The 72,089-nt window shown below is 36.1% G+C and overlaps 2 protein-coding genes across 2 annotated transcripts in view; both read right to left on the bottom strand.

Moving 5' to 3' along the window:
- AADACL2 (arylacetamide deacetylase like 2) overlaps positions 1-10,944 on the bottom strand; it is a 34,990-nt gene extending 24,046 nt beyond the window's left edge. The window contains exons 1-2 of the mRNA XM_040480515.1: positions 10,772-10,944; positions 6,425-6,647 (exon numbers count right to left, since the gene is read on the bottom strand). Coding sequence (XP_040336449.1) covers positions 6,425-6,647; positions 10,772-10,909 — 361 coding nt within the window. The 5' untranslated portion in view covers positions 10,910-10,944. The remainder of the gene's footprint in view (positions 1-6,424; positions 6,648-10,771) is intronic.
- A 17,374-nt stretch (positions 10,945-28,318) lies between these two features.
- On the bottom strand, positions 28,319-49,670 carry LOC121033852 (arylacetamide deacetylase-like 2). The gene is made up of 5 exons (XM_040480513.1): positions 49,492-49,670; positions 34,899-35,121; positions 32,566-32,635; positions 31,477-31,648; positions 28,319-29,117 (listed from the first exon to the last, which is right to left on the bottom strand). The coding sequence occupies exons 1-5, from the start codon at positions 49,627-49,629 to the stop codon at positions 28,515-28,517; spliced, it is 1,206 nt and encodes a 401-aa protein (XP_040336447.1). The 5' UTR covers positions 49,630-49,670; the 3' UTR covers positions 28,319-28,514.
- Positions 49,671-72,089: the final 22,419 nt, after the last annotated feature.

The following is a 72,089-nucleotide window of genomic DNA, read 5'->3' as shown; positions in this document are numbered from 1 at the left end:
ATGATACTCTATATGGAAACCCAAAAGATTCCACCAAAAAACTGCTAGAACTGATTCATGAATTCAGCAAAGTTGCAGGATATAAAATCAACGCACAGAAATTGGTGCGTTGACTGGTTGCACAGAATAGGTTGCATTCCTATTCACCAACAATGTAGCCACAGAAAGAGAAATCAAGGAATCGATCCCATTTACAATTGCACAAAAAAACATAAAATATCTAGAAATAAATCTAACCAAAGAGGTGAAAAATCTATACACTGAAAACTATAGAAAGATTATGAAATAAATTGAAGAAGACACAAAAAAATGGAAAAAGATTCCATGCTCCTGGATAGGAAGAACAAATATTGTTAAAATGTCAATACTACCCAAGGCAATCTATATATTCAATGCAATCCCTATCAAAGTAACACCAGCATTCTTCAGAGAGCTAGAACAAATAATCCTAAAATTTGTATGGAGCCAGAAAATACCCTGAATAGCCAAAGCAATCTTGAAAAAAGAAACCAAAGCAGGAGGCATCACAATCCCAGACTTCAAGCTATACTACAAAGCTGTAACCATCAATTAATATATATATGTAATCATCAAGACAGTATGGTACTGGCACAAGAACAGACACTTAGATCAATGGAACAGAATAGAGAACCCAGTAATGGACCTACAAACATATGGCCAACTAATCTTTAACAAAGCAGGAAAGAATATCCAATGGAATAAAAGACAGTCTCTTCAGCAAATGGTGCTGGGAAAACTGGACGGAGACATGCAGACGAATGAACCTGGACCACTTTCTTCCATCATACACAAAAGTAAACTCAAAATGGATGAAAGACCTAAATGTAAGACAGGAAGCCATCAAAATCCTCGAGGCGAAAGCAGGCAAAAACCTCTTTGATCTTGGCCACAGCAACTTCTTACTCAACACGTCTCCGGAGGCAAGGGAAACAAAAGAGAAAATGAACTACTGGGACCTCATGAAAATAAAAACTTCTGCACAGTGAAGGAAACTTTTGGCAAAACTAAAAGGCTACCAATAGAATGTGAGAAGATTTTTACAAACAATATATCAGATAAAGGGTTAGTATCCAAAATCTATAAGGAACTGATCAAACTCAACACCCAAAAAACAAATAATCCAGTGAAGAAATGGGCAAAAGACATGTACAGACACTTTTCAAAAGAAATCCAGTTCTGGGGTGCTTGGGTGGCTCAGTCAGTTAAAGCATCCAACTTGGCTCAGGTCAAGATCTCAGAGTCTGTGAGTTCAGGTCCCGCATCAGGCTCTGTGCTGACAGCTCAGAGTCTGGAGGCTGCTTCGGATTCTGTGTCTCCTTCTCTCTCTGCCCCTCCCCCATTTGCACTCTGTCTCTTTCTGTCTCTCAAAAATAAACATTAAAAAAATTAAAAAAAAAAAGACATCCAGATGGTTAACAGACACATGAGAAGATGCTCCACATCACTCATAATCAAGGAAATACAGATCAAAACCACAATGAGATACCACCTCACACCTGTCAGAATGACTAACATTAACAACTCTGGCAACAACAGCTGTTGGCGAGGATGCGAAGAAAAAAGATCTCTTTTGCACTGCTGGTGGGAATGCAAGCTGCTGCAGCCACTCTGGAAAACAGTATGGAGGTTTATCAAAAGATTAAAAATAGAACTACCCTACAACCCAGTAATTGCACTACTAGGTATTTATCCAAGTGATACAGGTGTGCTGTTTTGAAGGGATACATGCACCCCAATGTTTATAGCAGTACTATCAACAAGAACCAAAGTATGGAAAGAGCCCAAATGACCGTCGATGAATGGATAAAGATGTGGTGTGTGTGTGTGTATATATATATATATATACACACACACATACATACATACATACATACATACATACATACATACAATGGAGTATTACTCAGCAATCAAAAAGAATGAAGTCTTGCCATTTGCAACAACGTGGATGGAACTGGAAGGTATTGTGCTGAGCAAAATTAGTCAGAGAAAGGCAAATATCATACGACTTCACTCATATGAGGACTTTAAGATACAAAACAGATGAACATAAGGGAAGGGAAACAAAAATAATATAAAAATAGGGAGGGGGACAGGGGCACCCAGGTGGCTCAGTTGGTTAAGCATCCAAATTCGGCCATATCATGATTTCACAGTTTGTGAGTTCGAGTCTCACGTCTGGCTCTGTGCTGACAGCTTGGAGCCTGGAGCCTGCCTCAGATTCTGTGTCTCCTTTTCTTTCTGCCCCTCCCCAACACGTGCTCTGTCTCTATCAAAAATAAATAAATGTAAAAAAAATTAAAAAACAGGAAGGGGGACAAAACATAAGAGACTCTTAAATATGGAGAACAAATAGAGGGTTACTAGAGGGGTTGTGGGAGGGGGGATGGCCTAAATGGGTAAGAGGCATTAAGGAATCTACTCATGAAATCACTGTTGCACTATATGCTAACTCATTTGGATATAAAGTAAAAAAATGAAATTAAAAATTAAAAAAAAAAAAGAAATACTGTGAAAGCATTTCGACTAAGAATCCCTCTAGAACAACAACAACACAAGTTCCTTTCAGTAATTCAGTATATTTTTTCCAGAAGACATTTATCTGTTTAACCTTCATTATAAGGAATGTGCTTATTAGCTAGATGCTCAGTGGTGATCCCACTTCCTGGAGAGAGGCTAACCCAAACATGCAACACGATTCTAAAATAAAACAAGGATTGCTGCCAGCAGGTAAACACAAGCTGCAATGGACACATGGAAACATTACTAAAGTCTTTTAGAGCCAAGGAAAAGTACACACACACACACACACACCACACAAAATGATACTTTACTTAAATATAAAAGGGTGACCAAGAGTCTTCTAGCAGTAAGATGGGAAGAACATACTAGAAAAGCACAGGCAGAGATAGAAATAAGAATACACAGGTCGGTGGGGAACTAAATATTAAGTTCAGTATGATTGAAACAAAATTATGAATGAGAGCATTGGCAAGTTAAATATGTAAGAACCTGGAAATCTGAACACTATGCTAATGGATTTAAATTTATTAAGTGATAAAAGTGAAGAGTTTAGACAAAGAAATCATATAATCAGACTTGCATGTTAGAAAGATCCAGTATACTAAGTGTAGAAGCTGAAATAAGGTTGAGCAGGGAAGAGGCAGAGACATCAGGGAAGATTATCTGTAAAAGATGACGAAGTACTAAATTGTGCTAATGAAGTCAAAATGTTCAGAAGTACAATGAATGGGATATGGTAATTAGATGTAAGTGCTAAGGAACTATAATTAATTGATCATAAGTGCTATTTACTGAGAGCATTCAATGTTGCTTTAGATCGATAGTGGTTCTTTTGTTTGTTTCTTCTGAGGCCATTTGGACACAAGACAATAAATTATACTCAGTCATGTGGAGCTTGAGATGTCTGTGGTTCGTCCAGTTGTAATGTCTAAGTGATAGGTGTATATGTGGAATCAGGACTCAGGAATAGTGTCAGAGAAGCAGATTCAGGACGGGATGTCAGCAGCATGTGGGTATTTAGAGAAGATCAGGGATTGGAAAAGAGAGTATGTACAGTCAAATCCCAAAGATAGGGAGAGAATTCTGGGGGACAAGAATATTCATGAAGAGTAAGTATGGGAAACCTGTTATTTTGTTTGCTTGGTTTGTTTTTAAATGAGAGAGGGAGGGAGATGAGAAAACAATGAGTAACAGAGGAAATCTAGGAGATACTTTGTCATAGAAAGAAAAAGGAGCAGCAGTGAGAATGTCAAAGAGGAGAAGAGACTAGTATTCATCAAATGCACTAGAGTAGAGAGATTGAGGAATTAATTAAAGGTGGGTAAAGAAGGAAATAGGGAAGGCCTAGAACCTACAGTGTATAGAAATTGGTCTGAGAAGGAAAGGGAAATCAAAGGGACTAATGAGACAGAGGAATTCATGGCCAAGTGGAAAAATATTTTTTCAAGATAAAAATGAGCATAACATGTTTTTCAAAGTTAAAAAGCAAAAAAACAGAGTATTGGTGGAGATACACTGATGAAGCCAAATAAGAAGGAAAGAGATATATGATATGGAGCAAAGGGAGAAAGAGTGATTTTGTCTACAGATTTTGTCTGATATTCCTGTGAGAATATTAGAAAGAAGTGAGCCAAGGATGGATATGGTGGATAACAAACTTACAGAATGGGGGATTGAGCCAAGGACACAGCGTTCGAAATGTGAGGGCATACAATCCTTCATACCCTCTTTCCTCTGAAATAGCAACAAGCTTGCTCTCTAGCTGAGTGGGAGGCACTGGGAGGCCTAGAGTCAAACAGGCTGTGAGTGACACAGGAATGAGAGACAGAACTCAGATACATGGGACAGGATTTCTGAGCCACCGCAGGGCACAGGTCATTGATCTCCACAAGCAGTCAAGCATAGTGTAGTGCCTGGATCAGTATCATCAACAGCAACTGGAAATTAATTTGAAATGCAAATCATCGGTCCCCACCATTACTTGTTGAATCACAAATTCTGTAGGCCAGGCCCAACAGTTTTTAACAAGTCTACTAGGTCATGCTGAGACACTAAAATTTGAGAAGCACTGTCTTAGGGCTTCATACATTACTAGAAGTACGACATGACTGTCCTTCCCTTCCTTGTTGCAGTGTGTGCTTTAGAATTCACTTTCCAGAATCTTTTAAAATCTTTGAGAAAGAAAGCAATCTTTATGAGGACTTCCTGAAGGACATTCAGAATACCTGCTTCCCTGGATGTTATAAAATTCACCTATGAATCACATCTTTGCAAGAGTCTTGATCTTTACCGCATCCTATTACGTGCTCCTAGAATTGCTTTGACTGGGCTGCCTGGGTGGCTCAGTCAGTTAAGTGTCCCACTCTTGATTTCAGCTCAGGTCATGATCTCATGGATCATGACTTTGAGCCTTATGTTGGGCTCTGTGCTCACAACTCAGAGCCTACCTGGGATTCTCTCTCTCCCTCTACCCCTACTGCATTCTCTGTCTTTCTCAAAATACATAAATTTAAAAAAAAAAAGCAGAATTGTTTTCACTAATTATTGTCTTGGAGGCAAGCTATCATCCTATACTTGTACGGATGATCGTAAATTCAATAGTGACTATTGGGATGGTTTTCAGGAATCTACCAACCAACCAACCAAGGGACATGAACACAGGGACCAACCCCACCCACGAGTTTTGGTTAAAGTTGAATATTGCCTCCTGAGCTGGAATTACAAGGACTCAATTTTTCCCAGCTTATCCTAACCAAAACCCAAACCCAAATCCCATCATCCTTCTTCAAGTGAGGACCTGTGGGGTCATCAAATGATTTTCAAGTGAGCCTGGCCAACTAAACTCTCTAATCTATATTTAAATCACGTAATTAATTTTTCTTTTGACAAGTCACTATGAAATTTTACTGACTATATATTATTTCTAATTTGTTAGTTGTCAGAAAGCTAGGAAGGAGAAATCTGGAAAGCCAAAATTTCAGTCTAACTGTTTTGGCCTTTTGTATATTCATCTGAGTGTTTGTGCCTCATCAATTTTCCATGCCAATTTTCTCTGTGACTAATCCTCATAACTTTTGTTTGGTGAAGTGTAGCTTCTTATATGCACATATTTTTATAAGGTTCTCACTATTTAGAACCCAATGAGGCTTAGAGCAAAAGGTTAAAAAAAAATCACTTCTTACCTGTTTATCTTTCCTCCATTCTCTTCATTTGTTTAATTAAATAGAATGTTGCCTCCTCCTGATATACCAGCACCATTCTATCAAAGAGTTTTCCAAAGCTTTCATGATGGAAAATTTATTCATGTTTTTGGTTTGAATCTTCTACCTATTCCTCTTAAATCATAGCCAGAAATTAACGGGGAAATTAGACTTCATAAGAAGGAGTTTAATGTAACCTATGTCTATTTTGTGTTTTCCTTTAAAAGAATTGGGACTAGCTATCATTCTAAGCTTTACTAACTGTTAGCATTATTGTTATTGGTATTTACAAACTTGATCTTGTAGCAACCAACAACATGTGATTCCGATTTACTGTTTACAACATCCATATCACTTCAACGTTTCTGCTCCTGAATATATTCTAATGTCACAGAAAAGAAGTTGTACTAATTGACTCCTTCATGTCTTATTTTCATTTGATATGAGCTGATTCAATATGGAAGCTGAGAAGAAAGATCTTATCAAAACCAAGCAAAACAAAAACAGAAATAATGGTCTGCCTATTTTTCTCCAAACATATGTCTACGTCTGTTCAATATCTAATATTTATAGCTATACTTATCCCTATTATACATATAAGTATGTATATTTATATTAAATATTTCTTATACCAAAAACATATTGCCAATTATAGTTTTTTCCTTATGTTATAAACTTACTGAAACTTCCAAAGCAAAAACCACCACCGTGAATATAGATGACAGCTGGTCTTCGGATTTCTGACTTTCTCTTTGGCAAGTACAAACGTACTGGAGTATCAACAAATATTGTATCGGTCACTGTGACATTTTCATCTGAGAGTGGCTGTGTATAGTCCAGACTGAATATCATGGAAATTAAGTCCCCATGTTTCATAATACCTAAGTTTTCAAAACACATATCCTGTAAAAGCAAAACAAAATTGAACATTTTCATCTTATATTACATCAAATTTGTAATATTTATTTCCAAGTAATACTGTATAGACTTTATTCCATACTTTTTTGCCTTTGAAAATCTAAAGTATCCTGTATTTTATTAGTAACTGGGTCATTCAAAAGCTGTCAATTAACTGGAAGTTATTTTATAATTGTAAATTCTTACCTGGAAAATTTCCAGGTCTTATAACATCTTTTCTTTTCTTTTTGTTTTATAGGAATGCTGTCATATTTTTCTTCTTTATTGTTCATTTTATCTAATCCAAAATTTTAAAAGTTCTCTTATGCTCACACTAACAGTTATTTAATGCCCTGGTTATCTTTTTTTTTTCTTTTTAATGCTTTTTATTTATTTATTTTAATCCAATTTAGTTAACATTCAGTGTAGTATTGGTTTCAGGACTTGAACCCAGTGATTCATCACTTACATATAACACCCAGTGCTCAGCCCAACAAGTGCCCTCCTTAGTGCCCATCACCCATTTAACCCATACTTCCAATTACCTCCCCTCGAACAACCCCCAGTCTGTTCTCTGTATTTAAGAGTCTCTTATGGTTTTTCTCCCTCTGTTCTTATTTTTCCTTTCCTTCCCCTATGTTCATCTGTTGCATTTGTTAAATTTCACATGAATGAAATCATATGGTATTTGTCTTTCTCTGCCTGACTTATTTTGCTTAGCAAAATATATTCTATCTCTATCCATATTGTTGCAAATGCAAGATTTCATTCTTTTTCGTCACTGAGTAGTATTCCAATTTGTGTGTGTGTGTGTGTGTGTGTGTGTGTGTGTGTGTGTGTGTGTGTATGGGTATGGGTATATGTATATATACACACACACATACCCATACACACATACATACACACCATATTTTCTTTATGCATTCATCAGTTGATGGACATTTGAGCCTTTTCATAATTTGGCTATTGTCACTATTGCTGCTATGAACACTGGAGTCCATATGCCCCATCAAATCAGTACTTTTGTATCCTTTGGATAAATGCCTAGTAGGGCAATTGCTGGATTGTAGGGTAGCTCTATTTTTAATTTTTTGAGGAATCTCCACAGTGGTTTCCATAGTAGCTGCACCAGTTTGCATTCCCACCAACAGTGCAAAAGTCTTCCTCCTTCTCCGCCTTCTTGCCAACATCTGTTGTCTCCTTAGGTGTTAGTTTTAGCCATTCTGACAGGGGTGAGGTGGTATCTTGTTGTGGTTTTGATTTGTATTTCCCTGATGATGAGTGATGTTGACCATCTTTTCATGTGTCTGTAAGCCATATGGATGTCATCTTTGGAAAAGTCTTTGTTCATGTCTTCTGTCCATTTCTTCACTGGATTATTTGTTTTTTGGGTGTTGAGTTTGACACATTCTTTATAGGTATTTCATATTAACCCATTGTCTGATATGTTATTTCCAAATATCTTCTTCCATTCTGTAGTTTGCCTTTTAGTTTTGCTGATTGTTTCCTTCATTGTGCAGAAGCTTTTTATCTTGATGAGGTCCCAATAGTTTATTTTTGTTTTTGTTTAATGCCCTGTTTTCAACTTTAAATAGCTGTGTCCTAGCACCCAACCCCCATCTCTCAAATCCCATATTTGATAGCACTGAAAAAAAATATCTCCCTGTTATTTCTGATAACTTTTCTAGGAAATTCGTGACATGTCACTGGGCAGTTTACCCAAAAGAAAAAAACTTAAAAATATATGGTCAATAGTACATCAAACACATTCCTACAATTATTTCAGAGTATGGTATTACAGGGTCTTAGAGAATGTCTAATTCCTATACTTTAACAATGAGGAAGCATGCAGAAGCCCTAAGTTGCAGCCAGTAAAGGTCAAAGCCAAATCTGCACTCATTTTTCCAGACCAACCACTTATACCATCATTTACTGAGTATATGATCTGAAGCAAATTACGCTCTACCTCAATTTTTTTTATCTATACAATTGTAATCATAATAATAACAACAAATCCCTCAGTGGGCTGTTTTATGATCTAAGTGAGTTAGGACTTCTCATGTACATAGAGGAGTGCCTACTACATGTACGTATTTAATGAATCTTGCCTTATTTAAGTATTCTTTACTACTAAAAATTCTTAAGTAATTTCATGCTAACTGAATATAATCAGGTAGAGTGTCCTTTAAGGCAAGATTTTGGGAAATGGGTAAATTAAGCTAATTTTTCATTTAGTGAAGCGAATTTTAAAAAGTGAATTGCTTTTTTTTCTCATTTCTCAGACATTTTGTTTTTGAGCTGGTAAGTATTTTTGAATAACAAAAGTATCACCTTAGAGATTATTTTGTGCTGTTCTACCATACATTATCTGTAATTCTCAGAGCAATCCTCTAAAGTATTTATGATTAATATCCCCATTTTATAGGTTAAAAATGTACAATGGAGGATTAGGAAAGTTTAGAAGATTGGACATGCTTTCTTTTACCAAACTCAGCCTTCCAAGTTAACATATGACTCCATAGCAATGCATTTTATTTATCAAGATTACTTCCTCAAAAACTTTACTTTTCACTTCCATTTCCTATGATACAGTAATCTATCTTCTGGTATCTCAACTTTGAGTTACAAAATTCAGTACTGACAAGAATAATTTTTTTTTTGAGAACAGCCAAGGACTGTTAATTTTACTAGAATAATCTTGCAAGTAAATACATGGGTGCTCTTCTTAGCATCTTTGTAAAAATAAAGAACAATCCATATACAATGTGAAATCTATAAAGTGCATAATTGTATTATAGACGGACAATGGTGGGAATAATTTGTAGCTGAAAAAGGAAAAGACTATGGAGTCGGCACTTGTTTCCCCACATCTTTCATGTTACGTTGAATCAAGGAGTAGGAGCATTGGAGAAAGAGGCAGTTATGCTTAAGGTCAGCCGCTAGAAGTGATCAGGGAGAGAAATAGCAGGACTCGGCAGATACAGACAGGAGACGGTTGTGTTTTCACAGAACCACTGTCTGCTGTGCAAAGTACCATGGGACAGCCTCTCCTTATATCATAGATTGTTCTCTCTTCTCTAATCATTTGCTGCTGCTTTGTCTTCTCCTTTCAGCTTCTTACTGTTTCCGTCATCAAATGACCTTTCTGGGAGCCACTTGGTTTGGCAGAAAGAGTACAAGTTTTGGAATGAGGCATTTGTGGCTTCAAATTTTGAAGTGGTCACTTTCTAGCTGTGTGAGATCCTCTGAACTTCTTTTCCTCCTCTGTAAACTGGTCCAAATAGTCTGAAGGTGGTGGGGATTCAGAGAAGTATACATTACTGAAAACCTGTGTATTCTAAGAGCTGAAAAATGCTATTCTAACCATATCTCTCCCTTACCAAGAGCTGTTTTTGCTTGAATTCATAATCGACCCTGCATATTTCAAGTCAGACAATCTCTGAAATCTAGAAATTTTGGTTAAAGATAAGCAATGGAGTGGCACCTGGTTGGCTCAGTTGGTTCAGTGTACGACTTTAGCTCAGGTCATGATCTCACAGTTCGTGGGTTCGAGCCCTGCATCGGGCTCTGTGCTGACAGCTCAGAGTCTGGAGCCTGCTTTGGATTCTGTGTCTCCCTCTCTCTCTACCCCTCCCCCGCTCATGCTCTGTCTCTGTCTCTAAAACATGAATAAACCTTAAAAAATTTAAAAAAAGATAAGCAGTGGAAACCAATGAAATACTGAGAGCCGTAAATTAACACCAAATAGGCACAAGTCTCAATAATGTTGATAAGTATCACTTATATATAAGTAAAATATAACTGGAAACTCAAATACATTAAATTTAACTCAAATGTAAGGTATCAAGTAAGCTTCAAAGCTTTCCTGTCAAGAATACCACTTATGCATATCACAGTATACACAAACTTTACATCTGGATACAAACTCCTTAGAAGCAAGAATTCTGTCCCACTGTTTGCAAAGATGTAGATATAGCTGGTTTTATAACTTAAGTTAATTTTGTGTAATTAATTTTTTCTAACAAAGAAGCAATGGTTATTTCAAAACAGTAATTTCTAAAAAGTTCAAAAGCACTGATTTTTAGTCAACAAGGCATCCCAATATCCATAAGAAAAAATGTTAATCTTACCATAAATGTACAGGTTTTAGCAACTGTAAATAAGGCTATTACTTTCCAGTATTCTTCAATGTTGCCTGGAATGGTGATATAAATGTAAGAAGCATAGAGAGCACAAAACAGACCCAAACAGAGAGCTTTGAACCCCATAATATCCCTTTCTCCAGTCTCTTCACAGTGCTGAGAAAAAGAGATTCTGAGACAGATACTGCAAAACATTAGTTCAAGCCTTAATTATTATTAAGCAACTCCCACAGTGTTTCTTCACCCTGTGACGCTGTCATCTTCCTAAAGCACCATAGGTGTGAATCAGAGCCTAGACGAGAATTCTTAATAAGCCACAAAATCCAATTTTGTGATTGGTTGGTTGCAGCATTTTGTAAAAAAAGGTTTAAAAAAAAAACTGGCTAATATTTCATCAAGATCCTGGCTCATGAAATTAGCATGGATTACTAACTCTGTTGCTTGTTGTGCTGGACCAAAATTTGAGCTAAAAGATAAGAGGTGTGGGGACTTTCCCACATGACATTATTCATCAAGTTGGAACTTTAATAGTCTGAAGTACAACAAGGCTCGGTATAAGTATCTCAGGAAACACTTTTTTAAGTGATTGTATAGTGACTTTATTCTAATGGTTAACTGGTAAATCTTTAAAATCAATCTACACCAAGTAGGCTAGTGTGGCAGGCAACCACGAGAGCAAATATTGGACTTACGCTTGCTGCAACCTAAGATAGTCTGAGAAGCTCCTGTCCATAAAGCTGATCATTTCAATGTTCTTTAGAGATGTAAGGCACTGGAGATTTTCTGTCTGATATGTTAGGCCCTAGGAATTAAAAGAACAGTCATAAATCAATAAATCCACATTTCTCAAGCTCATTCCCAGAGATTGGGACTTAAAGAAAGTAAATTTTAGTGATAGAATTAAATTCAATCAGGAGTCTAATTTAAGTATATACTGGACCTCTTGAAAGCATAAGTATTAACTTCAAAGTCTCTCCTAAACTTTATTACTACAATTTTTATTTTTGTTCATTTACATTGCAGTTTCCCTGAATCCCCCAGGAGTAATTTAGGAATATTATTTGTTTTTCAAACTACAACACTATAAAAAGTGCTTTCACTATTAATAATGCATTTAAACTGGAACTTTCCTGGAGAAACTGGTACTAACAGACCTACCCTAATTATGTAACTCTTTGATCACATTCAATTGTTAAATACATATTTTTAATAAATTAATGTATAAACAAGTTAAGTGATTAATTAATGCTTACGAATATTGGGAAGGGGGAAATCTCAAGTTCACCGACAACAATGAAGTTTGAAAACTAAAATCAGGAGTGGTAATTGATGACAAAGACTGAGAGGAGAATAGAGTTAAAGTTAAGATAAAGTTTCTGCCTTCACATCACATGTCTCTCCTACTCCACCCCCACCCCATGCACATATGCATGCACACACACACACTCACAGAAGGGGACTGGGAAGAAACAGAAATAATGTTATCAGGCTAAATATTTGCTGTAACTGTGTGAACATGAAGGCCCTAATCAGAAGCAGTTAGGAGATATAATCAAAGTAACATATGCCAAGAAGTATGCAGAAGGTGTTTGGAATCTTTCAAAAGCCAGATATCATGTAGCTGATGTGGCTTTTTCTCATATTTTGAAAAATGAGCAGAGGCATCTGATGTAATGACTGAATTACTTTGATCATGGCAGTTTGCCTAACACATAGTAAGCAATCAAGAAATATTACCTGTTATTGTCATGACATGGTTTTTTCTCATATTTGGAAAGATGAACAGAGGTATCTGATGTAATGACTGAATTACTTTGATCACACAGTTTGCCTAACACATAGTAAGCAATCAAGAAATATTACCTGTGTAATATTACTAGTATTATTTTATTATTGCTGACATCAAAAAAAAGAGGTAACTTAAGAGTATGGGATCCTCCAAGAAGGCCCAGATCTATGTAGTGAGGTTATAGGGGGACTTTAGATCTCTGACTGTAGTCAAATGTTAAAAGCATCTGAAGAGCTAGAGAGAGGGGTGAAGAAAAGGAGAAAATGCCTCCCAAATTTATTTCACTTTGCAGTTCCTTAGATTCAGCCCTAGGTTTCTAAAGATCTCTAACTTTCACAATTTTGCAAGTCCCTTGGGTCACCATTGTTCAGTATGGAAGGAGAACATATCAGATGCACAACATGAAGAAGGAATAAAACTAATACCATCTCCTCCAAGATTCAATGGCTGTGGGTCTTTTCCTACTTTAAAGAGCTGTCAACAGCATCATACTAGGTCTGTCTTTAATCTTCATTTTATTTTACTCACTAAATGAAAGAAAGGTAGTGTTTTTTGCATACAATAGTTTCTTTTGGCATTTTTTGGCCTTTGGCTTGTGAGATTACAAAAACACCATGCACTCAGTTGACAGCAAAGTGTGCTTAGTTTCCCCACAGGTTTCCACCACACAATATTATAATCAGTCAACTAACATCTGTGGAGTATCATCTCAATTCTATGCAGATTGGACAATCTCAAACATCTTTATATTTTTCCCATTTCCTCCAAGATAAAATCCAATTTTTTCCGTAGCACATTGTATGTTTCTAGTCATCTTCACAGAGTCTCTCCTTTGATCCTACAATCCAGGTCAACTTCAACTACTGAAAGTTATCCTATAGCAACAAGCCATATAAGCCCTCTGGAGCTTTTGTCATATCTCTTTTCCTAGAAAAAGCTTCTCAAGTTCTCTCTGCTCATACCTGCTTATCAAACACTTTTCCTGCTTTGAATACTCAAGGCAGTCACTTCTATGATGCTTTTTGTGATCCCTGACAGATAGGATTGATCAATTTCCCTTTCTTTACACCCTCCTAAAGAAGTGTAGACTTTTGCCATAGTCCCAGTAACACCAAACTGAATTTACATAGTAGGCATGAATCTCTCTTAATGGTATGTACAAATATTTCTTTAAACCCTGTTATAGACTGAATGTTTCTGTTCCCCCAAAATTTATATGCTGAAAATTTAATGATCAAAGTGATTGTATTAGGAAGTGACCTCTGGGGAGCTGATTATGTCATGAAAGTAGATCCCTCATGAGTGGGATGGTGCCCTTATAAAAGAGACTTCAGGCAGCTCCTTTGCCCCTTTTGCCAGTGAGGACACAACAAGGAGATGGCTGTCTGTGAACCAGGAAGCAGTCCCTCACCAAACAGCAAATCTGCTGAACCTTGATCTTGGGCTTTTCTGACTCCAGAATACTCAGAAATACATGTTTGTCTTTTAGCTACTCAGTCTACAGTTTGGTTTTGTTTGTTTGTTTATTTATTTTTTTTTCAACGTTTATTTATTTTTGGGACAGAGAGAGACAGAGCATGAACGGGGGAGGGGCAGAGAGAGAGAGGGAGACACAGAATCGGAAACAGGTTCCAGGCTCTGAGCCATCAGGCCAGAGCCCGACGCGGGGCTCGAACTCACGGACCGCGAGATCGTGACCTGGCTGAAGTCGGACGCTTAACCGACTGCGCCACCCAGGCGCCCCTGTTTGTTTTTTTTATAGCAGACTAAGACAAACCACAAACAACATTAACATCAATGTATTATGCCAGTTAGGCATTACAAATAAAACATAAATAGGTCAGGGACAAGACAAGGATCCTGCTTCACCTCTATTACTTGACACTATACTGGAAGTTCTAGGTAGAGCTACCAGATAAGAAAAGAAAAGCCCATCCAAATTGGAAAGGAAGAGACAAAGCTATCTTGATTTGCAATTTACATGGTCTTTTTAAAAATGTTTATTTTGAGACTGAGAGAGAGCAAGCAATGGAGAGAAAGAAAGAGAGAGACAGAGGGAGAGAACCCAAAGCAGGACCCACACTGTCAGTGCAGAGCCTGATGTGGGGCTCAAACTCACAAACTGTGAGATCATGACCCGAGCTGAAATCAAGAGTCAGACACTCAACTGACTAAGCCACCCAGGCACTCCTGCAATTGACATGATCAGAGGTATAGAAAACCCAGTAAACCCACAAGAAAGAAACCAGAGTTAATAAAATAATTCAGCAAAGTTGCAGAGTTCTAGACCAACATATAGCTGTTCACTAGCAATTACAAAGGAAGTTAGGAAAGTAATTCTGTTTATAATAGCAATGAAAAGACTTACATACTTAGGAATAACTCTAACCAAGGAGGTGAGAAGCTTGCATGTTGAAAACTATAAAACAGTGCTGAAAGAAACTTTAAAATACGTTTAAAAAATAGAAAGACAGGGGCGCCTGGGTGGCGCAGTCGGTTAAGCGTCCGACTTCAGCCAGGTCACGATCTCGCGGTCCGTGAGTTCGAGCCCCGCGTCAGGCTCTGGGCTGATGGCTCAGAGCCTGGAGCCTGTTTCCGATTCTGTGTCTCCCTCTCTCTCTGCCCCTCCCCCGTTCATGCTCTGTCTCTCTCTGTCCCAAAAATAAATAAAACGTTGAAAAAAAAATTAAAAAAAAAAAAATAGAAAGACATAACATGCTCATGGATAGGTAGACTTAACATTGTTAAAATGTCAATACAACCCAAAGTAATCTATAGATTTAATGCAATTCCCATCAAAATTCCAACAGTCTTTTCCACATAAGTGGAAAAGCCAATCTTTCAATGTGTATGGAATTGCATGGGGCTCCAAATAGACAAAACAATCTTGAAAAATAATAAGAGTTCCATACTTCCCATGTGGGGCCAGTGGAAGTTACTACTGAATCAGAAAATATCTGAAAGCAAGACACTCTACTTTTTAACACTTCATAAAAACTGAAGCAGGAACTCTTGATATTAGAAGAAAATATCTGAACTGTCTCTTTCTACAAGTTCAAAAACCCAAATTAAAAAAAATGGTGAAGAAGAAAAGTATGAAAGTCCAAGTCTCATACAAAATATACAACATAGACAAGAAAACTAAAATAAAAGAAACAGAAAGAAATAAACACAACTAACCATTTAGATCAAGAAATGCAATGTGGAAAAGGAAAAAATTAAATATTAAAAAGAAAAGAAGGGGTCGCCTGGGTGGCTCAGTTAGTTAAGCATCCGACTCTTGATTTCAGCTCAGTTCATGATCTCAGGGTTTGTGAGATCAAGCCCCGTGTTGAGTTCTGTGCTGACAGTGTGGAGCTTGCTTGAGATTCTCTCTTTGCCTCTGCCTCTCACACTCTCTCCCGCTTTCTCGCTCTCTCTCAAGAAAAAAATAAATAAAACATTCTTTAAAAATAAAAGAGATAAATGATATTCAAGGGATAGTGACAAATTTAAAGATAGGCAAAGAAATGACAAGTTGGACAATTGCAGTTATTAAAAAAATTAAAACAAGAGAAAAATATTAAAAACTATAATTGAAGAAACTTTCCTAAAATTAAAACAAAACCTTGAAAATACATAATTAGAGACTGCTTTTGTGTACCTGAGAATATTGAACCAGAATAGCCAACAGGAAGATATATTCTTATAAGTTACTATACTGAAAAGAACAAAGGAAAGAAATTATATGTTCAGGCAAAAAGTCACTTGGCTTATGAAGGAAATAATTAGACTATCATAAGAACTTAATTATCATTATTCATGTCAGGAGAAAATATAATACATATATAACATATTTAATAGAAATAATGTGACTAAATAATTTAATATCTGGAATTATTCAACATATAATAAATCAGTGTATTGTACCAAGAGTGTTTTGTAAGAAATCTAGTAGCGAATGAGCTTCATGTAATCAAAATTAATAGTGAGACAACCTAAATACTGCTTAACATTATTAAATATATTGTTATTGTAGAGTCAGTGTTCAATTATGGTTAAAAAGGGGCGGGTGCAGTAGTAAGGGCATTGTAGTCTAATAGCACCAAAAGGTGAAAGCAGATCAAGTAAGGAAGAAAAGAAAGAGCAGAGAGAAAAAAAAAATTTAACTGTTTTTAGTCATCAAAATTAGTGGTGGTGACGTTCATATTGTTATTCTAAGACCACTAAATTTGTAAGGTGAGTAAAAACAAGTAAGAAATTGTGGGACAGGGGTGTCTGGATGGCTTAGTTGGTTAGGCACCAGACTCCTGATTTCCATTCAGGTCATGATATCACAGTTTGAGAGTTCAAGCCCTATGTGGGGCTTTGTGCTGACAGCGCTGAGCTTGCTTGGGATTCTCTCTCTCCCTCTCACTCTGCCCCTCCTCCGCTAAAACTCCTTTTCTCTCTCTCTCAAAACAAACATTTAAAAAAATTGTGGGATGTCTTTATTCTCTCATATATATGTTTCCCCAAGTGCCTAGATTCTTGGGTTGTCAGTGTGGAAAAAAAGGGAAGTGATACTAAAGAGATCAAGTAAAAACCCTATGGTCTTGAATTTGAGATGGAAATAACAAACTGCAATTATTATCAAGGATATCAAGAATTATTTTTTCTTTTAAAATAGGTATTTGTAAAAATTCCTAGTTTTGCACGCTGAATAACCCTACTGCTCAGATTGTGGTATTCAAATATCACCACCATTAAAATATATCAAATATTAAAGGAAAACCAGGGATCTGGGATGAATGGCTAATCCAAGATCCCTTTCATAAAGTGTGTAAAATGAGCCTCGAAAATATTGACATATCAGGTTGCAAAGAATATCATACCAAGAGTCATGTCAAGAGGACTGAAAGGAGCTTCCACTGGCCCAAAGAGGGAATACTGAACTACTTTAACACGAAATTAATCAACATGGGGCACCTGGATGGCTCAGTCAGTTGAGTGTCCAACTCTTGATTTTGGCTCAGGTGATAATCACATCACTTGTGGGGTCAAGCCCCGCATAGGGATTCTATCTCTCCTTGTCTCTCTGCCCCGCCCCTGCTCCCTTGCACTCTCTCAAATAAAATAAATAAACAAAAAATGCTTCAAAAAAAGAGAAATTAACCAATAAAATAGGCTTTAATTCTCAAGTGTGTACTGATATGTTATTTTTTAATTAATCGGTTGATTACATTCTGAAGATAACAGGGAATCAATTCGTTATCTTGAAAAGAGGAAATGAATACAAGGAAATAAATACTAAAAATGAAGGTAACCATCTTGTATAATACTTTCAAGGTAATGTATAAAAGAAATAATCAAATTAAAATATTATTTTGCAATCTCCACTGGATTAATAAATCTGTATTTTCAGCCTCGATGGCTTTTAACCTAACATGTAGTGACAAATACGTGTTTCCTGATAAATTAAAGCCCCATCATATATTCTTGCTAAACAGATTGAACCTAAGTCTGGTCAAACCTCTGGATTCCAACTGATAATTCCCAGGAAACACAGAAGACAGAGGAACATGGTAAACTGCCAAGAAGTGTGCAGTCAGCAAAATCTAGACTGTAGGAAACCGTACAGGCTGAGATTCTTCCACAGATAAATTAGAAATAAAGTGTACTTGTAGGAGAGCCCAGTGGCCAAAGAGAAAAAAAAAAGTATGAAGCGTACTTGGAGATTGATTAAGAAGACTGCCATGTTTCAAGTTGTGAAAGAATAAACTAGAGTTTCTAGGGATTCATACTTGGGTGATAATATTATATAGAAATACAGTGAAGTGATAACTAAAATTAAGGACAGCGGTTCCATTTGGAAAGAGGGGAGAGTAGTGATTTAATTGTGACACAAGGATGGGCACATGGGTAACTTGGCAAAGTTGCATTTCTTAACCAGAATGGCAGTTGATACGGGTCTTCACAGTATCCTAATTCATTAACTATATACTTGTTTAATGTGGTTTATCATAACTGTGTTTGATTTTACAGTAAAAAGTATTTTGAAATAAACATAGTCTAACAACATATAAAAAAAATTAACTCCATAACCTAATATAAGACCTAAAACTATTCAACTAGAAGAAAACATGGGGAAATTGGATTTGGCCATGATTTCTTGGATATAATACCATAAGCACAGTCAGTGAAAGGAAAATATACAAAAATTAAACTAAAAATTTTCAGGGAATCAAAGGAGTCAATCAAAAGAGTGAAGAGTGGGGATGCCCTGGAGGCTCAGTCAGTTATGCATCCAACTCTTGGTTTCAGCTCAGGTCGTGATGTCACAGTTCATGAATTCGAGCCCCGCGCTGGGCTCTGTGATGACAGTGCAGAACCTGCTTGAGATTCTTTCTCTCTTTTCTCTCTGCCCCTGCTCTGCTTGTTCTCTCTCTCTCTCTCTCTCTCTCTCTAAGTAAATAAATAAACTTAAAACAAAAGCAGAGTGAAAAGGCAACCAGTGGAATGGGAGAAAATATTTTCAAATCATATATCTGATAAGAGGTTAATAACCGGAATATATAGACAACTTCTACCACTAAACAACAAAAAACAAACAACATCCTTAAAAACTGGGCAAAAAACTTGAATAAACAGTTCTCCAAATATGATATACAGATGGCCAAAAAGCACACAAAAACATGTTCAACATCTCTATTCATAAGACAAATGCCAATCAAAACCACAGTGTGATATCACCTTATAGCATTAGTATGGCTATTATTCAGAAAAACAAAACATAACATGTGGGTGTGAGGATATGGAGAAATGGAATACTTGTGCACTGGGTTACATTAATGTAAATGTAAGATGGTGCAGTCATGTGGAAAACGGTATGAAGATTACTCATAAAATTAAAAGTAAAATTATCATGTGATCCAGCCATCTCACTTCTGAATGAGATGAAAGAGAATGAAAAGCAGAATCTCAAACAGATATTTGCACACCCATGTTCACTGCAGCATTATTCCCCATAACCAAAAGGCGGAAGCAACCCAAATGTCCAACAACAGATAACTGGATAATGAAAACATGGCATATACATATATTAGAATAGTACGCAGCTTTTAAAAAGAAGGAAATCATGTCATGTGCTACAACATGAATGAAACTTGAGGACATTATGCCAAGCAAGAGTCAGCCAGTCACAAAAGAACAAATATTGTCAGATTTTACTCATATGAAGTATCCAAGACAGTCAACATGATAGAAACAGAAAGTAAAAAGCTATTGCCAAGGCCTCAGGGCAGGAAAGAGGGGAATTAGTGTTCAGTTGGTAAAGAATTTCAGTGATGCAAGATAAAAAAAGTTCTAGTGATCTGTTGTAAAACAACATGAAGATATTTAACACTACTACTGAACTGTACACTTAAAAATGGTTAACGTGATAAATTCACTGTTATGGGCTTTTTTAAGCCCACATTTTAAAAAATGGGCAGTAATTCTCATGACTAGAACCATAATAAGAGTTGCTTTAATATAGCGTAAAAATAAAATAAACATAGTCTGATAGGATTCTTAAATCTCCATATATTGGTCACAGAAATCAAATCTAAAATATAGTATGCAAAAATATTGGCATTCAACATATTACAAAACATATTTCAAGAAACATATGGTCTAGTTGGCAGCTGGTATAGCTACATTGCTCGAGGCAAGAATCATTTCTTGCCTATAGACAGATAAAGAAACGATAGATAGATAAAGAAACTATAGATAAAGAAACTCACCAAATAGTGACAAAAAATTTTTATGCACCTAGATGACAGATCAATTCCATACTCTAGTAAACTAGCCTCAAAATAGGGACGGAAAAAACATAAAACAAAAAGAAACTGAAAAATTCACTGCATTAATGAGAGAATTTTAATACTTCTTTCCTATCATTAAGAGATCAAGTAGATAAAAGTTTTAGGAAAGATGTGGAAGATTTATACAGCACATTAACAAGCTCAAACTCATGGTTTAAGTAGACTGTTTCAACCAACAATTAAAGATTAATATTCTTGAGAAATGTATATGAACGTATACACAAATTGATCACATGTTATGCAATACCCTAATCTCAAGAAGTTTTGTAGGACTGTAACATACTGACCATATTCTCAGGTCTCATCACAATTAAGTTAAAAACTAAAAAAAAAAAAAATCTCTAAACAACTAAATATCAAAAAAGACTCAATTGAAATAGAAAATACTAAGAACGAAATAGACATTAACAAGTATAGAAAGCCACTTAAACAACAGGGGAAAATCTATGCTAAATTCTAAAAAAAACAAAATCTTAAAATGTATGAGTTATGCATCCATGGCAAATTCTCCATTTTTCCTACCTCTCACCAATAAATGAAAGAACAGCTGTATAGAGACATAGTCTATGCATATGAATGTATGTGCATGTGCATTTGTACACACTCTTTTCTCTTTATTTCAGTGGTGAATTCTACTGAGAAAGGGTCACAAAAACCTATCATAGAGCAGTTAAATACCTCTTAAGAAGTGAATCAAAAGCTGCATATGTTGTTCTCTGGTGTTTGAGGAGGGTAAGAGGTAGAATCTTCCTGGCACAAGGAAAGCCTCAAGCATGTAGAAGATGTTGGTCTGGTGGTCTAATTATATACAGCAGCTAAAGCCATGGAGACAGACCTGGAGACAAAGACAGGCTTTGTAAGACAAATGTGGGAATTTGAGCTCTATCCTGAAAGAACTGGGGAAACGCTCCATGCTGTAGAGGGTGATCATATGTTCCTCTTACCTGAGGTCATCACCTTCACAATTACCTTGGTTTACACAATACATTATTTGGACATCCATCTATAAAGGTATTTAAAGAAAGCACAAGTCTGACCTGGTATAGTTGGCTGAGAGGCGAAAGGTATTGGAAGAAACACCCAAACACTCACAGAAGATCAGATAACTCCGAATTGTGTGTGATGCAAACACCTGCAGAGAGGACAACAATCTTCCTCCTGTTGCTTCATAAGGCAGAAATTCACAAACTAAATCCCTGGAGTCATGACCTTTAACTTGGAACTGTAACACCATGCCTGAATATTTCAGCAAGGAGGAGAAACAATACAAGCTAAAGCCCGATGAGAGAAAAACTCTCTAAAGGCCTGGTCTTTAAAGGAAGCCGCTTTAGATTTCTTTCCAAGTCAGCACGAGTGTACATAAACTTTGCTGAAACCGAAAGCCTGATTTATGGCCCACCAAATGCATGTTGTATACCTGGTTTGTAAATGAGCAGCCTGAAAGAAAATCATGTTGTCTTTAAGATAGCCATCAATGCTTCTACTCCCTGCATTCCTTGATGTTAAAACTCATGATTCCTGTCTATATGTTAATCTAAATCTTTTGAACTTTCACAAAATGTACAAATATTCATTCTCTGTAAAAACTGTTCATTCTCTGGAACACTTTCTTCCCTGTGAGAGCCTGTTTAACAGGTAGCAATGGAAAACACTACCTGGTTCTTGTCACAGGACAAGTGAGACATATTGCTTACTCCTAAAATTTCTTTTAATATTTTTAATTATTCTTGAATTATTATTCATATCTTTAGTATTTTTACAACTTATTTTTATTTATCATATAATATGGTGTTCCACTTTATTTTCCTCAAGTTTTTATTTGAATTCAAGTTAGTTAACATATACCTGTAGTATTGGTTTCAGGAGTAGAATTTAGTGGCTCATCATCTACATATAGTACCCAGTGCTCACCACAATTGCCCTCCTTACAGCCTATCACACATTTACCCCATTCCCTCACCCACTTCCCCTAAGGCAACCCTCAGTTTGTTCTCTATAGTAAGAGTCTCTTTTGGTTTGCCTCCCCATTTTTATCTTGTTTAATTTTCCTTCCCTTCCCCTATGTTCATCTGTTTTGTTTCTTAAACTCACATGAGTGAAATCATAGGCTGTTTTTCTTTCTCTGACTGATTTATTTTGCTTAGCATAATACATTCCCACTCTATCCACATCATTGCAAATTGCAATATTTCAATCTTTCTGATAGCTGAATAATATTTCATTGTATATGTATACACCACATTTTCTTTATTCATTCATCAGTCGATGGACATTTGGGCTCTTTCCACAATTTGGCTGTTGTTGATAGTGCTGCTATAAACATTGGGGTACATGTGCTACCTCGAATTTTTGTATCCTTTGGATAAATACCTACTAGTGTAATTGCTGGGTCATTGGATAGTTCTGTTTTTTAACTTTTTGAGGAACCTCCATACTGTTTTCCACCAGTTTGCATTCCCACCAGCAGTGTAAGACAATTCCCTTATTTGTTTATCCTCACCAATATGTTTTTTCCTGAGTTGTTAATTTTCACCATTCTGACAGGTGTGAGGTGATATCTCATTTTGGTTCTGATTTGTATTTCCCTGATGATGAATGATGTGAGAATTTCTTATTTGAGCATTTTTTTCATGTATATGTTAGCCATTTGTATGTCTTCTTTGAAGAAATATCTGTTCATGTCTTCTGCCCATTTCTTAACTCAATCATTATATATATTTTTTGGATGTTGAGTTTGATAAGTTCAATAGATTTTGGACACTAGACCTTTATCTGATATGTCACTTGTAAATATCTTCTCTCATTCCATAGGTTGCCTTGTAGTTTTGTGGATTGTTTCTTTCATTGTGCAGAAGCTTTTTATCTCAATGAAGTCCCAATAGTTCAATTTTGCTTTTGTGTCCCTTGCCTTCAGTGATGTGTCTAGTAAGAAGTTGCTCTGGCTGAGGTCAAAGTTTGTTGCTTGTGTTCTCCTCTAAGATTTTGATGGTTTCCTGTCTCATATTTAGGCCTTTTATCCATTTTGAATTTATTTTTGTGTATGGTATAAGAAAGTTGTCCAGGTTCATTCTTCTGTATGCGGCTGTCCAGTTTTCCCAACACCATTTGTTGAAGAGACTGTCTTTTTTACATTGGATATTCTTTCCTTGTTTGTCAAAGATTTGTTGATGATAAAGTTGTGGATCCATTTCTGGGTTCTCTATTCTGTTCCACTGATCTATTTGGTTTGTGCCAGTACCATATCCTCTTGATGATTACAGTTTTGTAATACAGTTTGAAATCTAGAATTGTGATGCCTCCACTTTGCTTTTCTTGTTCAACATTACTTTGGATATTTGGGGTATTTTTTGGTTACATGCAAGTTTTAGAATGTTTCTTCTAGCTCTGCGAAAGATGCCAATGTTATTCTGATAACATGAAATATGTAGATTGTTTTGGGTAGAACAGACATTTTAACAGTACTTGCTCTTCCAATCCATGAACATGGAAGGTTTTCCATTTGTGTCTACAATTTATTTCATTAGTTTTCAGAGTACAGATCTTTTACTTCTTTGGTTAGGTTGATTCCTAGGTATCTTATGGTTTTTGGTGCAATTGTAAATGGGATTGATTCCTTGATTTCTCTTTTTGCTGCTTCTTTGTTGGTGTATAGAAATGCAACCAATTTCTGTACATTGATATTATATTCTGTGACTTTGTTGAAGTCACGTATCAGTTCTAGAAATTTTATGGTGAAGTTTTTCAGGTTTTCTACACAAAGTATAGTATCATCCATGAAGTGTGAAAGTTTGACTTCCTCCTTGCCAAGTTGGATGCCTTTTATTTCTTTTTATTATCTGATATCTGAGGCTAGGACTTCTAGTACCAAGCTGAACAACAGTGGTCAGAGTGGACAACCCTGTTGTGTTCTTGACCTTAGGGGAAAAGCTCTCAGTTTTTCTCCATTGAGGATGATATTAGCTATGGGTCTTTTGCATATGGCCTTTATGATATTGAGGTAAGTTCCATTTATCCCTACTTTCTTGAGGGTTTTTATTAAGAAAGGATACTGTGTTTTGTCAAATGCTTTTTCTGTAACTACTGAGAAGATCACATGGTTCTTATACTTTCGTTTATTAATGTGGTATATCACATTCTCCATTAGCATGATAAATGGCTATTTCCTCATTTCCAATATGAAGGTGTCTAAAATGAGTCTCTTGTAAGAAGTATATCAATAAGTCTTGTTTTTTATCCATTATGATACCCTATGTGTATCATGTGTATTGGAGGATTTAGTCCATTTACATTCAGAGTAATTATTGATATGAATTTAGTACCATCGTGCTACCCAGAAAGTCACTATTCCTGTACATTGTCTCTGTTGCTACTAGTCTTTGTTGCCTTTGTCTCTCTTCCCAAGTGTCACCTTCAATAATTCTGGCAGAGCTGGTTTAGTGTTTACAAACTCCATTAGTTTTTCCTTGTGTTGGGAACTCTCTCTCTCCTTCCTTGCTAGATAAAGTATTCTTGGCTGCATATTTTTCCCACTTAGCACATTATATATATCATGCTCCTCTCTTATGGCCTGCCAGTTTTCTGTGGACAGGTCTGCTGCTAACCTTATGCATCTACCCTTGTACATTAAGGACGTTTTGTCCCCAGCTGCTTTCAGAATTCTCGATCTTTGTATTTTGCAAGTTTCACTATGATATGTCTTGGTATTGTCCTGTTTTTGTTGATTCTGAGGGGCGTTCTTGGCCTCTTGAATTTGAATGCCTGTTTCCTTCCTCAAATTAGTGAAGTGCTCAGCTGTAATTTGTTCAAATAAACCTTCTTTTTCTCACTCTTCTTCTTCTGGGACTCCTTTTATACAGATATTATTATTCTTTGTGGATCACTTAAGTATATATTCATGATCTAATAGTTTCCTTTCCCCCTTCTTTTCAGCTTCATTATTTTCCGTAATTTTATCTTCTGTATTACCTATCCATTCCTCTGCCTCTTCCATCTTCATTATGATCACATCCAGTTTTGCATTTCAGTTACACTGGCATTTTTTTATTTTGACCTGACTAGTTTTTAAGTATTTTATCTGGTGTCTTCTATGCTTTTCCCGAGCCCAGCTAGCATTCTTATGACTGTTCTAAATTCTTGTTCAGATATATGGCTTATATCTGTTTTTGAGCAAAGCCCTACATGTGGTTTCTTCTTGATCTGTCTTTTGAGCAGAATCCCTCTGTCATGTCATTTTGTCTAGGTTTCTCTTTCTTCATGTTATGAAAGCTTGTTATGTTTCCTGCTCCTGACAGTAATGCTATATTAAGAAGGGTTCATACACTGTCCAGGGCATAGCACTTCAGGAAGTGTTTCTGGTGTGTGCTTTGTGCACTTTGCTGTTGTGTTTTTGCTGCTCTTTTCCACAGGTCAGTCCTCTGTAGAGTTCCTCCTTTCTTGCACGGAGGATTGTTTGGACCTTTAACTAGGTGTACTTTGATTTGTTTGTTAAAATAAGCCCAATCCAAAAAAAAAAAAAAGAAAATGAAAAGAAACTAACAAAACACCAAACAAAAAACTATAAGCCTGATTTCAAAGAAAACGAGAGAGAGGAAAAAAAAGGAAGCAAATGTAAAAACAACCAAACAAAAACTACAAGCCTGAATCTAAAGAATGAAAAAAAAGAAATCCTGGTCCTATTTCTATCAGAACTGAAATTCACGCTTTGGAGCACTCTATGATGTGTACACTTGGCGCATGCATTTGTTCTATGTGCGACAGGCTTTCTGCACTGGTTCACAGTCAGACCTGCCTTAAGATGCACCTGCAATATGCAGAGGTTGGGGTTTGGTGTAAGTGGCTCCAGCCTGCATTGCGGGCACTTTTTTTTTTTTTGCTCACTGAGCAAAGTCCACTAAAGTCCAACAGTGCTGGTGGGTGGGGTGAAGATGACATCATCCCACTCTCTCCTCCCTGGAGAGGGGAGCTCTCACCCACCCCTATTCAGGAAACCCTTAAAGACAAGTGAACCAACTCCCCTCTTGGGTTTCAGACTTCTGTCAGATACCTGCCTGTGCCAGGCCCTCAAACACCTGGCACCACAATCTACTATGTTTTATCTCTGGCATGGTTGGGATTCAAAATTCCAAATCTTAAAGAGCCTGACAATGTGTGGACCCACTCCCTTCCTCTGGAGGAGACTTCACTGTGCTATGTCTGGTGCCATTTTGTCCCAGAAAAGCAGTTGCATGACCTCACAGGTGCTTGGAGTTTATGTTGAAGTACAGTGAAAAACAGTGACCAAGTTATCTGCCCTCTCCATGCACTTCTGTCCCTTGCTGATGAATGGCCATTCAATGATGCTCTCCAGGTCTTTTGCCCTTGGAGAAGCAATATACCCTTCTCTGTATGTACTCCAAGAAGGGGAATGTTTTCTCCCCATGCAACACAGGGGATACCTCCACCTTCCTTCTCTCCAGGAGCACTACTGCCCGTATGGCTTGACTATAGCATATGTTGTGGACTCCTAAAATCTCAGAATTTTGAGCTCTTCTGTTTGTAAAAACTTGCAATAGTCAGTTCCTCCCAACTCCCCATTTTGGCGAAGTGTTTTTCTAGTAGGAACCCTATGTGCTGCTGTTTCTCCCCAGCTCACTCTCTCCTCTCCCTGTGCCACTGTGGGCTTCTCTTCCCCAATTCACATCTCTGCACTTCATACCTGCCAAGTTCTCGCCCTCTAATTGTGGAAATACTTCTCTTAATCCTCAGATCAATTTCCTAAATGTTCGAAATGATTTGATATTAATCTAACTATGTTCAAGGAACAAGGCAAGTCCAGGGCCCCTTAATACTCTACCATCTTAAATAACCCTCTATTGTGTTCCACTTTTGTTCTTCTACATAGAAATTCATCATTGATATTGGGATTCTGTATTTTCTAGTCTGTTTTACTGCTTATCTTTGTCTTCTCCCACACTGAACCAATATTGATTTATGTGACATATTATAGAATGATTCAAACAGCATTAAAGGATTGCAAAAGTTTCTTACTCAATAACTTTATGTTAATATGTAGTAAAACCAAATTTATAAATAAGTTATCAAAGTTATACCTATAATTTCATGACACAACCTATGTGTCCCCCATGTGAGAGCACATCACCCAGGATTTTATGTCATCCTAGTATCTTCAGGTCATTAGAACTACATTCTGCTTCTTTATTTAATCAGTGTTCAGTATGTGACTAGAAACTTTCTTGGATTGATAATATAGCAATCAATATTTTTAAAAGTTTGAGTGTTGGGTGGGGGTGGGGGGGTGCCTCAGTGGCACAGTTGCTTAAGCATTTGACTCTTGATCTCAGCTCAGGTCATGATCTCACAGTTCATGACAGTTCATGAGTTCGAGTCTTTCAATGGGCTCAGCACTGATGGCATGAAGCCTGCTTGGGATTCTGTCTCTCCTTCTCTCTGCTCCTCCCCGACTTGTGCTCTCTCTCAAAATAAATAAATAAACTTAATTTTAAAAAAAAGCATAGTGAGAGCCAAATATTTAGGCTTTTGAAAGAATTTATAGTCTACATGTTAATCCTTTCTTTCTATAAGAAACTGAGCAATATATTTGAAAGCAGATTTTGTTTGTATTAGGTGAAGTGAAAAAAATAAAAAAAACCTAATGGAATTTACATTTGGTGAATACAATTAATGTATGGACCATTAATTGAAAAAACAGGTTTTCAATATAATGTAGTTTTCCTCCTACACACAAATGCCATTGTGATTTTTCTTCTTTAAACTTTCTCCTCACTTACCACTACCATTCCTATCACTACCTGGATACTGTCCTGCTTGTTTTGTTTATAATCACACTTTTTTAAAAAAAAATTACTATTATTGGTGCATATTTAAAACTTATCAAGCAAAATAAATTGTATTTAATGGGATTAATACAGTGAATCTCTACATTTATTAAGATCCAAGTTTAGGGAAATTAAGTAACTTGTTCAAAGGTACACAGTAATCTTTGCTTTTAAACTTACATTTATTCAAAAAGAATATCATTGTTCTGTTCCTTAAAGTCACAAACTTTCAAATATAACCTTAGGATTATATTACTAAATAATTAGCTAGCTACATGTACTATTTATAGATTTTCTTCAAGCCAATTAATGTATTTATCACTTATTCTAATGCCTACACGTAAGTAAAATGGTGTTGTCATGAAAAAAAGTGCTCCATGGATCCCATCCTCTATGTGGTCATGAGAAACGTTAACTGCAGCATTTCGAAGTCGTGAGACGTATATAAGTCCATCATCTCTTAGGATATCATGTTCACAGGTGATGATATAAGTTAGTGGCAATTTTTCTAATTGGGAATCAGTGACTAACAAGGGTGATAACCTGCTATCCAAAAGTACTGGATACGAAGAGTTAAGCTTCCCAATAATTGGTTCAGTATATATGTGATTCCTTCTATATTTTTCAGGAAGAAGAGTACTCCAGTTAACCAACTTGAACAGATGTCTTGATCCATGGGGCATATGTTGATTTTCTCTCACTGCTTGGGGCAGTGCTTTATCCTTGGTCACGTACAGGCATCCCATTTTAATTGCCATATCCCTTGACAGAATCGGACCATGCTCATTTTGTCGGTGAGAGGGCATTAAAACATCCACCACCTGCAAGCCAGGGTAAATTAAAACTTGTGCCTTAATTTTATTTTTGAATTCTGGATCATTTTGTACCTGAAAAAAATTGATAATAAAATGTGAAAAGACTCCAAACTATATGATTGGGAGGTTTTACTCCAATAATATGAGCAGTTATGATGTAAATAGTTACAAAACCAATACAGGACCTAATGGTTATTTCTTTTTATAATATTTAGACTTTATTTTAAGGGCATTAAAATGCATGCATCAGCCCGCTTTCAGCAGTTATGATACACATATACGTCAAACACTTACACATGTTTATTCATATATGACCATGAAATAAAATTATAATAATGAGATTCTTAGAGAAGATTACGAGCTATGTTTAAAAATCACTTTTTGATCTAAAGTAACCTGAGAAGATAGACTATAACAATAAAATATGAATGCTCAAACACACATACTAACTAAATTTAGAAGGAGTTGGACCAAGTTAAAGGAAATATTCCTAATATACAAGTTGCCTTCTGGAGAACATAATGTATTGTGATGGTAAATAAGCAGAGGAATTTATGAAAATTTGAAGGGCAGGCAAAGACATGGAGCATTGTATCTGGAGTTTCTCTTTCTTACCAGAGGTACGAGGTATCCTAAGCTCTCAGTGATGGGGTGAGAAAAGCTACCATATATTCCCCGTTCCTTCTCTCTTAGTCCTAAACACTACAGGAGAGTTAATCTCTCAAGAAAAATTACCTGAGCCACAGACCAGCTTCTACAACTATGACATCTGGGCAAATGGCTATTCCTGCTGCCATAGCACATGTAAGTCTAGGTATCTGGAGAGTGATTTTGAAAGCCAATCCCCTCACCAAAGTAGGTGACATACCAAATGAGGCAATTAACTGTCATCTCAGTAGTACCTCACAAGAGGAAATGATATCCAGCCAACTCTAAAATGTATACTCATTGTATAGTCAGTGCCACAAGTTCATAAAGAAGCTAAGACCAATTTCCCTAACAGAATCTCTCCTATGCCCTTGATCCCTCCCTAGCATCCTCAGACAGATAATTTTCTAGAAAAAAAAATGGATCACCTCATAAACTGAGTGGAAGAAACAGTGACCATATAAACAAAAATGAAGCAGAGAGATTCAACAGATACGTTCTCAAGCTAGTAAAAGTGATCCCACAAAATAAGTAAATAGATTCTGCTGATTGTAAATGTATATGTCCCTTCTCTTATGCTAATTTTGTTCCATAAGTGGTTTTGGGAGTAGGAACTATGTGTGGGGCTGAATTCAATTTTCAAATATATCAATTGTTTGGATGGTTATTACTTAACTATACAAAGCAAGAGTTTAGCCTAGGCCATTGTTCTTCTTCATCACAGTAGTGATTCTTCCATACAAGCATGGCACATGCCCCAAATGCTATCTGATGACATTCTACTGGATTTAAAACATGGATTACAATAATGCCAAATGCTTGGAAGATTTTACAATTTAGCTAAGTAGAACAAAAAATCCTTTGTGATATTCAATAGTAGTTCCTAGACATTGTCCTATTTTTCTGAAACTTGATGGCTGAATCAAATCCTTATTTAGCAATATATGTAGTCTCCCCTTAATGCCTCTAAAGCCACATCTGTCTACAGAAAAAATTATGCAAAAGGACATTAGGTTGGTTTTATATATTTGCCATTTCACAGTGTAAAACAAAACCAACTTTGGAAAACAGCATGGAGGTTCCTCAAAAAATTAAAAATAGAACTACACTAGGACCCAGCAATTGTACTACTAGGTATTTATCCAAAAGATACCAGAATGCTGATTCAAAGGGGCACAAGTACCCCAATGTTTATAGCAATGCTATAAACAGCCGAATTATGGAAAAAGCCCAACATCCACCAACTAATGAATGGAAAAAGCAGATGTGGTATATACAATGAAATATTTCTCAGCAATCAAAAAGAATGAAATCTTACCATTTGCAATAATGTGGATGGAATTAGAGTATGTTATGCTAAGTGAAAGACAAATTCCATATGATTTCACTCATACATGGAATTTAAGAAACAAAACAGATGAACATAGGGGAAGGGAAGCAAATTAATATAAAAACAGAGAGGGAGGCAAACATAAGAGACTCTTAAATCCAGAGAACAAACTGAGGGTTGCTGGTGGGGTGTTGGGTGGGGGGGATGGGCTAAAGAAGTGATGGGAATTAAGGGGGGGACTTGTTGGGATGAGCATTGGGTGTTATCTGTAAGTGATGAATCACTAAATTCTATTCCTGAAATCATTATTATGCTATATGTTAAATAACTTGGATTTAAATTTTAAAAAACACACACAAGGCCAATAAAAATATCCTAACAAATAAAATGATTCTTTTGTGTTAGAATTATAACGTATGTGTACTATCAACATATAGAACACATAAAACATACCAGTTGAGTAACTTTTGCTGCCAATGTACCCCCAGAACTATCACCTGAAATACAGATTCGGGAAGGATCCACTCCATATTTTGCAAGAATGTTATCCTGTAGAAAGAATCTGACCACAGAAATGACATCTTCAAGGGGAACAGGAAATTGATATTGAGGAGCTAGCCTATAGCTTAAGAAAAAAAGAGAAAGTAACAAAGCATATATAATTAAACTTCAGTTGCATGTATCTAAGCAACTCAGTTTAACCAACAGGTCCAATAAACCAAATTGGCCCCACTCTGAAATTTTAATCTCACCAATTGAACCCAGATTTACTACCAACTTCTATTTTTAAAATAAAAAGTAAATTCTGGTATAAAGGTTTTAAAATGTTGGCTCTATGGGAAGATGAGAGAGACAAGGATTGTGTCTTTATCCTCGTAAAATTGCACGTACACTTTTCAGCAAAACAACAATTAGTAGGGGAGATGCTCTGTAGTGTTCATCAGATTCTCAATGTAATTGGTAATTCAAATTTTTTCAGAACCACTGCTGGGAGGACACAAGAGATTTTAAAAGCATCAAATCAGAGAGTAAATTATTTCAAAGTCTCTAATATAAGAAATTTATTTAGGTTCAAATTCTTCAAGATGACATTCCATGTTTTATATCATGAGCACTACTTAGAAACTTGATTCAAAATAAAATCCTTATAATATTTGAGAAAAAATAAACTTTAATTTTAAATGCAAAAAATTAAAAGCTTTGAAATATAAGTATTTAAGTATAGTAAGTTATTTGGCTCAATGGTTGGAAAGTCATTTGTAAATTCAGGCATACTCTACCTCACCCTCAGTATGAAAATTTTTCTTTTCCCATCTCTCCTATAAATTACATAGTGCAGATATACACCTAGAGACTTCAAGCCCAAAACATGTTAGAGTTTCTTCGTAAGTGAGAGGCTAGAAAGTACTTGACATTTGCTAGTCTTTCCAGTATATTTTTGGAAATTCAGAAAAAATCATGAGCAACTAAGATCTCTCACTCTGACAATGCCTTAAAATTCTGAGATAGTCCCAAATTAAAAAAAAAAAATGATTGCCTTACTCTATTCCCACAACAACAGCACCAAGTTTATTTGCTGTCCATCTATTCAGGAAGTCATAAGCCGTCTGCCCTGAAATGAAAGAAAAAAAAAAGAAGAATATAAAAGTGTACCCTGTCAATAGAGAACAATAGAAAACCATCTATATTTGTGGATAGTGACTGGAATATGATTAACTGGCGGAATCCCTCTGTTTTCACTTTTTCTGTTGCGATGTATAAGGATTCAAAGATATAAGATTTGATGACTACCACCAAATGGAGAATGTCATTGCCGAAGAAAATATACTTAAAGACAGAGTCATGAGAATGCATAAAGACCTCAGAGAAATAAATGTTAAGTACAAGTGATGTAAGAATTTGGAGAAAAGTGGCAGCATAAACTAAAACCACGAAGGAAAATAACCGGTGATAAAATTCCTTGGGAAATCAGCCAGTGGGTGGGAGTGGGTAAGTTTGAAAAGTTTGAAGAACTAAATAAAAGAGCATTGCAGATTCAAAAGCTACAGAAAGGCATACTGGGAAACATGAACACTTATAAAGTATAAAAATGGAGAACCTGTTTTTGTGTTTGTTTCTATTTGTATTGTTTTGGAGAGGGAGATACAGATGAAGGGAAAGGCGAGAGGCAAAAGGAAGTTCAAAGAAATTTGTTTCACACAACCAAAGGAGTAGAGGGTGAAATCGCCATTTCAGTGAAACAGAAGGGAATGGCCATTCTCAAATTACACAGCTTAAAGAAGTATTCAAAAGGGGAAAACAAACTCCACAGTGTATAGAAATGAGTCTGAGAAATAAAAGAGGACTATGTACAGAGAAGGATTTGGGAACAAAGGAGAAGAGGTAGTAACACTTAGGAGTCAACTGGGATGACATGCTTGTAGGTAGAAAAATGAAATAGAAGTACTGATAAACCAAATAATAGGAGGAAAGTAGAGAGCAAAGTAGAGAGATTCAACTGTGCCCGAAGATGAAAATGCCTTTTCCTAGGACACAGTTAGAAAGAAGTGAAGCTGAGGATTAATAAGGTGCTAATAATTTTTAAGGACATTTGAAAGTCCTTATGTGGGAGGAGGGGAGCAGTGGTGGATTATGGACATACATCCCTGATGTATGGATGCTCAGGAATAGCTCAGGAGGGATCAGCTGAGGGCTGGAAAGAGTGCTGAAGGTTTACAATAGTCATTGGCATGAAGGAGAGGAAGTAAGGACATATAGGACACAGCATCTTAAAGCCACATGATGGGGCTGCTCTGCTCACTAGTAGTGTGAGGGTGAATGCTGTGGGTCCTGCTGACAAGCTTAGTTTTGACTACTGGTTCTACCACTTACTAACAGTAGGACTTTGAACAAGTTACTTTATCATTCTCTATTTCTTTATTTCTAAGACTGTGACAATAGTACCTAAGAATGTGCTTACCTAACAAAATAAAAGTTGACCATCCACCTGATTACAGTCGCATATGTAGTAGTCTTGAAACATTAACAGATCATGGAGTCAATCTGGGTTTAATGACCCAGGCTGTGGGTTCTTCAAGGAAAGGAGCCTTACCATTAGCTTCTTCTATCTTCTGACTGTCTTGTAAAACATTTTTTGTGTTTTATGCTGTGTGGTGACTCCATAATACTGACATTCTACAAGAAACTCTGTATATATGTTAATATGTATAACTCAGTGTGTGTATGTTAGAGAATGTTTGAGTTTGTGTCTGTGTGAATGTTTGTGGAATGTATAAGCATTTTAGCTACTCCACTAGCATTTCTTAAAATCATCTCCAACACTAGATGGGGATAGCATTTATGGGAAGAGCTGATTACACAGTTCTATTTTATGTTTTATTTTAAGTTCAGAATTATGCATTGGATTCTAAGTCCCAAAACAAGTATTGTTGTATCACAGTCTACAATATGAACATGTATTTGCTTCTTGGAAGTTGTAAATAATATCAGTTCTGACTCAACATTTACAATATCTTGTTCACTTCTATCTTTCTGAACCTGAAGTCAGGTCATTTGGTAATTTCAAAGTTATGTTTTAAGGTTAATAATTGAATTTCCAATTTTACAATGTCAATGTAACTTTATTTGATAAAGTTTTTCAAAAAAATAAAATCTAATATACTTATTTTCTAAGAAGTTTGTGAAAAATATGTCTAAACTATGATTGGTAAAGTCTCTAAGATACATACACATAGTCACAAACACAAATAACATAGAAATAAAGTTCTGTCAGTTATATATACAAATATATTTGAATATATATCTACATAATATGCAACACACACACACACACACACACACACATATGTACGTTTGCTTATATAAGATACACTTACTGCAACTTCCCATAACAAAGGCACCACCATGAATAAAAATTACAGCCCGTCTCTGGCTTTCTGACTTCTTCTTTGGCAAGTACAAACACACTGGAATGTCAGTAAACTTTGTATCCATCACAGTAATGTTTTCATCTGAAATTAGTACTGTATGGTCCAATTTCAGTAACATGGAAAAAAATTCCGCATATCTAATAAGACCCATATTTTCCAATAACATAGCCTGTTAAAAAAATTTCAAACATTGAATATTTCAATTTTAAGTAATACCAAATGCATAGAAAGATGCAACCAAAATCGAAGAAGGAATAATATAACACCCTAGAGTTCTTATTGCACATCCTGACACATATACTATTATTGCTTCTAGATAAATCTTAAGTATGTTGTATTTTGGAATAAGAGTAATCTCATTAAATGTCATCATTGTACTGTGGCTACTTATTTTTTAATTCTAAACTTTTATCTGAAAAATTATCTGAGAAATAATAGAGTTTATACTTCTTAAAAAAACTATTTCTTTTTTAAAAGTTTATTTTGAGAGAAAGAAAGCGTAAGTAGGGAAGGGGCAGAAAGAGAGAGAATCCGAAGCAGGCTCCACACTATCAGTGTGGAGCTCAAACCCATGAACCGTGAGATCATGACCTGAGCTGAAGTCAGACACTTAACGGACTGAGCCATCAGGTACTCCAGATTTTATATTTCTTTATGTATATAATCTCAATATTTTCATGTTATTTCTTTGGTCAGTCAATTTTATTTAAAATTTTAGAAGCATCTAGTTATCACATTACTAATAAAGCTATTTCAGTTATTTCAACTACAAATAGGTTTTTTTTTTATTTAAAAAATGCTTGAAGAAAAAACGCGACTTTAAATAAAACTATCTTTAGTATTTTTGGTAAGTTTTATAACATCTTTGTAACATTTCAAAGAATAGTTCACATATAAAGAATCCTGAAATACTGTGGGGACAAAAGAATATTACAGAGCATTTACAATACCTATATGAGGTGGCTATAATTTTACTAGGTGTTAAAGATCATCTAACTCATCTGCTTTAACATTGGGAATACTGACACCTGGTAAGTCCAATTTATTGACCAAAATGAGATAACCAGTAATTAGCAAAGCAAATTGTAAATCTACTTTTCTAGGCCACTGTTACACAAGGCAGGTACTCCTCTACATAAAAGTACTAAATTATGTTTTTTTATAATAACCCATAAAAATGGAAGGAAAGAAGTTATTAAGTACTAGAACAATAGGAAAAGATTGTATAATAGGAAGAATTTGAATTTTAAAAATGACAGTTGTATGAGGAATAATAAGTTGTTGACACGATATGGCCTTAAAGCCGCCATTTTCGGGATAGAAGGAACATACTTAAAGATCATAAAAGCCATTTATGAAAAGCCCACAGCTAACATCATCCTCAACGGGGAAAAACTGAGAGCTTTTTCCCTGAGATCAGGAACACGACAGGGATGCCCACTCTCACCGCTGTTGTTTAACATAGTGCTGGAAGTTCTAGCATCAGCAATCAGACAACAAAAGGAAATCAAAGGCATCCAAATTGGCAAAGATGAAGTCAAGCTTTCGCTTTTTGCAGATGACATGATATTATACATGGAAAATCCGATAGACTCCACCAAAAGTCTGCTAGAACTGATACATGAATTCAGCAAAGTTGCAGGATACAAAATCAATGTACAGAAATCAGTTGCATTCTTATACACTAACAATGAAGTAACAGAAAGACAAATAAGGAAACTGATCCCATTCACAATTGCACCAAGAAGCATAAAATACCTAGGAATAAATCTAACCAAAGATGTACAAGATCTGTATGCTGAAAACTATAGAAAGCTTATGAAGGAAATTGAAGAGGATTTAAAGAAATGGAAAGACATTCCCTGCTCATGGATTGGAAGAATAAATATTGTCAAAATGTCAATACTACCCAAAGCTATCTACACATTCAATGCAATCCCAATCAAAATTGCACCAGCATTCTTCTCAAAACTAGAACAAGCAATCCCAAAATTCATATGGAACCACAAAAGGCCCCGAATAGCCAAAGTAATTTTGAAGAAGAAGACCAAAGCAGGAGGCATCACAATCCCAGACTTTAGCCTCTACTACAAAGCTGTCATCATCAAGACAGCATGGTATTGGCACCAAAACAGACACATAGACCAATGGAATAGAATAGAAACCCCAGAACTAGACCCACAAACGTATGGCCAACTCATCTTTGACAAAGCAGGAAAGAACATCCAATGGAAAAAAGACAGTCTCTTTAACAAATGGTGCTGGGAGAACTGGACAGCAACATGCAGAAGGTTGAAACTAGACCACTTTCTCACACCATTCACAAAAATAAACTCAAAATGGATCAAGGACCTGAATGTGAGACAGGAAACCATCAAAACCCTAGAGGAGAAAGCAGGAAAAGACCTCTCTGACCTCAGCCGTAGCAATCTCTTACTCGACACATCCCCAAAGGCAAGGGAATTAAAAGCAAAAGTGAATTACTGGGACCTTATGAAGAGAAAAAGCTTCTGCACAGCAAAGGAAACAACCAACAAAACTAAAAGGCAACCAACGGAATGGGAAAAGATATTTGCAAATGACATATCGGACAAAGGGCTAGTATCCAAAATCTATAAAGAGCTCACCAAACTCCACACCCGAAAAGCAAATAACCCAGTGAAGAAATGGGCAGAAAACATGAATAGACACTTCTCTAAAGAAGACATCCGGATGGCCAACAGGCACATGAAAAGATGTTCAGCGTCGCTCCTTATCAGGGAAATACAAATCAAAACCACACTCAGATATCACCTCACGCCAGTCAGAGTGGCCAAAATGAACAAATCAGGAGACTCTAGATGCTGGAGAGGATGTGGAGAAACGGGAACCCTCTTGCACTGTTGGTGGGAATGCAAATTGGTGCAGCCGCTCTGGAAAGCAGTGTGGAGGTTCCTCAGAAAATTAAAAATAGATCTCTCCTATGACCCAGCAATAGCACTGCTAGGAATTTATCCAAGGGACACAGGAGTACTGATGCATAGGGGCACTTGTACCCCAATGTTCATAGCAGCACTCTCAACAATAGCCAAATTATGGAAAGAGCCTAAATGTCCATCCACTGATGAATGGATAAAGAAATTGTGGTTTATATACACTATGGAATACTACGTGGCAATGAGAAAAAATGAAATATGGCCTTTTGTAGCAACGTGGATGGAACTGGAGAGTGTGATGCTAAGTGAAATAAGCCATACAGAGAAAGACAGATACCATATGGTTTCACTCTTATGTGGATCCTGAGAAACTCAACAGGAACCCATGGGGGAGGGGAAGGGAAAAAAAAAAAAAAAAAAAAGAGGTTAGAGTGGGAGAGAGCCAAAGCATAAGAGACTGTTGAGAACTGAGAGCAAACTGAGGGTTGATGGGGGGTGGGAGGGAGGAGAGGGTGGGTGATGGGTATTGAGGAGGGCACCTTTTGGGATGAGCACTGGGTGTTGTATGGAAACCAATTTGACAATAAATTTCATATAAAAAAAAAAAAGCCGCCATTTTGACATTGACACTTTAAGTAGCTTTAAAATAGCATTAAGCTCTCAATTAAAACATATATAGAGACACATATATAGAAATATTTATATCTTATTATATATTAGAAATATATGTTATATCTTATATATTAGAATACATATACATTATATATTAGAAGTATGTATCTTATATATTAGAAACATATTTATATAATATATAGTATATGTCTCTATATAGTACTTATATATTTGTATAACATTATTTATAATATTTATATACATTTATATGCCAAACATTTATCAAGTAGGCAGCCATATCTAATCCATAATATATACTTATCTTTAGGGATTGGAAATAGGCTAAGTCAGAGAGATAATACCAAATTTCAAATTCCATGTTATAGACATCTTTTTGCCTTTAGAATCTGAGTAGACATAAACATCCCTTATTTTGGTAACAGTGTTCTAGTCACTTTAGAGAGCTACCAACTCCCATTATTTGAAACCTTTGATGAGCCAGTTGATCAAGGATAACCACTCACTAGTTAAGAGGTGAGAAAGTAAACTTAAGGTAGATTTAGTGCACTATCCTTGAAAACTGGATCTTAAGCAGAGAGACAAAAAGAATGAGAACAATGAGAGATGAGAGAAAGGCAGACACAGAATCCAAAGCAGGCTCCAGACTCTGAGTTGTCAGCACAGAGCCCAATCAGGGCTCGAATTCACCAACCACAAGACCATGACCTGAGCCTAAGTCAGATGCTTAACAAACTGAGCCACCCAGGCGCCCTCATTTTCAACAATTTCTTAATCTTAGTTGAAAATACACCAAGACTTAACTGGTGAAATGATATGCCAAAGTCAGAAAATAACTTCAGGCAACACCTCAGCAAGACCTTGGGATCTTCATACTAGGCTCATCGCACTTTCACTGAGACCCAACTCTCTTGTCACTCATTTATTCCCAAATCTTCAAGAGATTTCTCCAACTTTGCTGGGCTTTCAAATTTAAAATCTTCTCCACATTTTCAGGGATCTCCTTAAAGTGGCATTTGCAATTTTCTTAGACATAATGTTATTGCTTTCTAATGCATATTTTCTTCTATCTGGAATTATTTATTTTTTTGTTATGTGATGCTTGTATTTACCTATTTTTCTTCATAAATATTATTTTCCTTGCTTGGATGCCTTTTTCTAGAAACAGAACATTTTACGTATCTCTTTGAGGCAGACATTTTGAAGAAGACACATTCAAACTTTGATGTCAAAATAGAAAATAACTATTTTTTTAGCTAAGTAACATCCACAGCAGACATCCCCATCTCTTATCACCTCTTGACCCCAATCTCATCATAAGGCAGTCATAAGAGGTAAAATTGTTTCATTGTATAAGGAGATGAATTTGAACAAATGCTTGGAGGTTGAAACATTGAAAGGGAAAAAGTCAATGCTTTGCCAAAATAGTCCTTAGAATGCCTGCAAATAAACATTACATATCCCTTCTCTAGAAAGTTTTTTCAGATGATCCTGATGAAAAGGAGACACTAGTCTAGGAAAGCAACAGAGGAAATGGAGATGCAATGAGAAGACACATTTTTTAGGAAAAATTTATCTTATTTGTTATGTTTGGGGAATCAAGGAGACGAGTGAGTCATTTGACTTTTTAATAACCCATCTGTTGATTTTCATCCTGCTCTCAATAGTCGCTCCAAACCCGTTACTTACTTTACCTCCATTTGTCATTTCCTTCAATTACAGTTAGTTATCATCTGATAAAAGCCAGATCAGTCAGGGATAAAATGAGTGATGAGGCTCAAGTTATGGCAAGAAATGAAAAGAGATGTGAATTTTCTTCTCTTCCTCTTTACGTTACTTATCTATTTTTTTTGCAAGGAAACCATGGATTTAAGTACCATAAATTATTTGTTTTTCCAATATTCATAAGCTCTGGATCAATTTGTCCCAAGTCAAACCATTGAATGATCAACTCTTAAAGATTGTTTGTCAAAGAGTGTATTCATGGAATGGAAATATTTTCCAAATTTACCACAAAGTAGTTTTATACTATATTCTTCCTGAATATATTTAACAAATATATTTGTTTCAAAACATGTATTTATGAATTTCAATATTTTCTTCTCAACTTATTTTTCTTGGAGTCTTAAAGAATATATTCCTGGTGAATACATTTATGAGTTATTGAGTTTTATTTGTAATGAAGTAGTTAAAATGAAAGGTTTTGATGGCTTTCTTTGGCCAAGATAAAGCTCACTAAAGCCTATCTCTCCTACTTATTACAACTAAAAACTCTAGACAGAAAAGAATCTACCTGAGCACTCTGAAAGGTAAACAAAACAAACAAACAAAAAAAAAGAATTTGAGGAAGTCAAAACTGGAAGAAATATTCATAAGAGAGTTTCACCTTTTTTTTTTCTCTCTTGCCCTCTGGCTTTGACCTGAAGTCACACTAAGCCCTTTAACAACCCAAGAGATGAAAGCAAATATCCCCAGAGAAATCCTTGATTTCCAGGTATTGGACTGGGAAATACATGTCTTATACAGCAGAGTGTGAATGGGGGGGAGGGAGGTGGGTCTCATTTTCTTTTCCTTTCTTTTTCTCCCTTTTTCTCTCTTGTCAGGCTCCAAGGCCAGTTCCATCTGCAGACAGCAGCTTTTCCACCGTGGTGAAGGCAGACATGTAAAACACTGAGCAAAGATTCTCTGCCCAGAGAAATTGTGAAAAGGGTCTTCTGTTATCCAAAGAGTATTAAAGAATAATACATTTTTCCTTATTTTTTCTCTCAAAGCTTCACCCTGAAGGTGGACCCAGTTATGTAGAACTGTAAAATATAATGGATGACTAAAACCCTAACTAAAAATTGTCTTTCTGGCCAGAAACACTGGCAAGAGGGAATATCGGAATTCAGAAATCAAGGAAGAAAGGGTGAATGAAATTAACAAATTAATATTCCTTCTGAAATTATTTAAAATATTTATTACTGTTGAAAACAAAATGTGTTAACATATATGGGGGTTAATGCATATAAATACAATACACATGACACCTATATATACAAGTGTCAGGGTAAAGAGACCTATGTGATTGAAATTTTATGCGCTATGAAAAGTGGTAAACTATTAAATCTATGTAAGCTATGAAAAGTTACTAGGGTTAAAGAGATGCATTCCATCATTATAAAAATCAATTTACCAAGGCAATAGTGCAAAATGAATAAACAGTTATAAACAGAACTCAAAAATACATGAAACAAAACTGAATGCATTGTGAAGAGAAATAGATAATCCACATAATTATAAATGTCAACACTTCTCACTTGGTAATTGAGGGAAAAAATACAGAAAATCATTAAAGATATAAAATGCCTGAATAACTTTGACATTTATAGAATGAACAAAATGGGAGAATATAGAACCTTTTTAAATGCATATGGAATTTTCACTAAAATACACCACATTCTAAGCCATAAAACAAATAAACTGGAAGAACTTGAGTTCACAGAAACTATGTTCTCTGACTATAATAGAATTAAGCTAGGATTCAAAAACAGAAGATAGAAAAATTGCCAGATATTACAAAGTAAAAAAAATAGTTTTAATAAAAATTGTACATATTTAAGGTGTACTACATACTTGATTTGATATGCATATACATAGTGAAATGATCGCTATAGTCAAGATAATTAACATATCTCCTTACAGTTATTTTTTTTGTCTGTGTGGTGAGAGCCCTTGAAATCTACTCTCTTAGCAAATTTCCAGTATCCAATACAGTGTTATTAACTATAGCCATGTTATGAAATATTAGATCTCTAGATTATTCATTCTACCTAACATCTCTTCACTCCTACTACCCACCCCTGGCAACTACCATTCTACTCTCTACTTTTATGTAGTAGACTTTGTTAGATTCCATATATAAGTGAGGTCATGTAGTTTTTTTTATTTTTCTGTGTCTGGCTTATTTTACTTAGCATAATACCCTCTGGGTTCATTTATGTTGTCACAAATGGCAAGACCTCCTTCTTTTTTAAGGCTCAGTAATATTCCATTGTATATATGTACTTTTTTTTTATTCACTCATCCACTGATGGACATTTAAGTTGTTTCCATATTTTGGCTATTGTGAGTACTGCTGGAATCAATTTGAAAGAGCACATATCTCTCATTTTCTTTGGAAGAAGGATCTGGAGGAGGGATTTCTGGATCATATGATAGTTTTATTTTTAGTTTCTTGAGGAACCTCCATATTGTTTTCCATTGTGGTTCTACCAATTTACATTGCCAGCAACAGAGCACAAGAGTCCCTTTTTTCTACATCTTTGCCAACACTTGTTTTTATCTTTTTCATAACAGCCATCTGAAAAGGTATGAGGTGATGTCTCTGTGATTTTGATTTTCATTTCTCCAATGATTAGTGATCTCAAGAACCTTTTCATATACCTGTTGGCCATTTATATGTCTTCTCCTGGGGGGGGGATGTTTATTCTGGCTATTTTCCTATTTTTAAAATAAAAAAAATTGCTATTGAGTTGCATGAGTTCCTTACATATTTTAGATGTTAGCTCTTATCAGAAATGTAGTCTGCAAATATTTTTTCCCATTCTGCAGATCGCATTTTCATCTTGTTTCTTTTGCTGTGCAGAGACTTTTTAGTTTGATGTAATGCCACTTGTCTATTTTTGCTTTTTGTTACTTGCACTTTTGGTGTCATCTCAAAATCTCACTGCCAGTGCCAATGTCAAGAAGCTTTCGCCTTATGTTTTCTTCCAGGATTTTTTATGGTTTCAGATTAAAATCTGAAGTCTTTCATCATTTTAAATGGATTTTTGTGTATGGTATAAAACTAGAGTCCAGTTTATTTATTTTTTTTGCATATGAATATCCAGTTTTCTCAACACTATTTATTGAAGATATTACCCTTTTTCCATTGTGTATTCTTGGTGCCTTTATCAAAAATTAATAGACTATACATGCTTTAGTTTATTTCTGGACTTTCTATTCTGTTCCTTTGGTTTATGTGTCTTTTTATGCCAATGCCATATTGTTTTTATTGCTATAACTTTGTAATACAGTTTGAAATTGAGTACTATATGCCTCCATCTCCATTCTTCCTTCCCAAGATTGCTTTGACTATTCAGGACCTTTTGTGGTTCAATGAACTTTAGAATTGTTTCTTCTATCTCTGTGAACAATTTCATTGGAATTTTGATCAGGATTGCATTGAATCTGTATATTGCCTTGTGTGGTATGGAGACTTTCACAATGCTAATTTTCTGATCCATTAACATGGCATATCTTTTTATTTATTTTTGTCTTCAATTTGTCTCATCCATGTTTTATGGTTTTCAGTGTAAAAAAAACACCTCAGGTGTCATAAATTCTCTGGGGAAATTAAAAAATATTTTGATTTGAATAAAATAAAAATAAAACATGCTCAAATTTGTGGCATGTAGCTAAAGAACTGGTTGGAGGAAAATTTATTAAATTAAATTATCATACTAGAAATTAAGTCTCAAATCAAGAGTTAAAACTCCTCTCTTATAAGCTAGAAAAAATGTATCAAAAGAAAACTAAAGAAATCAAAAGATACAAATAATAAATATAAGGGGAGCAGAGTTCAATGAAATTAAAACGAATCAAAAAATACAAAAATAGTGACACAAAAGCTAATTCTTTTCAGAGAATAAAATTAATCAATTTTATATGTAGACTGACTAAAAAAATAGAGAAGACTCAAATTACCAAAATGAATACTGAAGTAAGGGATATCACTACAGATCTTATAGACATAAAAAAGATAATAAAAAAATACTTTAAAAAAAGATTTTATGCTCATAAACTTTACAACTTGAGAAATCTACAAATTTCTGAAAGGACACAATCTTCCGCAACTTATAAAAAAGAAATAGATAATTTGAATAGTCTATAACTATTTTAAAAATTGAATTTGGCATTGAAAATTTTACAAAAATAAAACTTAAGGCCCAGTTTGTTTCACTGGCAAATTATACTAAATATTCAGGGGAGAAACCAATCTTACACAATAGCTACTGGAAAATAAAACACAAAAGAATGCTTTCCAACTCATTTCATTGGGTTGCCATTACCTTGTTACCTAAATCAGAAATATAGTACAAGAAAAACTACAGAACAATATAGAAGCAAAAATTCTCAACAAAATTTTAAATCAAATCTAACAGTATAAAAAGAAGATAATGTATCACAATCCATTGAGTTTTATCGCAAGGAAGCAAGATAAGTACAATATTTGAAAATCAATGTTATCCATGACACTGAGAAAGGAGAAAAGCTATATATCATCTTAAAAGATGAAGAAAAAGAATTTGGCTAAACTCAGTATCTTTTCATGGTAAAAATTCTCTGCAAACTTACCATAAAAAGGAACTTCCTTAATATAAAAAGCAGCTACAAAAAATAAAACAAGATCTTACTTGACGGTGAAAGACTGGGGCACCTGGGTGGCTCAGTAGGTTGAGTGTCCGACTTTGGCTCAGGTCATGACAGTTTGTGAGTTCAAGCCCCTCATCAGGCTCTGTACTGACAGCTCAGAGCCTGGAGCCTGCTTCCAGTTCTGGGTCTCCTTCTCTCTGCCCCTCCCTTCCCCTACTCACACTCTGCTTTTTCTCTCTCTCAAAAATAAATAAACATTTAAAAATTTTTTAAAAATGGTGAAAGACTGAATACTTTTTTCTAAAAGCTGGAAAAAAGTAAGAATGTTTGCTTTCCATCCAGCCTAATTCTGGAAGACCTATTCAATGCGATAAAGCAGAGGAAGAAAAGGTTATACATATCAGAAAGAAAGGAAAAACAGTCTCTCTCTGCTTTCAGTAAACATGAATATCTAAGTAGAAAATATTACGGGATCTATAAAAAAAACTCTTAAAATGAATAAGCAGGTTTAGCTAAACCATAGGATACAAAGTCAATACAAACAATCAATTTTATTTCAAATTTAGCAATGAACAGAAATCAAAATTTAAAAATACCAGTTGCAACAGTACCAAAATTTAAAATACTTAGTTATAAATAAAACAAAATACATCGAGTATTCATATGCTAAAAAGCATAGAACAATGATGGAAGAAATCAAAGTCCTAATTAAATTGAGAATTAAGTTAACTGTCAGAAGACTTAATATTAAAATGTCAATTCCTTCTGAATTGATTTATAGAGTGAACCTAATCCCAGTCGAAATCTCATCAGAATTTTTGGTCACCAATATGATAAATTTAAATTTTCATGGAAAGAAAGATGAATTATAACAGCCAAAGAGATTTTGAAAATGAAGAACAAAGTTGGAAGACTCATACAACCTGGTTTCAAGATTACTAACAAGCTATGATAGTCAATACAGTTAATACGGTATCAGGAAATTCTGGACTCACAGATCCAGGGAGGAGATTAATATCAGTCCAGAAATAAGCCAATTTGTCCAATTTATTTTTGACATACTGTATAAGACAATTTAACGAAGAAAGGAAGATGTTTCAACAAATTGGAACAACTAGACATATCCATATGCGAAAAGAATGTACCTTGACCTGTTCCTCACACCTAATACAGAAATTAACTAACAATGGGCCTAATACTTAAATGTAAAATGTAAAACAACAAACTTTTTAGAAGACAACATAGAAGAAAATCTTTGTGATCTTAGGTTAGGTTAGGCAAAAGTTCTTAGACACAATACCAAAAGATAATACTAAATTAAAAAAAAAAAAAAGATAAATTGGACTTCAACAAAATCCAAGGCTTTTGTTGTGTAACTTAAGACAATTAAAAGGGAAGAAACAGACTAAGAAAAAATGTTTGCAAATCAAATACCTGCCTAATGTCTTGTGTCCAGAATAGGACAATGCTCAGCATTTGACAAAAACAAAACAAAGAACCAATTTTCTTGAAACAAAGAAGAGGTTTGAACATACATACACATCACCTCCCAAAAACATGAAACAGCAAATAAGTACATGAGAAGATACACATCTTTAGGAACTAAGGGCATGCAAATGGATATCAATGAGGTTACATTAATTAGAATGGTTTTTAATGCAAAATAGAAAATACTAAGTGATGATCAAGAGGTAGAACTGCTAGAACTACCATATACTGCTGATGTGAATGGAAGATGAGACAGGATTTTTGGAAAACAATTCAGTAGTTTTATATAAAGTTAAACACACACTGTATAATAACACACAGTATATCCAGTTCTAGGTATTTACCCAATAGAGATTGGAATTTTGGTTCACACAAAGCCTCTCTATGAATTATCACTAACTTTATTTGTATCCACTCCAAAGTGGAAACAACCCAAATATCCTTCAACTATTCATTGTGGACAAACTGTGACACATTCAAATAATGGAATACTACACAGCTTTAAACAGGATTTAACTTTTGATACTCTCAACAACATGGATTACTCTTAAATGCATTTTACTAGATAAAATGTGTTAAGCCAGACTCAGAAGACCACGTGCAGTATGAATCCATTTATATGACACCACAGAAATGGCAATGTACAAGGACATACAGGGAGCAGTGATGACCAGGTGTTTAGGATGGGGAAGCTTTACTGGAAGGAGCAGCACAAAGGTGATTTCAAAGGATTATATTCCTTCATCTTGATTGTTATGGTTGTTACTTGAATCTATACACAACTTAAACCTCATAAAATCGTATTACCAAAAGAACAAATTTTACTATACACAAAGTTAAAATTAAATGTGAAATTTGGCAAGAGAAAACAAAAAAGAGTCTGAATCAAGACTGTCTGGTTTGATTCCCAATTCCACAAATTATCAACTGTAGGTCTTTGGCTGGCTTACTTATTCCCTGTGCCTCATTTTCCTTGTCTTTAAAATGAGGATAATAATAGTGACTTCTTCAAAGTGCAGTTGTAAAAGTTAGGTAATACTTTTCAGGAGATTAAAGTTGGTCAGGGTACATTGCAAATGGTCAACACATTTTAGCTTTCTTCACTATTAATTTATATTGAAAATATTCTTAAATATTTTCACTGTTAGTTGAAAATAATTATAGTGAAGAGCTTTTCAATTTAGTAAATATGTCACTTTAAATCTAAATTTTATAGGGTTTTGGCTCTTCATCTCTCACAGCTCCAATGAGTAGATGCTGACTAGCTCTTTACTGAACAATAACCAGCCACCATTTAGACATCACTAAGCAATGTTTAAAACACACATCGCTTTATTGTTCTAGAAAAACTGCAACATGTTGTTTACATTTCTTATTTTTCAAAGGAGGAAACTGAGCCACAAAAGCATTAAGTAGACTCTTTAAAATCTGATTGTCTTTAATGCTCATGCTCTTTCTTTTACTTTTGGCTGTCTCTAATTTGAATATGTAACTGCATAGTCTTATACTTATTCCACACCATAGTATCAAGAACTGTGAGGTTTGCCTTCCTGGCATATATTTAAAAAAATTAAAATTCTCTCCGGGAATCCCTGGAGTTACTATAATTCAGAAATGACAGGGACAAAATGGTTATCCCTTTAACAAGCAGAAGCTGATAAATTATTAGTATAATTAACTCATATGTTTGTATGTAAGCTACTTGTAGTCAGTTCTATTTTAGATGTGTAATGTCTTAATTCTATTTTGCATCTGATAAAGCAACAGTTGAATTCTATAGCTGCATACTTTCAGAATGTGCTAACACTGATGAGGAAATAAGCTTTGGTTTATTCTGAAGTTTAAGGATATATGAGCTATTCGAGAAGATAACATTATGGTTTCTCTATAGGGCTGGCACTTGCTCATCTATTATCCAGTGAATGAAAAGGTGAAGCATTAGCAATAAAGAGGGAAAAAATGGGGCCAGGGGTGACTCAGCATACTTTGGATTTTGAGCAGTAGACATCTCAAGCTACCTAGGGTGACAGATCTCTCATCTCTTCTGTGTAGCACACTAGGCGGCCTCTTCCATACACCATGCACTACTCCCCTCTAATCATTTACTGTCTGTTGAAGCATTTCCCCTAAAACTTCCTATTGTCACCATCATTCATAGGCCTCAGGAACAGCAGCATGTTTTGACAGGGGAGAAAATATTTTTAATGAGGTAGATTTGAGTTCAAATTCTGTCACTGTCACAAAAAAATCCAAAATCCAGCACCTGAGGATGAAGGGTAGACAAAACAAATGGTTTTCAAGGTGTGGTCTTAGAATCCCTGTGGTTCTCTGGTTCCCCCAGAGGCTACAAGACATGTGATGTTGCAACAGACTAAATGCAAGAGCATATACAATAATCCAGTTATATTTCATAAAGAGATATTAAAAAGCTTTGCAAAAATAGAAGACAAGGTCACTATCATAACTAATTTTTCTTGTGTTAAAAATATATTCAACTTTAATAAAATTATTATCTATGTTAACCTTTAATGAGCTTATTATTATCACCATCATCATTAAGAGAATTTTTAATGAGGCCAGTTTCTAATTCAGTAAATATTGATAAATATTATAAATATAAAAAAGCTCTTTAGGGTCCTTAATAACTTATAGAGTTCTGTGACCAAAAAGTTTGATAACCACTAAGAAAGAAAAAGATATTAAAATAGTAAAGGTACAAAATATACATCAAAATATAAACATAATCAATATAGACATGTAAGTTTTAAGAGAATGAATGAGACGAGGTTCAGGTTCCCTCAGAAATGTCAAATATAATCCAATGATTTAACAACCCCCCAGATTTTCCACTTAGACGATACCATTTCTTTTATTCTTATCAAAACATATGATGGATTTATCTTTAGATATAGACTCTTATCAGCAACAATTTTATCTCCCTCTGCTTTGTATTAGAGATTAAATTGGTTTGTTAATAATTAAATTAATTAATATTATTTTGCTAATTTGTTCTAAAAGAAAACCAAAGTCTCTTTCAAAATACTAATTGAAAGAAAGTTTATATGTACTCATAACAAGGCATCCTAGTCCCCCGGTGGGGAAAAAATTACCGTAAGAGAAGTAGTTTTTATAAGAGCATCGATGACCCCTACTTTCCAAGGTTCTTCAATGTTTTCTGGTAACGGTGTATAAATATAATAAGCAAAGAGAATCAAAGTCAGTCCAAAGCACAGAGTTTTGAACCCCATGATATTCTTGTCACAACCTTGTATAGGAATAATTTAATCCACTCCATATATACTGAAGGCTAAGTAGTAGGACAAAGGGAAATGACAAATTCTCTCAAGTAATATCACCACTTCAGCAACAGTGTCCTTACATTCGGTTCCAACATTAACAGTGACAGTAGCAACTGGTTTAACAATTACACACTTTATCTGAAACACAACTCACACACAATATATCCCATCACATAGTCTGACAGAATAGCAAACAATTTAAAATGCTGGCAGAAGTTCTTTCACCTTGTGACACCATAATCATCCTAGCACAATAAATTTGACTGAGTGTCTTAACAGAGCACAAGGTAAGCCATGAAGTCTGTTTCTCCCATTAGTTTTTTGCAAGGATTAGTGAGGAGTTTAAAAAAAAACACAGGTAATACTGAGTCAACCTCAGGGCTAACACCTATGGCATAGATCACTAACAAAATTAAAATTCAAGGTCATCAACTGAGCATGACACAAGAAGAGAAGAAGCCAGGATTCTTGTCCCAAGTTGATAATTAATTCATCCAGTACAGAAACATTTATGGAGAGTTTACCTCATGTTAAATTAATTTATGGAGTCCAAAAATATTTATAAAGTGATTACCTAATGTTATGCCTAAAAATTGCAATCCATATTGTTGTATAATCATGGGAAAGTTATTCATTAAGCAAATATTTATTACATGCCTTATAAATACTTAAATTCAGTATTGAGCGAAATGATTATAAAATTGAGCAAAACCTGGTATTTTTCCATTCCTCTGCAGAGCTTTCTCTTTCTGATTTACCTTTCCTAAGACCATTTTTGGAAATTTTATCATAGAATAATTTGTTTATTTGGGACACATTTTGCAACAGAAGTTGTTACTGTTACTGTAATAATTGATGCGTTATCCCCACACCATAAATTTCTTACTGCAACCCTGCTTTTTTATATATCTAAGCACCAAAGTGACAGGATAAAGGTCATTCTTCTAAAACATGTTCTAAATTGAGGAATAAGAACCACATCGGTGGAAGGGGATAAGAAGGCTGAAAATAAGCTAAATATGAACAATCCAGCATGTGCATATTGAAAAAGTCAACATTTTAAAATATCAATCTCATTTTGCATGCCTTCCTCCCTACAAATGTTAAAAGAAACTAATGGGGGAGGGGACATCACATTATTAAAGAAAACAACAGTATTAAAGATGGATGATATTACATACCAAGCAACAGACATAAGACGACAATAAAATGAGATATGTAAAATACTGAAGGAAAAAAAAGTAACTGCCCATATAAAATGCTATACATGTAAAAATATCCCTCAATGGAGAAAAAATGAAAATAAATAAAGCTCATTTGTCACCAGCAAATTCACATTATAAGAAATACTGATTAAAAATTAAAAAAACAATGGGCGCCTGGGTGGCGCAGTCGGTTGAGCGTCCGACTTCAGCCAGGTCACGATCTCGCGGCCAGTGAGTTCGAGCCCCGCGTCAGGCTCTGGGCTGATGGCTCAGAACCTGGAGCCCGTTTCCGATTCTGTGTCTCCCTCTCTCTCTGCCTCTCCCCCGTTCATGCTCTGTCTCTGTCCCAAAAATAAATAAATGTTGAAAAAAAAAATTAAAAAAAAAAAACATAAAAAAAAATAATACCAGATAAAAACAAAAATAATACCAACTCGCAAGAAGAAACCAAAATGTATGTGAAACATGGTATGTCTATCTATTCCCATCACTTCTTTTTTACCTTCTATTGGTTATTCACTTAATCCAGTGAAATAAGTCCAGAAAAGTATTATGATGCATCAAGACTGAAAACAATCAATCTTTTGCTCTCAGGGGATACACTAATGCACACAGAAAATCTAGAAGACTAAACCAACCAGAAATGAAATGTAAATTTAGCAACATTGCTGAATAAAATATAGATATTTCTTTCAACGTTTTATTTATTTTTGGGACAGAGAGAGACAGAGCATGAACGGGGGAGGGGCAGAGAGAGAGGGAGACACAGAATCGGAAACAGGCTCCAGGCTCCGAGCCATCAGCCCAGAGCCCGATGCGGGGCTCGAATTCACGGACCGCGAGATCGTGACCTGGCTGAAGTCGGACGCTCAACCGACTGCGCCACCCAGGCGCCCCAAAATATAGATATTTCAAACCCACTATCTGTTCACATGCTAGTAACAAATAAAGAATAGAAGTTTTAAAGGCAAACGTCGAGAAATCTATTAGTTTCCGGACAAAATAGAGTAATGGAGCAGATCTACCTTTCCTAACATCTATGGACAGAAAAACACACCGCAAAGAATAATTGAAAATATATGAAGCAATAGTTTTTAAGACAGTGAACATCAGGACAGAGTGTAATTCCTGAAAGGTTTGGAATAAGCAAAGTGAGTCCACTTATTGCCCTAGCTTACTGCCTTGGGAGAGTTTCCGGTGGCATAGAGAAGGGAAACCAGAAGCCTGGTGATCCCCTAAGATGAAGAAACAGACCAAGGCGTCCTTAGACAGCACAGTGGCTGTAGTTCACAGGACAGAAAACCATAGCAGAGAGCTGCACACAAAAAGAATTCCTGAGATCTGCAGCAGGGCATCCGTAAGTACTGATTGGCACATGCATAAGGAAAGAATATCTAGGGCAAAGGTACTTGAAACAATGAGTGTTAACAGTGATTAGTACTTACAAAGGGCCAGGAATCAAGTCTGTTCTAAGAGTCATATTGGAAAATCTAAACATTCATGGAGCACATTCATGGGTCAACCACACAGAAGGGCCTTACCTCAGGAGTGGGGAATCATCAGCCCCACACTGAACACTGCTCTGGTTCTGACCAACCAATCTTAAAAGTGAGAAGTGAAAGAGTCAAACTATTAAAAGAACAATCTGCAGCACACAGAAAGGTAAAATTTATAATTTCTGACACCAATAAAAAATAACCTAGCATGAAAATATGCTGAGGAATGAAATCCATAATGAATAAACAAATCAATGAATTAAAACTGAACAGACTGGCACAAATGTCAAAATTAGCAGCCAAAGAAAGTATTCATAATGGTAAACCAGAATGTTCTATAGGCTATATAGAAACATGGAAGGTATAAAAATGAGCCAAACTGACCTTCCAGTCTACACAAAATGACACAGACTCATTTATTCCTTGCTTCTTCTAAGTACAACTATAAACTCTGGAAAAAATGCAAGAGGTAAACATAGAAAAGCTCTAAAAGTTGGAAAGAAGAGGGTGGACAGATTAGGGGACCCAAGACTAGAGAAAAATCATAGCAGCACAACAACAGAAGGTGATTCAGGTAGGTTCATTCCAGCCCCAGCTCAAACAATACACCCTATAAACACTCTGTTACCTCCCTTCCCCCTTTCACTTTCCTTCCCCTCCTCCTTTCCTCCCTTCCCTTCCTTCTCTTTTCTGTAAGGAATACTTCTGTGACTTGGAAAAACATCTGAAAATGCATTTTTATAAATGTAGAAGAAACTGAATTTCCTGGGATGGAGCCTCAGTCTTCCCAGCTGTGCTCTGGGAGTTGGTTGGATTTCCCTGTGTATAAAGTAGATCCTCCAACCAGTTTCCTGGGATGGAAGGTCCCAGTTCACCCAGAAAGGAGAGGGTACAGGTTGGTCTGTGTCTCTGCAGGTTCCATTCAATTCATGGCCCACCTTTTCCCTGTCCTGTTTCCAGTGGAACAGGTGATCAAAACCCACACTCTCAAACTCTTACAGAACCTGGAAAATACACTCAAAAATTTTACCAATTTATCAAGATGGAATCTTAAAAATTTTTTTTAAACTCCAACATGTATAGAGCTTGTAAGTCATCAATCTTCACACACACACACAAAAGACAAAATCTGAACAATCATAAAGCAAAACCTTTTTCCTAGATTCATCAGAGAATTGAGGTCAGAGGACAAAGAACTCTCCAAATCTGGACAGATACGCAAGTACAAAGAATCACAGCCAAGATCAGATTATCTGAAGCAGAAACCACTGAAGCCAGGAACTGGTAGAAAGACTTAAATGATAATTTTGACAAACAGTTTGATGCTGAGTGCAGACAAGCTGGGGAGTTAAAAACTACTGGAGGCCCAGACAAAAGAGGTTCACTACCTTTCCTGGGTGTTACATCCAGGACATCCACTCAGTAGGTTGTCATGGTAAACAATGGAGAAAAATCCTTCCTATCTTGAGTAGGGGGAGAGAAAAAGAAAATATTGGAATTGTCTCAGATTATTCTAAGAAAGGCCTAATATCCACTGTAGAAAACTTATCTCACTTGGCAAAAAATAATTAGCCAACTCTATTCCTCTTTGATTTTCCTGCCTCATTTAAAGTATAAAGGGATGGGGCCGCCTGTGTGGCTCAGTCAGTTAAGCGTCAGACTTTAGCTCAGGTCATGATCTCGCACTTTGTGGGTTCGAGACCCGTGTCACGCTTTGTGCTGACAGCTGCTTTGGATTCTGTGTGTCCCTCTCTCTCTGCCCCTTCCCTGCTGGCACTCTGTCTCTCTCTCAAAAATAAATAAATAAATAAATAAATAAATAAATAAATAAATAAATAAGGATGAATCACTGGGTTCTACTCCTACTCTACATACTCTACTACACAGTGTGTGAACTAACTTGCATTTAAATAAATAAATTTATTATTAACTAAATAAATAAAGTATAAAGGGAGAAAAAAGAAAAGGTTAAGAAGTATTTTAAAAGATCACAGCTCAAAGACTCAGAGTCACAGAAACAAAAACAAAAACAAACAAAGCCCAACACCACAGTCTAAAGAGACAAAGCAAGCATCAGAACCTGATTCAGATACAACATTGATTTTGGAATTATCAGGGAATAACTGATAAATATATTTAAGGATCAATATATTGATCATTATATTTAGGACCAATATATTTAGGAATCTAAAGGAAAAGTAGGCAATATGCAAAAACAGATGATTAATATAACCAGAGAAATGGAAGCACTAAGAGAAACTTAAAAGGAAATTCAAGAAATAAAAAATAATATAAAAGAAATGAATAATGCATTAAAGGCTCACTGGTAGACTATACAAGTTCAAAGAAAGAATCAGTAAGGTTGAAGATATGGTGATAGAGAGTTCCTAAACTAAAATGTAAAGATAAACAAGGAATTTAAAAAATGAAAGAGAATATCTAAGCCCTGTGGGACAATTATAAAATGTAGAATATATACCTAATGAGAATACAAAGAAAAGAAAAGAAAAGAAAAAAGAGGAGTAAAAAAAAAAAAAAAGTTCAAGTAATAATGGCTGAGAATTTTCAAAAATTTACACCAGACATGAAACCACATATCCAGAAGGTGTAGCAAACACCAAGCAGGAAAAATATTTTTAAAAATTTATTTAAAGAATAAATTTTGAAAGAAGCCAGAGGAAAAAGCACCTTACAAAGAGGAACAAGGGTAAGAATTCCATGAGACTTCTCTTCACAAACGATGCAAGCAAGAAGAAAGTTGTGTGAAATATTTAAAGTGTTGAAGGAAAAAAAACCCCAACAAACTAGAATACTGTATGTAGCAAAATTATCCTTCCAAAGTAAAGAAGAATTTGGACTTTATCAGACAAACAAAACTGAGGGAATTTATCATCTATAGACCTTCCTTGAAAGAAATATTCGATGTTCTCCAAAAATAAGGAAATTTATATAGGTAAGGAATTCAGGTTTACATAAAGAAAGGAAGAACATCAGAGAAAGAATAAACTAAGTTAAAACCAAACTTTTTTCTTCTTATTCTTAATTGATTAACAGATACCTGCTCAAATTCATTAAGAGCAACAATGCATTGTGTCATTATCACATCTGAATAAGCGAAATGAATGACATTACTGTTAGGAGGGATGAGAGGGAAACATTGAGAACGCTGTGTTATATGGTACCTATACTAACAGTGAAATGCTACAGTATTATCCAAAAACAGATATAAATGGTTGTGTATATTTCAAGTAACCACTAAAAAATTTTATAAAATAAGTATGATTGATATGCTGAGAGAAAAAAGAATAATATAAAATGTTTGATTAAATCTGAGAAGGGAGAAGAGAGGGAAACATGAAGAAACAAAGTGATTTGTTCATTCAAATGAACAAATCAGGAGACTATAGATGCTGGAGAGGACGTGGAGAAACGGGAACCCTCTTGCACTGTTGGTGGGAATGCAAATTGGTGCAGCCGCTCTGGAAAGCAGTGTGGAGGTTCCTCAGAAAATTAGAAATAGACCTACCCTATGACCCAGCAATAGCACTGCTAGGAATTTATCCAAGGGATACAGGAGTACTGATGCATAGGGGCACTTGTACCCCAATGTTCATAGCAGCACTCTCAACAATAGCCAAATTATGGAAAGAGCCTAAATGTCCATCAACTGATGAATGGATAAAGAAATTGTGGTTTATATACACAATGGAGTACTACGTGGCAATGAGAAAGAATGAAATATGGCCCTTTGTAGCAACGTGGATGGAACTGGAGAGTGTGATGCTAAGTGAAATAAGCCATACAGAGAAAGACAGATACCATATGGTTTCACTCTTATGTGGATCCTGAGAAACTTAACAGGAACCCATGGGGGAGGGGAAGGAAAAAAAAAAAAAAAGAAAAAGAAAAAAAGAGGTTAGAGTGGGAGAGAGCCAAAGCATAAGAGACTGTTAAAAACTGAGAACAAACTGAGGGTTGATGAGGGATGGGAGGGAGGAGAGGGTGGGTGATGGGTGTTGAGGAGGGCACCTTTTGGGATGAGCACTGGGTGTTGTATGGAAACCAATTTGACAATAAATTTCATATATTAAAAAAATATATTAAAGGCTGAATTAAAAAAAAAAGAAACAAAGTGTAATGAACAGCAAATAATTACAAACGTGGCAGATACTAATACAACTTTACCAATAGTCACTTTAAATATCAATAGTCTAAATAATGTAAGAGCTGGCAGAGTGGATAACTAAACAAGACTCATTTTTTATTGTCTACAATTAATACATAGACACATAGAAATATTGTCTACAATTAATCGACATATTGTCTACAATTATATAGACACATAGATTCAAAGTAAAGAGACAGAGATACAACATGCTAACACTGATCAAAAGAAACATGGATTTATTACATTAATTTTAGACAAAGCAGACTTCAGAACAAGGAAACTTATCAGGGATAAGAAACATTATATAATAATAAAGGGATCAGTTTCCAAAAAGACATCAGAATCCTGAGCACGTATGGACCGAACAACAGAGAATCAAATTATGTGATGCAAAAAATGGTAGAAATGTAAGGTGAAATAGACAAAACAATGGTTATAACTAAAGCCTTTAATATCTCTCTGTTAGTCACTTACAGATCTAGCACGCAGAAAATCAGTAAAGATATGGTTGAACTGAATGAACAGTATCATCCAACTGAACAGTATCATTCCAATATCGAATCTCATCGATATTTATAGAATACTTCATTCAATAGCAGCAAAATACACATTCTTCACAAGCTCACAAGGAATGAGACAGACCTCAATGTGGGCCATAAAACAGCTTAACAAACTTAAAATAGAAATCATACAAAACATGCTATCTTGAATAATCCATAACTGAAGAGAAAATTTTAATGAGATTCAAGTGATCTATGCAGTGCAATGTGTGGAGAGTAATGGATCATGTAGGTGAGCTACTCAGATCTTAGATACTTTTTAAACTATTTTTGTGTATCCTGGGCTGAGTATGCTCTGTTTCAGATATCCTCCTGTGACTCATTTTGAAGAACTTCCCCAAGATGCTAAACCAGTACACTTTGTCACACATCAAATCTAAACAATCAGAGTGCCTCAAATTTCATACCACAACAACCACCACTCATGCCTTAAATGTATTTTATTAAATAAGGTAATATCGAAGCCCAGCTCTACTTCCTGGGGTCCAGACAGGAAGGCTGTGGTGCAGCCTACACTTCAGAAGTTTTGTGTGGAATCAGGCTACATTCTGAGGGTGCTATATTGACACCATATACTTACATGGCTTCATCACCTTCCTTTTCCCTACTTCCTATGTTATCTCACAGATTTCTCTGAGAGCACTTCCTTAAGAAATTATTGGTACACGTCTCTGTCTAGGGATCTGCTTCTGGACAACACTACCTATGACACATGGGATGACAACCAACATTTAAGCAAGAAAGAACAACAATCTTAATAACTACTCCTCCACATGATATAATGAGAATACTTCCCAATTCATTTTATGAGTTCAGTATAATCTTAATATCAATCCTGACAGGCATTACAATGAATATTGTAACTCATGAACATAGATGCAAAAATGTTAAATAACTTGTTGGCAATTCAAACCAAGATGTATACACACAACTAATTACATCTTGGTCATGGTGTTTTACTAGTTTGTTAAACCTATGAAAATTTTAAACACCCTTGGAAATATCTTGAGCATTACTAAAATGTTTTTAAAAATCTCATTTGCATAAGGTGTTAATTCACATGCACATGCACATTGCATAAGGTGTTAATCCAACATGGCAGAGTAGAAGGGGGACACCAAGTTCCCCCATCTCTCAAACACAGCAGTGTTGAGGCCAAAGGACTTTGAATTCTAAGAGTCCAGGCTGCAGGGTGACAGAGACGTCTCCAGAGATCCACAGGGACAACCTGGCAGGCCATAGGTACATGACTGCGAACTGGGAGAGACATAACGGAGGGATTCCCCTACTGTGAAGAAACAAAGGGAAGAGAGAGGCTGGGGAAGTGTAGGACTCTATCTGGACAATAGAAAAAACACAGACAGGGTTGGAGAAAGATCCAAACTCTAACTGTGGGGCTTCCACCAGAATGGGGGCAGCTGCCCTGTTCACACCCCTGGGGAGTCGGGGAGCCAGCCCTGGGTGTGGTGGCTAGGTCAGGGGCGCAGTCCACAGAAGAAAACAATCCCCTCCCCAAAGTGCTGTGGGAAGAAGGTATATATCCCTTCAAAGGACAAAGACTGCCTGTGTCCACCAACCAGAGGCCATATATCCATGGCATGGAGTGCAATTCCCTGGAACTGGGGCACAAGGAGCAGGACTCCTTAACATCAGGGTTTAAATCCCAGCAGAATGCAAGAGAGGTACGGGAGTCAGCAGAGCAGCACAACCACTTCATTCATGCCCGCGGCACGGTGAGGTTGGTCTGACAGAGTGGTTTGGGACACCTGGTCCATGGAGTAGACTGGGGGAGTCACCATTTTTTTCCCCATCACCACCAAGGTGGGGCTTCAGGGAACTAACAAGGGCCCACAGTAGAGGCAGGAGCCGCCTACACCAAATCACACCCCTCTACACCTGGTAACTGCTTATCTACAAGATAGGATTGACACAGAGGAATAAGATAGACCCCTCCTCCCGACCAGTACTGCCACCAGTTTCAAGGCAACCAGCTGTTTGGCATTTCCTGATTTAATTCTTGGACAATTCTTAGTGTGTGTGTGTGTGTGTGTGTGTGTATTTTTCCCCTCTGTCCTATTTCTTCCCTCCTCTAATTTGGTTATTCTGGTTGTTGGCTTGTTTAAGCAGACATATTTAATCTATTCTCTTTATACCTGTTATGTATCTCCTTTATTTTCCTCTCTCTCTCTCTGGATTAAGCCATAGAGTTTCTCTGCCTGCTCATTTTTCTTTTTTCTTTTTCTCCGCCCTTGTCTTTTCTCACTTTGTATGGGAAAGGCCTCTTCCAACAACAACACCCCCACCCTGTTGCTTTGCTGTAGCTGGTGTTTTTGTTTTTTCTTGTTTATTTTTCTTTTCCAGGGATACTTCAACAAACAAATCAAAGCACACGTGGTGGCGGGTCGAAAACATCACTAGGAGTAAGGAGATAAAGCAACCAGAGTAACAACAAGAAAGAACAAGTAACAGACTCCAAAACACCTCCTGAGGGTCAGGCCCTGGACAATGTATGACCCCACTTTATTATAGTAGTGCTCGCAGGTGGAGGACACATAACAAGCTTTTAAAACACATAAGGGACAGAAAACTAGCCAAAATGATGAAACGGGAGAATTCTCATTTCAAAAGAAATTCCAGGAAGAAATAACAGCTACAGAATTTATCAAAACAAATGCAAACAATTTAACTGAACAAGAATTTATAATAATAGTCATAAGATTCACTTCTGGGCATGAAAAAAGCATAGAAGAGAGCAGAGAATCTATTCCTGTAGAGATCAAGGATCTAAAAAATAGTCCTGATGAATTAAAAAGTGCTGTAAATGAGGTGCAAAATAAACTACAGGAGGTGACAGTGAGGATTGAAGAGGCAGAGCGGAGAATAAGTGAAAAACAGAAGATAAAACTATGGGAAAAAAAGAAGCTGAGAAAAAGATTAAAAAATTCTGGATAATGAGGAGAGAATTAGAGAACTGAGTGATTCAATGAAATGGAACAATATCCGTATCATAGGAGTTCCAGAAAGGAAGAGAGAGAGAAAGGGGTTGAAGGTGCACTTGAATAAATCATATCTGAGAACTTCCCCAATCTGGGGAGGAAACGGACATTGAAATCCAGGAGGCACAGAGAACGCCCTTCAGACGTAACTTGAATTGATCTCCTGCACGACATATCATAGTGAAACTGGCAAAATACAAAGATAAAGAGAGAATTCTGAAAGCAGCTAGGGACAAAGGGCCTTAACCTACAAGGGTAGACACTTAAGGGTAGTAGCAAACCTATCTACTGAGACTTGGCAGGCCAGAAAGGAGTGGCAGGAAATTTTCAATGTGCTGAATTGGGAAAATATGCAACCAAGAATCCTTTATCCAACAAGTCCGTCATTCAGAATAAAAGAAGAGAGAAAGGTTTTTCCAGGCAAACAAAAACTGAAGGAGTTCATCACCACTAAACCAGTCCTACAAGAGTCATGAGGCAGACTGTGTGTGTGGAATGCTGCAAAGACCACAAAGGACTAGAGATATCACTACAAGCATGAAACCTACAGATAACATGACACTAAGTCCATATCTTTCTTTTTTTTTTTTTTTTGTGCAGAAGCAGAGATGAGACTCCAGCTGTATTTAATTAAAGCAGATATTAAAGAGATTTGCAAAAGTGTAAAGTGATGCTACTTTTCTTAGATATTTCTATAAAATATGTTTTTACATTAACATATGACTTTATTATTGCTATTTTAAAACCATTTTTTTAATATTAAATTTATTGTCAAATTGGTTTCCATTCAACACCCAGTGCTCATCCCAACAGGTACCTTCCTCAATGCCCATCACCCACTTTCCCTTCCCTTCCACCCCCATCAACCCTCAGTTTGTTCTCAGTTTTTAAGAGTCTCTTATGGTTTGCCTCCCTCCCTCTAACTTTTTTTTCCCTTCCCCTCCCTGGTCCTCTGCTAGGTTTCTCAGGATCCACATAAGAGTGAAAACATATGGTATCTGTCTTTCTCTGTATGACTTATTCCACTTAGCATAACACTCTCCAGTTCCATCCACATTGCTACAAAAGGCCTTATTTCATTCTTTCTCATTGCCAAGTAGTATTCCATTGTGTATATAAACCACAATTTCTTTATCCATTCATCAGTTGTTGGACATTTAGGCTCTTTCCATAATCTGGCTACTGTTGAACGTGCTGCTATAAACACTGGGGTACAAGTGCCCGTATGCATCAGCACTCCTGCACCCCTTGGGTAAAGTCCTAGCAGTGCTATTCCTGGGTCATAGGGTAGATCTATTTTTGAATTTTGTAAGGAACCTCCACACTGTTTTCCAGACTGCTTGCACCAGTTTGCATTCCCACCAACAGTGCAAGAGGGTTCCCGTTTCTCCACATCCTCTCCAGCATCTATAGTCTCCTGATTTGCTCATTGTAGCCACTCTGACTGGTGTGAGGTGGTATCTTGGTGTGGTTTTGATTTCTATTTCCCTGATGAGGAGTGATGTTGAGCATCTTTTCATGTGCCTGTTGGCCATCTGGATGTCTTCTTTAGAGAAGTGTCTATTCATGTCTTCTGCCCATTTCTTCACTGGATTATTTGTTTTACGGGTGTGGAGTTTGGTGAATTCTTGATAGATTTTGGATACTAGCCCTTTGTCCTATATGTCATTTGCAAATATCTTTTCCCATTCCATCAGTTGCCTTTTAGTTTTACTGATTTTTTCCTTTGCAGTCAGAGCTTTTTATCTTCATGAGGTCCCAATACTTCCTTTTTGCTTTTAATTTCCTTGCCTTTGGAGATGTGTCAAGTAAGAAATTGCTGTGGCTGAGGTCAGAGAGGTTTTTCCTGCTTTCTCCTCTAGGGTTTTGAGGTTTCGTATCTCACATTCAGGTCCTTCATCCATTTTGAGTTTATTTTTGTGAATGGTGTTAAGAAAGTGGTCTAGTTTCATCCTTCTGCATGTTGCTGTCCAGTTCTCCCAGCACCATTTGTTAAAGAGACTGTCTTTTTTCCATTGGATCTTCTTTCCTGCTTTGGCAAAGATTAGTTGGCCATACTTTTGTGGGTCCAATTCTGGAGTCTCTATTCTATTCCACTGGTCTATGTGTCTGTTTTTGTGCCAATACCATGCTGTCTTGATGATTACAGCTTTGTAGTAGAGGCTGAAGTCTGGGATTGTCATGCCTCCCGCTTTGGTCTTCTTCTTCAATATTACTTTGGCTATTTGGGGTCTTTTGTCGTTCCATACAAATTTTAGGATTGCTTGTTCTAGCTTCGAGAAGAATGCTGGTGCAATTTTGATTAGGATTGCATTGAATGTGTAGATAGCTTTGGTAGTATGGACATTTTAACAATATTTATTCTTCTAATCCATGAACACGGAATGTTTTTCCATTTCTTTATATCTTCTTCAATTCCTTCATAAGCTTTCTATAGTTTTCAGCATACAGATCTTTTACATCTTTGGTTAGGTTTATTCCTAGGATTTTATGATTCTTGGTGCAATTGTGAGTGGGATCAGTTTCTTTATTTGTCTTTCTGTTGCATCGTTATTAGTGTATAAGAACCCAACTGACTTCTGTACAGTAATTTTGTATCCTGCGACCTTGCTGAATGCATGTATCAGTCCTAGCAGACTTTTGGTGGAGTCTATTGGGTTTTCCATGTATAATATCATGTCATCTGCAAAAAGTGAAAGCTTGACTTCATCTTTGCCTATTTTGATGCCTTTGATTTCCTTTTGTTGTCTGATCGCTGATGCTAGAACGTCCAATGCTATGTTAAACAACAGCGGTGAGAGTGGACATCCCTGTCATGTTCCTGATCTCAGGGGGAAAGCTCTCAGTTTTTCCCCATTGAGGATGACATTAGCTGTGGGCTTTTCATAAATGGCTTTTATGATGTTTAAGTATGTCCCTTCTATCCTGACTTTCTCAAGGGTTTTTATTAAGAAAGGATGCTGGGAGCGCCTAGGTGGCTCAGTCATTTGAGTGTCCGACTTCGGCTCAGGTCATGATCTCATGACTCGTGAGTTTGAACCCCACGTTGGGCTCTGTGCTGACAGTGTGGAACCGGGAGCCTGCTTTGGATTCTGTCTCTCTCTCTCTCTCTCTCTCTCTCTCTCTCTCTGACCCTCCCCTGTCTCTCTCTCTCTCTCTCTCTCTCTCTCTCTCAAAACTAAATAAACATCAAAGAAAAAAGAAAGGATGCTGAATTTTGTCAAATGCTTTTTCTGCATCGATTGACAGGATTATATGTTCTTATCTTTTATTAATGTGACATATCACATTGATTGATTTGCGATTGTTGAACCAGCCCTGTAGCACAGGAATGAATTCCACTTTATCATGGTGAATAATTCTTTTTATATGCTGTTGAATTTGATTTGCTAGTACCTTGTTGAGAATTTTTGCATCCATATATCAAGGATGTTGGCCTGTAGTTGTCTTTTTTTTCTGGGTCTCTGTCTGGTTTGGGAATCAAAGTAATGCTGGCTTCGTAGAATTAGTCTGGAAGTTTTCCTTCCCTTTATATTTTTTGGAACAGCTTGAGAAGGATAGATATTATCTCTGCTTTAAACGTCTGGTAGAATCCATACTGCTGCAAATGGCAGGATTTCATTCTTTCTCATTGCCACATAGTATTCCATTGTATATATAAACCACATCTTCTTTATTCATTCATTAGTTGATGAACATTTAGGCTTTTTCCATAATTTGGCTATTGTGGAAAGTGCTGCTATAAACATTGGGGTACATGTGCTCATATGCATCAGCACTCCTGTATCTCTTGGGTAAATTCCTAGCAGTGCCTTGCTGGGTCATAGGGTAGTTCTGTTTTTAATTTTTTGAGGAACCTCCACACTGTTTTCCAGAGTGGTTGCACCAGTTTGCATTCCCACCAACAGTGCAAGAGGGTTACCCTTTCTGTATATCCTCACCAGCATCTGTAGTTTCCTGATTTGTTCATTTTAACCACTCTGACCAGTGTGAGGTGGTATCTCACTGTGGTTTTGATTCATATTTCCCTGATGATTTGTGACGTTGTGTACCTTTTCATGTGTCTGTTGGCCATCTTTGGTCTTCTTTGTGAAAAGTGTCTACTCATGTCTTCTGCCTATTTCTTCACTGGATAATTTGTTTTTCGGGAGTTGAGTTTGGTAAGTTCTTGATAGATTTTGGATACTAGCCGATATGTCATTTGCAAGTATCTTTTCCCATTTCATTGGTTGCCTTTTAGTTTTGTTGATTATTTCCTTTGCAGTGCAGAAGAAACAGACACAGAGACCAATGGAATAGAATAGAGAACCCAGAATTGGACCCATAAAAGTATGGCCAACTGATCTTTGACAAAGCAGGAAAGAGTACGCAATGGAAAAAGACAGTTTCTTCAGCAAATGGTGCTGGGAAAACTGAACAGCAACATGCAGAATAATGCAACTAGACCACTTTCTTACACCATACATAAAAATAAACTCAAAATGGATGCAACACCTGATTGTGAGACAGGAAACCATTAAAAGCCTAAAGGAGAAAGCAGGCAACAATGTTTTTGACCTCAGCCACAGCAATTTCTTACTCGATACATTTCCAAGGCAAGGGAATTAAAAGAAAAAATGAACTATTGGGACATCATCAAGATAAAAAGGAGATGCATTTCAAAACAGGTTTTGGAGCACTTTGCCTCCAGATACAGACAGTATAGGCCAGTCAGAAAGTACGACATCTGCAAAGGCCAGACCGCGTCCCAGAGAAGTACCATTATTGATTTCCGTGTAATACAACTTCAACCACCTCATTTCAGCTAATTCATAAAAGCTGAAATTAGGATTCACCATTTCCATATTGATACATACCAATATAAAAGAAAGTGGTTCCACTTAGAGCCAGAACCATATCTAAATATAGTATTTTACTATAACCAGATCTAACCATCTAGACTGATAGACCCAGCCCTCTGGTATACCCCAGAACTAATGGAAGACTTTATACTGAGCAATAAATAAGAAACCTCATTTTAACCAATCAAAAACACATTTTTAGATTCCTGTCATTCTATCCAAAGTGCACGTTTCAAACCCCAATTAATGTAGCTACAGAATACATCCTCTTCCTAATGCATAAAATTACATGATTTTCCTTCTCAATGATCTAGCAAGTGTTTCTTTACCTCCCAAGTAAGTAAATTTAGCATTTACTTGGGGTGCCTGGGTGGCCCAGTCGGCTAGGTGTATGACTCTTGATATCGGCTCAGATCATGATCTCACGGCTCATGAGTTCGAGCCCTGCCTCCATCTCTGGGCTGACAGCATGGAGCCTGCTTGGGATCCTCTCTCCTTCTCCCTCTCCACAGCACCCCCTCTCTAAAAATATATTTAAAAAAATAAACTTTAAAAAAATTTAGCATTTATTTGATCACTTTTGCATTTATACATTAATATCTTGGGTTGCTGGTTTGATTATATTTTATATAAAGTCTGCAATTAACCCTAATACTTTAAAGAGGTTTATTATACTCTTGTAATAGCAATTCTATTCTGAATTTTAATAGGAGGTCCAAAAGCTGAAAATTACTTCTCACTGAGTACTCACAGAGTTTTGGGTACATTATTACCCATGAAGATGTAAGTTTGAAAGTAAAAAGCCAGTAAATATATCTTCTAGTTTCAAAACTCTGTTTCTATGAGTAGAGAATGACCAATGGCTATGAATGTGAACAAACTCCAGGAAACCAATTCTACAGAAGCCTCTTTCTCTGATTGGAAGTGAACATAGTCTCATAATAAGATTTGATCTTCTTTGTCCACTATAGCCAACAGTGGATACACACTAATTTTTAAAGTCTTATCCCTAAATGAAGTGACTAAAGTTAGTATGTAAAACTCTTAGAAACAAGAATGGTTTCTGCCACTCTTAGACCTGAGAACTGAACTCAAGCCAGCACCACACAGATGGTTTGTAATTAGCTCCAGGCACTCAGCAGCGCACTATGGATCATAAAGATCTGAACCACCCTTTTGCCAGGTTCTGTTGGCTCTTCAAGCTCTTACCATAAAGATATTGTGTTACCAAGTTGTGTCTTGGTAACACAAATTGACTACTTCATTCCTTGCAAAGTTTCAAAGACCTGAATATGGAAAAAGATCTCCATCTTTGATACACAAAAATCTACAGATTTGATACAAATTCATAGTTAGCAAACTTGATCAACCACCACTTCCTTACATCATGTTATGCAGTAATTGTTAGCCTTGTTTAAGAGATTCTCTTCCTCAAATTCTTAAAATGTGTCATTGCAAGTATCATGTAGGGCTAGAAATTCTGTGATTAAGAAATTGGTTTCTGATAACCAGCAAAGAAATTGAATCTATAATCAAAAAGCTCCCAACAAACAAAAATCCAGGACCAGATGGCTTCACAGGTGAATTCTACCAAACATTTAAAGAAGAGCTAATACCTGTTCTTCTCAAACCACTCCAAAATATAGAAAATATAAACTCATTCTATGAGGCCAGGATTATCCTGATACCAAAACCAGATAAAGACACCACTCAAAAAGAAAACTACAGAACAACATCCCCAATAAAAATAGATGCAAAAATACTCAATAAAATATTAACAAACTGAATCCAAAAATACATTTAAAAAAATCATTCACCACAATCAAGTAAGATTTATTCCTGGATTGCAAAAGTGGTTCAATATTCTCAAATCAATCAAGATGATACAGAATATCAAGAAGACAAAGAATAAGAACCATATGATCATTTCATAAGAAACCAAAAAGGTATTTGACAAAATACAACACCCATTCATGATAAAGACCCTCAACTAAATAGGTTTAGAGGGAACATAGTTTAATCTAAAAAAGGCCATTTGTGAAAAACCCATAGTTAATATCATCCTCTATTGGAAAAAACTGAGACTTTTCCCCTAAGGTCAGAAACAAGACAAGCGTGTCCACTCTCACCACTTCTATTCAACATGGCACTCAAAGTCTTAGACACAGCAATTAGACAACAAAAAGAAATAAAAAGCATCCAAATTGGTAAGGAAGAAGTCTAACTTTTACTATTTGCAGATGACATGATACTATATATAGAAAACCCGAAAGACTCCACCAAAATATTGCTAGAACTGATATACAAATTCAGTAAAGCCACAAAATATAAAATCAGTGTACACAAATCTGTTGCATTTCTATGCATCCATAATGAAACAGCAGAAAAAGACACTAAGAAAATAATCCCATTTACAACTGTACCTAAAATAAAAAGGTACCTAGGAATAAACATAACCAAAGAGGTGAAAGACCTATGCTCTGAAAATTATAAAACACTGATGGAAGAAATGCAAATGCATGGATTAGAATAAGAAATAATGTTGAAATGTCTATTCTACCCAAAATAATCTACAGATTTAATGCAAACCCTTATCAAAATACCAATAGCACTTTTAACAGAACTCGAACAATCCTAAAATTAAAATGGAACAACAACCAAAGCAACCTTGAAAAAAAGAGCAAAGTTGGAAGCATCACAATTCCAGACTTCAAGCTGTATTACAAAGCTATGTAATCAAAACAATATGGTACTGGCACAAAAACAGACACATAGATCAATGGGACAAGATAGAAAACCCAGAATAAACATACAGTTATATGGTCAATTAATCTTCAACAAAGCAAAAAAGACTATCCAATGGGAAAAGGACAGTGTCTTCAACAAATGGTGTTGGGAAAACTGGAGAGCAACATGCAGAAGAACAAAATTGAACCATTTTCTTACACCAGCCACAAAAATAAACTCAAAATGGACTAAAGACCTAAATGTGAGACCTAAAACCATAAAAATACTGGAGAGAAGGCAGGCACTAACCTCTTTGACATCAGCCATGGCAACTTTTTTTCTCTTTCAGTCCCCCGAGGCAAGCTAAACAAAAGCAAAAATAAGCTACTGGGACATCATCAAGATTAAAAACCTTCTGCACAGCAAAGGAAACAGTCAACAAAACTAAAAGGCAACCTATGGAATGGGAGAAAATATTTGCAAATCTGATAAAGGGTTAGTATCCAAAATGTATAAAGAACTTACCAAACTGAACACCTAAAAAACAAATAATCAATTTAAGAAATGGGCAGAAGACATGAATAAACATTTTTCCAAAGAAGACATACAGATGGCCAACACACACATGAAAACGTTCTCGATATCATTCATCATCAGGGAAATACAAATCAAAACTATGATAAGATACTACCTCACACTGGTCAGAATGACTGAAATTAACAACACAGGAAACCACAGGCATTGGCGAGGAGGTAACTTCTTACACTGTGGGTGGGAATGCAAACTGGTGCAGCCACTCTGAAGACTCTATGGAGGTTCCTCAGAAAGTTAAAAATAAAACTACCCTACGATCCAACAGTTCCACTACCAGATATTTACCCAAAGAATACAAAAATACTATCTAAAGAGATTCATACACTCCTATATTTATACCAGTATTATTTACAATAGCCAAGTTATGAAACAGCCCAAGTGTCCATCAAGTGATGAAGGATAAAGATGTGGTATATATACAATGGAATATTATTCATCCATAAAAAAATGAAATCTTGCCATTTGCAGGCTAGAAAGTATAATACTAAGCCAAATAAGTCAGTCAGAGAAAAACAAACACTATATGATTTCACTTATATGTGAAATTTAAGAAACAAAACAAAGGAACAAAGGGAAAAAGAGAGAGACAAACTGAGAAACAGATTCTTAACTATAGAGAAAAAAAACCTGATGGTTACCAGAGGGGAAGTGGGGGGGGGGGGAGGGATTGGTTAAATAGGTGATGGCAATTAAGGAGTGTACTTAACGTATGAGCACCAAATAATGTATGGAATTGTTGAAAACTACATTGTATATCTGAAACTAATACAACACTGTGTATTAACTAACTGGAATTAAAATAAAAACTTTAAAGAAATTTGCCTCATGATGACAGACTATAGATTTCCTGTCAAGCACAGCTGAACCTAACATAAATACATACACATAAGCACAATTTTTAAGTATTATTTTTAAAAACTAGTGAAAACAAAGCAAAAATATGATGCTACTTACATCATCAACAACACTCTAATTCTGTGTTACATATTGAATTACCAACAATCAGTGGGAAAAGATCAAAATCCATTTTTAAAACTTGATAAAAGGAATGGGAAAATTCAAACATGAAACTGGCTTTAAAATATATGAAAGAATTAAATTTGTAATAAAAACCACATATCGCCTGTCACATTGGTAAAGAACAAAATCTTTAGAAATGATTCATTGCAAGAATGGAAAAGAGACACAGTCATATATTGTTGTTTGGCATGTAGATTGTTTTAGGCAATATAATTTATTATTTAAACCAGAACACTTCTGAGAATAACACAAGCACTATTAATAATAGTATTCATAATTTTTTTTACAATTCTGGCTACCTGTCACTCATGTAATTTATGGAATCATAACACTTTCACTAGGTTTTATTTGTGTGTCTTACCAAATGGGCAGTAAACACATTGATGGAAGGCATTGTAAGATTTCTCTTTTCTTGTAACTCCTAAATGTTACTTTGCTTATTGTATGTGCTTAATATTTTTAAGTGAATTTAAAAATGGCTAATTCACTAATGTCTAAAGTACTAAGAAATGGAACATATTAAATCCACCACCTGCATTATCATTTGGAATAAACACTAGGAGAAGCCAGTGATAAGAAGGGCTGAGATGAGAAATGAAATGGAGATTACAATGAACAAACATTCTGTCTTGGAACCACCAAACCAATTAGAGAGAGAGGAAAGGAGTAATTTTATGAGGCTAAATTACAGCTGTAGGTATGTATAAATCAAAGGACCAATTTACATAGTTAAAGAAATTAAGTGTGGGTGTCTGAAAACTTTCAAAACCTGGACATCAAATGGTTGGAGCTTATTCTCTCAAATTAGGAATAAATTTGGAATTTGGAATGAACTACCGTGGTAGACAGAATAATGGCCCTCCCAGGATGTCCATGTCTGAATCCGTGGAACTTATGAGCATGTGATATTACCCAGAAAGAGGGAATTAAGGTTACTAATAAGCTCACCTAAAATAGGGAGGTTATCCTGGAATATTTGAGCAGTTCAATTATCATCACAAGAGTCTCTAAATAATGGAAGACAGAGGCAGCAGAATCACTGTCAGAAGGATGTAATGTGAGAAAGCCTCACCTGGCCATTGCTGGCTTTGATGATAAAAGGGGCCACAAGCCAAAGAACATAGCTTTTAGAAAGTAGAAAAGGCAGGCAAACATATTCTCCCCTAGAGACTTCAGGGAAGACTACACCTGTGCCAATACTGATTTCAGTCCAGTGAGACCCATTACAGGCTTCTGACCTACAGAACTGTAAGATGACAAATTCATGTTGTTTTAAGCCACTGGGTTTGTGGTAATTTGTTATTCCAACTACAAATATGCTAGGCAGCAGTTATAATGGCAGTTAGTGTTATAACTAATAAACTCCCCAGCAGTTATAAAACATTATGTCACACTCTTATCTCAGCCCTAGGAAATTTAGAGAATAACCAAATACATTTTATTTAGAAAAATGGTAAAATATATGTGAAATGATGACTGAATCACTATAATACTATTATATGTGCTTGCCTGGCACTCAGTAAGCACTCAGGGATTCTTATTTATTGTCATTATTAGAAATATTATCTTGCATTACAGCTGACACTGTAAAGTTAAAACAAACTTGGGAGCATAGGGCCCTTCATGACACACAGGTCTTAGTAGATAATCAGTGAGGGACCTCAGATCTGCAGAGAACAGTCTAAGGGCACAAGCAGCTGGGGAGATGGGGTGCAGATCAAGAGAGAGTATGTTGTATATAAGCAATGAATCAAGGGAATCTACCCCCAAAACCAAGAGCACACTGTATACACTGTATGTTAGCCTACTTGACAATAAATTGTATTAAAAAGAAAGAAAGATGGGTGTCTAGGTGGGTCAGTGGGTTAAGTGTCCGACTTTAGCTCAGGTCATGATCTCACAGTTTGTGGGTTCGACCACCGTGTTGGGCTCTGTGCTGACAGCTCAGAGCCTGGAGCCTGCTTCAGATTCTGTGTCTCCCTCTCTCTCTCTCTCTCTGCCCCTGCCCTGCTCATGTTCTCTTTCTCTCTTTCAAAAATAAATATTAAAAAAAAGAAAAAGAAAGATCAACGCACAAACACACACACACACACACACACACACACACAGAGAGAGAAAGAGAGAGAGAGACAGACAGACAGACAGACAGACAGAATATGCAAAGATTTTGTTTCACTTTGCAGTTAGACCCTAGAGTGTGTCTGGAAATGATGCATGTCCCTCGGGTCATCAGTGTTAAGGGGAGAACAAATCCATTATACAAAATGAAGAAGCAGTAAAATTGACCCCAATCTCTGCTAGACCATTTTCCAGGAGGTGTCAGCAGCACTGCCCTGTGAATGGCTCGAAACTTCATCTTGTGTTACTCAATGAAATGATAAAATGAGACTTTCCGAAGTCTAACACTTGGATAGGTCACTTTTTTTTTTCACTTTCAGTTTATGGCTGTTTTGGGTGAATTTTGCAGTTTTATCATTAGGGGATGGTATTTGCCAAGGTCCTACTCCATCACTCTTCTCCTTTATTTAAAACTTCTCTCTTCATGGGGCGCCTGGGTGGCGCAGTCGCTTAAGCGTCCGACTTCAGCCAGGTCACGATCTCGCGGTCCGTGAGTTCGAGCCCCGCGTCAGGCTCTGGGCTGATGGCTCGGAGCCTGGAGCCTGTTTCCGATTCTGTGTCTCCCTCTCTCTCTGCCCCTCCCCCGTTCATGTTCTGTCTCTCTCTGTCCCAAAAATAAATAAATGTTGAAAAAAAGATTAAAAAAAATAAAAAATAAATAAAACTTCTCTCTTCAGTGTTTTA

This window comes from Herpailurus yagouaroundi, unplaced genomic scaffold, assembly GCF_014898765.1.
Source record: "Herpailurus yagouaroundi ecotype Mexico unplaced genomic scaffold, PumYag 159, whole genome shotgun sequence".
NCBI classification, from domain to species: Eukaryota; Metazoa; Chordata; class Mammalia; order Carnivora; family Felidae; genus Herpailurus; species Herpailurus yagouaroundi.
The sequence above is the reverse complement of the archived record's forward strand: the minus strand, read 5'-3'. Positions and strand labels throughout refer to the sequence as shown.

What these genes read in the sequence shown, in the direction of transcription:
- LOC121033852 (XM_040480513.1), bottom strand. Translation starts at nt 49,629, where the DNA reads ATGGGGTTCAAAACTCTGTGCTTTGGACTGACTTTGATTCTCTTTGCT. An exon ending in TAAAAACTACTTCTCTTACG is followed by an intron (nt 35,122 to 49,491) that starts GTAATTTTTTCC and finishes TTTTTTTAACAG; the next exon opens with GCTATGTTATTGGAAAATAT. An exon ending in CTTTGTTATGGGAAGTTGCA is followed by an intron (nt 32,636 to 34,898) that starts GTAAGTGTATCT and finishes CTTTCATTTCAG; the next exon opens with GGCAGACGGCTTATGACTTC.